The sequence below is a fragment of the Pleuronectes platessa genome, chromosome 10 (assembly GCF_947347685.1).
Source record: "Pleuronectes platessa chromosome 10, fPlePla1.1, whole genome shotgun sequence".
NCBI lineage: Eukaryota > Metazoa > Chordata > Actinopteri > Pleuronectiformes > Pleuronectidae > Pleuronectes > Pleuronectes platessa.
Genome location: NC_070635.1, coordinates 5269975 through 5341473, shown reverse-complemented (window position 1 = coordinate 5341473; position 71499 = coordinate 5269975). Strand labels below are relative to the sequence as shown.

Here is a 71499-nt window from a genome sequence, read left to right as displayed (position 1 = left end):
GTCCTGAGAGATCCTCTAACCCTCATACACCTGAGCCACCACACAGTAAGATGTTTCCATGACTCTTTTTTTTAAACCTATAATATGCTAAGTTACTACATCTACAAATATGTGCTGTTGATTTGTATATCTACATTATTTGAAACGTTTCCAACAAATCTCCAACCTAGAGAAGTGAGCGAAATCCAAAATGTAATTCAAGTATCGTATATTTGATGCAGCCGAGAGGTCAATGATGTTGTAGAAGTTGTTGATGAAGGAAGGATTCCGAGGACCCAGTAGTTTCAGTGTAACAAAGTTTATTACAAGAAACCACAGGTCAGGACGAGCTCTAGAGACTCGGAGACACACAAGCCAATAGTGAAATCTGACTTGCAGGGGATGATAGCACACATATATAGGGATTTTGGTTCCCCCCATGACCCCAGGCACAACGCATCCCACATGGGACTTCCGACTGAACAAGGGCACATCTTTGTGTCCGAACATGAAGGCACACTGGTCAAGAACATTCCTTCTGAGCCCATCTGTTAACTGGTAAGAGATGGTTCCCTAGGTCAAAGGTCATCCCCCAAAGGGTAAAGTAAACCAGACACACATCCGGTGGACTCTCTGAGAATGTCTTTGTTTTTTGGAAGCATATATCCACATGTTTTACTCTAACGAATATACGACACAAGTAACAAGCTTCTGCAGGCACCTGTTGCTATAGCGTCTTAGTTCAATATGTGAGAAAGGAAGTCGTTGAACGCAGCTAAACATAACGTAAATAAAACGTTAATTAGTTCAAGAACAGTTCTGCTTGAGGCACTTAAGCTAGATTTTGTTCTTGTTTTAACAGAAAGACAAAAACACAACCTCCGCCAAAAACACCAAGATACTTCATAAAGCCATCAAACTATTTCCTCTGTTTTCATTGTTTTGATTTAAAGATCCCTAGTTGAAGAAGTTAGATATTGTGTATTTAAACATTACTTAAATTTGTATTTTATAATACATTCTATAATAAGTGCTGTTGAATACAAAGATTGCTCTGATCCTGTTCAAACAATGTAATAACCATATGTTCTTTGGCAATTAGAATGGAACTAACAGGCTCAAGGTAAATACACACCTAGCAGAGGTATCATAATAATATGGTATTTACTGTATAACACATTTTGCTTATGTGGATGAACTGTTTGAGACACGTTTCTATAGTTTAAATACAAAATGATGCAAACTCAAACACAATGGTAAGTCATGTATTCTATTGTCCACTGACATCACTTTGAAGCTACTGTTAATCAATAGCTGATCTCCAAACATCTTAAATGTGTATATTTAGATCGGGGGATACTGCCCTCCGGCTACGGGCCTGGCTCCATGGCAACTAAAATACTTACTCATTGATGCACTTGTATGAAAATTTAATAACGTATCTAATAATATCTTAATGTCTCAGAATTTGTACTTTTGCTTTGGATACTCAAGAGTTTAAGTTCAGGGTATAGTCATATACTTGATTTTATTTTTATTTATAACTTAACTCAAGTGAATCTAAGGTTTACATGGTCCATTAATAGGAATGCATCACAAGATAATGTCCATTTCATGATGCAATACGTTTTGCGTGTAGATGCATTCTTCAGAAACCCTTTCACGCAGTCACAATAATGTCAATTAACTTTGAAGTTCATAATTTGTTCCAACATATTTCATTTTAATTTGAGAAACAGGATATTTACATTTCAGTTGTGTGGGTTTTGATTAAGTTCACAACACTGGAATATGGCAAGCCGATTGAGTATTTATTCCATATCCTTGATATCAAGTTTCAGTCCCCTCCACTAGTTCGGTCATTGTCAGCACTAGTTGGACATTTGGTCGGACTAGTTCGGCATTTTACTGAACTAGTTGAACAAAAAATCGTACTAGTCACTCTGTTTCAGCAACAAGTGGCACTTTTGTTCAACTAGTTAAACAGAAACCTTACTAGTAACACTGTATGCCGCACTAGTAGAGCCAAAGTCTCTACTAGTGGGCTTTTTGCTGCACAAGTGGCCCTTTGGACCGAACTAGTAATGCTGAAAGTGTTACTAGCTTACTAGTGAGCTGCAAAAGCTCTGACATGTAAGCTAGTCAAACATGGATTCAGCTTACTAGTAAACTAGTGGCCTCCAATTTTCTGCACTAGTAAACTAGTGGGAGCCCAAATGCACACTAGTAAACTAGTGCAGCCAAAAAAACCACTAGTTTACTAGTAAAAAGCCTATTTTGACCTTACTAGCAAACTAGTAAGGTGCAAAATGTGTACTAGTAAACTAGTAGGGTCAAAAAACCCACTAGTTTATGTTGTGCAATAGTAGGGGGACTCGACGTTGGCTAATTATCAATAGTCATGGAATATGATTATTGAAACAATAAAGATTATTTATTAAACAAAATAATTAGATTATTAATTGAAGATGATCAGTAATCAAATAACAATAAAACCATTAATGAGTAAATAAGGAAGTTCAACAATTAAGAATTATTAAATCACTAATTTGAGAATGATAAAGTTTATTGATTAAGAATAATTAAATAATTAATGTAAACTTTAAGAATAATCAATCAATGAATAACAACTACTAATGAAAAACAAGTAATTATCAATTTAGAAAGTACAAGCTATCAATTAATAATGATAAGGTTATCAACCAAGAATAATGAAATAATTAGTCACAACAATAAAATCGTCAATTTAAGAATGCTACTATCTATATTAATACTCGAGAAGGGGCACCACCCTGGTTACAGGGGCCAACGAGTCAGTCTATAAGTATCAGTCTCATCTGATAAAGTTAAATTAATAATCTCAATAGTTAATATTAGGGATTATATAATAAACGATGAAGGGTTTGAGTTCAAGCACTGGCTATCGTTATCCAACTGTGTTCACATAAACATGTACCAATAATCACAAGATTCAAATACTTTAAGTATAAAAGGGGTTTATTAAAAAGATATAAAAGTCAAAGTTGTTCCAAATGATTCTTCATTTAACACAATCCGCTATCTCCAATACAGTCGCAGCACATTTAGCACAATTGATCACACTGCAATCCTTCTGATAGGGCTGTGTGTGTGTTCGTGTGTGTGTGTGTGTGAGTGGGGGGAAGTGTGTGTGTGTGTGAGAGAGAGAGAGGGAAAGGGGGGTCGATGACTCACGAAGTTTAAGAGGGCCGGCTTAACCCTGGGGGTTTGACTACAAAATTGGTGATGTAATATACACCAGGACTACAACTCAAAATGGCGGAGTCGCCTAAGGAATTTAGAGTCCGAATGGAGGGCGGGCCTCGATGTGTATTGCAATCAATGGTCGAAGGACCACGTAACTTAGAGTCAAGATGGTCAAAGATGGCCGACTTAAACACACGTGGGACAAAGGTCGAGGGAGGACAAAGGGGTTCTTTGTCTTAGCTTAGCTTAGCTTTAGCGCCGAATGGCGTCGAGGTGCGTTCAGGCCCTCCTTGATATCAGAATGACTATGTGTAATGCGACTAGGTGTGTGTGCGTGGGCGAGGATGTGTATGTCGGCGGATGTGAGAGAATACAATAGAGAGAAAGAGAGAAACATATAGTAACACAGATCGGAGATGATCTTAAAAACGCCGTCAGAGGCGATCACACAGTGAGGCCGGCAATCCAGCTACGTAAGAGGTGTCTTTTAACAGATGCACGTCTTCTGTGAGATCGGCCTGACGGAAACACGAATCAAACAGGAAGCGCCGGATCGTCACCGCGCGCTTTTCACAATAAGATCGACACGGCGGTCTTTCTATAAAAGTACAATCATATACAAAAACACGCTAATTATTAAACTAGACTCTGCCCAGACATATGTCTCTTACTTCGTGTTGCTTCGCGGGGTTTCGTGCACGACCGGAGTAGCGCGAATCCCGGAAGGAGGAAGTGGATGATGTCCTGGCCTCGGGCCGCTGATCGCGGAGCCGCTGGGGGCGACGGCGAGATTGCGCTGGGCCGAATCGGAGAGGATTCTTCTCGTTCTCCTTGGCAAGGTCTTTGCCCGTCTCGGAGAGAATGCTTCTCGTTCTCCTTGGCAAGGTCTTTGCCCGTCTGCAGGAAGGAACAACCGTCGCCGGATTGTCCGTGGATGGCGGGGAGAGTGTCTCTGTTCTCGGCCAGCGAGTGAGGGAGAGCTTCTGCCGCGCGCTATTCAGATTAAAAGCTTTAAGTAAAAATAGGATAAAATAAGCTTACGATGTACAAAAAAAAGGATAAGTTAAGCTTAAACTGGATTAGAAAAAGTAGCTTTAAACTAAAAGTGAAACTACGAAAAGATAAATTTAAAATAAACTTATGAAAAATCAAACAGCTGTTAAGTTTGTTTCCTTTGTGTCCTGTGAATCACTGAGAACTAAACTGGAGATGCTAGCTCTAATGTGAGTGGAACTGGAAAGAAATATTTTCGGTGTGTTTGCCCTTAAATAGCACCTTAGAGGTGACTCCCGCCTTCTAGCAGGACTAAGGGTCTTAGGCCAATAGGAGGGTCAGAGTTCAAAATCTGAGGCGCGGCTAGAGACACAGCAGGGGTCATTGACAGTTTCAACTGTAGCCTGCTCCCCCCCCCCCGTACTTTAGGCTGGAGTGGAATCTTCCACCAGTCCTCATTTTATGGTTCTCTGTGGCTGTAGGTCCCAACATTTACTAGTAAACACCTATTTTGCACCTTACTAGCAAACTAGGAGGGTGCAAAATGTTTACTAGTAAGCTAGTGGGCTTGAAATGGGCACAAGTTTACTAGTTGCAGTGTTTTGTGACCTTACTAGCAAACTAGTCAGGCTGAAAGGGCTTACTAGTAAGCTAGTGGCAGCCAAAATGCCGACTAGCTTACTAGTGGCACTTCTGGACACACATGCTAATGAGGGGATTCAATTTGAAGCTTCCTATTGGCTCTCCAGCAAGAGCTCCAGCCAGCAAAATATTAACCCTATAAAGCCTGGTGAGGTTTCACTGCGGTGAACTGCAGCTCCTTGCTTACTATCCAAACAGAATAAACACGTACATGTGTGTGTGCATCAGATTCATTATTGTTTTTGAACAACAATGAAACAAAGGTAAAAATATTTAATCTATTAGGTGACAGGGTTTTCAGTCCGTGAATCCAATAGTGTTCCCTCCTCTCGCTGGAAAGTGAAACATCCAAGCTTCCTCCTCTTGAGAGGAGCGATAGCGTCTCAATCCCGATATGAATTACTGGCATTTCAGCAGCAGCACAAACTGCACTGAAATGATCATCACTAAACACATTACAGGTGTTAGGGTTGCCACCATTGAGGGTTGAAAAACCGGGCAGCGATATCCTGGTTTCACGGAGGAATAACACATGCAGGAGTGGAAGTTTTTCACTTTATTGGGCACGCTCCAATCATTTCATAATAAAGCATAGACTTCAGTATAAGGGTACATATTAACAGAAGCCTAACAACAGGTCTAGAATATAGCCCCCTCCTCCATTAATGTTTTGATATTTTCGAGAGTTGTATAATCTCAGGACTCGGGAGCCTCGGGACTGGCCAGTAGTCCAACCCTGTCTCTTTGAAAACCCCACATCAGTAAAGTCCATTTCAATTTTATTCTGTTACAAAAAAAAAAAAAAAAAATGATCTGAAGGTGAAGAAATGAATTAAATACATGAATATTCCATTGTAGGCCCACTGAGGGTATTATTATATTATATTATGAACAACTAATCTGACTAATGTTTGGAGGTCAGTGTATGTTGATCTGCTGCAGAATTTACTATCGCCAGTAGATGGCAGTGCTAAATGACCTGAGAAGCTTTTCTTTACTAATTTTCAATTGAAAACTTGCCATATACAAAAGAATAAGGCAATGACTAAATTAGTTATAACATACTGCATTCACTGTTCACAGGAATTACACATCTGTTAACATCCAGAATGTTTTTTCACATATCTAAGGATTCAACCATTTACTGTATCAAAACACATGAGCACACAACGTGCTTCTATTTTTTACCTATGCTCCAGAAATATGGAATTCCAAACCTATGGCCACAGGAGATGCAAGCTCTGTCAGAATTTGAAAATGGCAAATGAAAGGTTATTGATCAGCTGTCACGCTTCCTAAGCAAGCTTTCTTATCTGTTACACATTTTGTTGTTCTTATGTGTTTCTACGTTCCATTTCTATCTTTTACTTATGTGAGTTTTGTTAGTATACCTGTTCTTGCTATTTGCTGCCTCTTTCGTTTATTATGAATTGTATTGCTTGGTTTTATCTTGCACTATTTGCACCCGTTTTAATAAGTCTGTTTTTATTTTTAGTTGTTTTTATTCTTTATTGTAAAATACTTTGAGCTACTAATGAACCCTAATGAATTTACATTTAATCAAATGTAACATTTTAGGCATGGCTGCTAAAATAACTCTCACATGCCATAAAAGAACATTGCTAAAAGGTTTAGATCATCACAATTCAGAGCGGGCACTTTAAGGCTTTGAAACACAGTTTGAACCCTGACCAATCAAAATCCTTGTCCCGCCTGCCTCATTTGCTTACAGTCCACTAGTTTACTAGTGGACATTTGCGCCCCACTAGCTTACTAGTGGCTGCATTTGCGCTTTACATGTTAACTAGTGAAGCATAATTGTCCACTAGTAAACTAGTTCGGGTCTGTTTGACCTTACTAGTTAACTAGTGCGGCTTAAAAATAGTCACTAGTTAACTAGTAAGAGCCAAAATGTCCACTAGTCACACTAGTGAGGTTGTTTTTTACCTTACTAGTAAACTAGTGAGGCTCAAAATGGCTCACTAGCTTACTAGTGGAGCCTAAAAGTCCACTAGTAAGCTAGTTGGGGTCTTTTTGGCCGTACTAGTGAGCTAGTCACAGCCACATTATTTTACTAGTAAACTAGTAAGGTCCAAAAAGAGCCACTAGTAAACTAGTGGCCCTGATATTGCCATCACTAGCTTACTAGTGGAAGACATTTTGTCTCACTAGCTCGACTCTGTATAAAACATGTAAGGACTTTGACCGAGCATGTTGAACATTTTTCTTACATGTTGGCCATTTTCTTCAACTAGTTCAGCTTTGCTCAGAACTAGTGAACGAATGTGCGCAACTAGTAAGACATTTGATCGACATGTTGGGCTTTATTTCCAGCTAGTTGGCATTTTGGGCACACTAGTTGACGTTATCATCTTACTAGTTTGACAAAACTGCTTACTAGTCGACATGCGCACGCAACTAGTTAACTAGTGATGTGATAAAAGGTCACTAGATAACATGTAGGACAATACAGAATTTCACTAGCTAACTAGTTGCTAAAGTAATGGGTGTATTTGCATTTTTGATAATAATATAATGTACAGATTCATAATTCATGTGAAGTTTATTGTGTATTCATGTGTTTAAAAATGCATAAATATGGTTAAAATACAAAGGTTAAAAAGTTTAAAATCTACATGAAGTATGTGTTAAAAATATAAGTTCATGTCATCTCATGTCGTGTTCTAAAAGGAAAAAGAAGCTTGGAGACTCCGGCCAATCGCGGGAGCAGTCGGACGTGAGGGGGTGGGATTTAGACTCTGTGGTGGTTCCGGGAAGAAAGCGGGGAAGAGAAAAAAAAGAAGAAAAAAGAAGGAGACACGAGTTAGCCCAACCGCGTCGAAGTTTTTTTTAGAGGCTGAAAGCTCTTGTTTGTAGGTCAACGGACTGTTACCTGATAACAGTCTGATAGCCCTGTCAAGAGGATCTGCGCCCTCTGGTGTGGACGAGAGCTGTCGGACGGAATCGTACGAGTGGACTGTGAGTTTCGTCTGCGCCTGCCGGCGAGCCGCCATCCCCTGTTTCCCCACGGACTGTCGGGAGCGCAGGGACTGTTGTCGGGAGCCGTGAGTAACTTGATTTGCACGTGCCTTTTATTTTGCTTTCAGAAAGCGAAGCGGCCAGTGTGTTTTGGGCCTCAACGCACACGAGCAACGGAACAGGCCTGCAACGGGGTTTTGGGATAGCTTTTCCCAGACTGTTGTGGACTGTGGTGTGTGTGTGTGTGTGTGGGTTCATTGCATTATTCGCTGGCTTTATGATTTAAAACGGGTATCATTTCTGTTGAATGTTAATTGTATTGTCACTGAACCCAAGTGATTATTGCCTATTTTTATTTGTCTATTTTGAACTAAAAAAATCCTCTAACTAAAGAAGGTATTTACATTTAAAGTGCTATTGTGTGTGTTTTTCATTTACTAAATTCTTATTTTATTTATTAAGCAAAACAAAAAAGGGAATATCATAAGTCTAACTCGGGCCCCGCCCCATAGGTACATGAGACGGGTGTTACACTAGTGATGGCAATATCAGGGCCACTAGTTTACTAGTGGCTCTTTTTGGACCTTACTAGTTTACTAGTAAAATAATGTGGCTGTGACTAGCTCACTAGTACGGCCAAAAAGACCCCAACTAGCTTACTAGTGGACTTTTAGGCTCCACTAGTAAGCTAGTGAGCCATTTTGAGCCTCACTAGTTTACTAGTAAGGTAAAAAACAACCTCACTAGTGTGACTAGTGGACATTTTGGCTCTTACTAGTTAACTAGTGACTATTTTTAAGCCGCACTAGTTAACTAGTAAGGTCAAACAGACCCGAACTAGTTTACTAGTGGACAATTTTGCTTCACTAGTTAACATGTAAAGCGCAAATGCAGCCACTAGTAAGCTAGTGGGGCGCAAATGTCCACTAGTAAACTAGTGGACTGTAAGCAAATGAGGCAGGCGGGACAAGGATTTTGATTGGTCAGGGTTCAAACTGTGTTTCAAAGCCTTAAAGTGCCCGCTCTGAATTGTGATGATCTAAACCTTTTAGCAATGTTCTTTTATGGCATGTGAGAGTTATTTTAGCAGCCATGCCTAAAATGTTACATTTGATTAAATGTAAATTCATTAGGGTTCATTAGTAGCTCAAAGTATTTTACAATAAAGAATAAAAACAACTAAAAATAAAAACAGACTTATTAAAACGGGTGCAAATAGTGCAAGATAAAACCAAGCAATACAATGCATAATAAACGAAAGAGGCAGCAAATAGCAAGAACAGGTATACTAACAAAACTCACATAAGTAAAAGATAGAAATGGAACGTAGAAACACATAAGAACAACAAAATGTGTAACAGATAAGAAAGCTTGCTTAGGAAGCGTGACAGCTGATCAATAACCTTTCATTTGCCATTTTCAAATTCTGACAGAGCTTGCATCTCCTGTGGCCATAGGTTTGGAATTCCATATTTCTGGAGCATAGGTAAAAAATAGAAGCACGTTGTGTGCTCATGTGTTTTGATACAGTAAATGGTTGAATCCTTAGATATGTGAAAAAACATTCTGGATGTTAACAGATGTGTAATTCCTGTGAACAGTGAATGCAGTATGTTATAACTAATTTAGTCATTGCCTTATTCTTTTGTATATGGCAAGTTTTCAATTGAAAATTAGTAAAGAAAAGCTTCTCAGGTCATTTAGCACTGCCATCTACTGGCGATAGTAAATTCTGCAGCAGATCAACATACACTGACCTCCAAACATTAGTCAGATTAGTTGTTCATAATATAATATAATAATACCCTCAGTGGGCCTACAATGGAATATTCATGTATTTAATTCATTTCTTCACCTTCAGATCATTTTTTTTTTTTTTTTTGTAACAGAATAAAATTGAAATGGACTTTACTGATGTGGGGTTTTCAAAGAGACAGGGTTGGACTACTGGCCAGTCCCGAGGCTCCCGAGTCCTGAGATTATACAACTCTCGAAAATATCAAAACATTAATGGAGGAGGGGGCTATATTCTAGACCTGATGTTAGGCTTCTGTTAATATGTACCCTTATACTGAAGTCTATGCTTTATTATGAAATGATTGGAGCGTGCCCAATAAAGTGAAAAACTTCCACTCCTGCATGTGTTATTCCTCCGTGAAACCAGGATATCGCTGCCCGGTTTTTTAACCCTCAATGGTGGCAACCCTAACACCTGTAATGTGTTTAGTGATGATCATTTCAGTGCAGTTTGTGCTGCTGCTGAAATGCCAGTAATTCATATCGGGATTGAGACGCTATCGCTCCTCTCAAGAGGAGGAAGCTTGGATGTTTCACTTTCCAGCGAGAGGAGGGAACACTATTGGATTCACGGACTGAAAACCCTGTCACCTAATAGATTAAATATTTTTACCTTTGTTTCATTGTTGTTCAAAAACAATAATGAATCTGATGCACACACACATGTACGTGTTTATTCTGTTTGGATAGTAAGCAAGGAGCTGCAGTTCACCGCAGTGAAACCTCACCAGGCTTTATAGGGTTAATATTTTGCTGGCTGGAGCTCTTGCTGGAGAGCCAATAGGAAGCTTCAAATTGAATCCCCTCATTAGCATGTGTGTCCAGAAGTGCCACTAGTAAGCTAGTCGGCATTTTGGCTGCCACTAGCTTACTAGTAAGCCCTTTCAGCCTGACTAGTTTGCTAGTAAGGTCACAAAACACTGCAACTAGTAAACTTGTGCCCATTTCAAGCCCACTAGCTTACTAGTAAACATTTTGCACCCTCCTAGTTTGCTAGTAAGGTGCAAAATAGGTGTTTACTAGTAAACTAGTGGGTTTTTTGACCCTACTAGTTTACTAGTACACATTTTGCACCTTACTAGTTTGCTAGTAAGGTCAAAATAGGCTTTTTACTAGTAAACTAGTGGTTTTTTTGGCTGCACTAGTTTACTAGTGTGCATTTGGGCTCCCACTAGTTTACTAGTGCAGAAAATTGGAGGCCACTAGTTTACTAGTAAGCTGAATCCATGTTTGACTAGCTTACATGTCAGAGCTTTTGCAGCTCACTAGTAAGCTAGTAACACTTTCAGCATTACTAGTTCGGTCCAAAGGGCAACTAGTGCAGCAAAAAGCCCACTAGTAGAGACTTTGGCTCTACTAGTGCGGCATACAGTGTTACTAGTAAGGTTTCTGTTTAACTAGTTGAACAAAAGTGCCACTAGTTGCTGAAAAAGAGTGACTAGTAAGATTTTTGGTTCAACTAGTTCAGTAAAATGCCGAACTAGTGCGACCAAATGTCCAACTAGTGCTGACAATGACCGAACTAGTGGAGGGGACTGAAACTTGATATCAAGGATATGGAATAAATGCTCAATCGGCTTGCCATACTGGAAACCACAAAAAAACATTCAGCAGTGATTCACAGCATTTCTTGTCTAACTGCTAGTCATTTATATATATATATATATTATATAAAAAGTTATAATACAATCATTTTACACTCACATGATATACATTTTAAGTTGCAAAATAAGGGTTTTAACCGTTTATCCCTCACAATTAGCTAGGCTCACTATTTTCCCCAGAACCTTTAATTGACATTTTCAAATATTTATCATTTTTACCTAAGTAGGAGAGCGGGGTAATGTGAGAATTTTTTTACATTTACATTAAAATGATACATCAGTCAAATTTACACATTTCCCAATAATTCAGGATGTTTTCTAGAAATGGAAATGATCAGAATGTCTTCAGGACAAAGAGCAGTGAAAATATGATTGTGGTCTTGCGTCTTGATCCACTTACTTTTTCCACTTTAAAACTACCATAACAACACATGTTGTAATTGTTAAAATCCTGACAGCTATATTGACAACCACTAATATCGGACTAGTAACAGAATCATGGGGATTGGTCAATAAAGCACATTTATGATTATTATGATTCATGTGATCTCTTGCACACCCTAGCTTACCTGCACATTGTTTCTCTGTCCAATTGGCAGGGACAGGGATATTGTTTTTCTCTGCATATTCGAATACCAGTTCACGGCACTTGACTGGAGCAAGGCCATGGAACTGGTCAGCTAGTTGTTTCAAGTGTTTTGCAAGCTGCTTCTCCATCTCTTCTGTGAATATTCTCTTTACCTCAGCTACTGCACCCCAGGCTACTGATTTTATTTCCCCTTTCTCTTTTTTCTTTATGAATCTTTTGAGGATTGTCTTATCAATATTTCTATATTGCGCGATGTCACAGACGGAGATAAAAAAAAAATTAAAAAAAGACCGCCGACCTGTCACTGGTTAGTGAAGGCTCCCTCAGTGGCGAAATGCAAGGGGCTGGACTGACACAAACAAATCAAATACTGTTTCGTTCCTGATACACCAATCAAAAGAGGAGTGTCAACTGCAGGCATGGTCAGCTCTCACCCTCACTGAGACGACACCCGGCAGAGTTTGTGTGATTGCTCTTGTTTCCTCTGTCATTCAGATATTCATTGCTTTATAAAGTCTTTTTAAAGACTCACTCCTTCCTTAGTAATACCGTCCTGCACATGCAGTAGGCCTATTCGTAGCCTAATCTTAGCCTTAAAAATGATCCTCCATCGCGTCAACTTATTTGTGCGAGGCCGGCTTTTCAAGACTCACTGCGCTCAAAACTAAATATCACAACCGCGCACAGATTGAGGATGACCTGAGGATATGTTTGTCAAACGTTGCCCCAAGATTTGAGGACCTTTGTAAGGCAAAGCAGGCTCATGTCTCACATTGACAGACCTGCAAGATTTTTTTTTTTTAAGATCACAAGAGGCCAATAATAATAACAGTTTCCTAATGAGCATTAAAAACACTTATTATTATTATGATAATAATATTATAATAATTGGTCTATTATCATTAATTATAATAATAATAATAATAATGATACAACTACCTCTAACCAGCTTAAGGGGCGGGGACCCAGCTTGCAAAAGTTTGAGAACCCCTGCTTTAGATTTACGATTACGACCTATTTTACTTAACACATGAACTCTTCAGACTCTCTGTGATGACTTATTGTGAATATAAACTTCCTCAGGCCCGAGGTAGCTGTAAAAAGCAGGACGAGAACATCTCTGGTCAAATGTTGATGTTAGCGTAAATACTCTCTTCTTCTTCTGAGCTGCTGGAGTCTCTGTTGGTCGTCTGACGTCGGGGCGTCGCTGTGAATCTCACCTGTGGAAAGTTCAGCTCCACTTCACCTTCACTGGTGTGGTCGTCAAAGAGATTTGGAGATGTTGGTGTACGTGCAGTTACATCACTAATGTTTTCATAGTCGGGCAGGCTCTCTGGTTCATTCTAGGATGAGAGTGGAGGTAGTTTATAGATTATTTGTGTGAGAGTTTCTGGATGTAATGCACAATAAAGTTCATACAAGACTCACATCTGATTCTTTTAGGACTTACAGACATTTTCCTTGATTTAATTGTTTTGTTCGTTGCACAGAATAAATGGGTGAAGGGGAGGTTTCATCTCCTGACGATTTGTGTTTCCTCTAACCACATGATTATCAAGCGACTGAATCTCTTCATTCATGCTCTAAAATGGATGCTGTAGAGGTTGTCTTTTAATCTCTGGCCCCAGTATACTGAGATATAAGTGAACTGATAGACAGCTACTGACAGGGCAAACAGTGAGGGCAGGATAAGGAAGAACAAGGAGGGAAAAGCAACAGCTTGAACAGTAAAAGACACATCTGCCTGTAGAGCCAGATTAATACTGATGATAGAAGATGGAAGGCAGTAGCTCTACATGGTCAATTTGAGGGATTGTAGATATCATAATAGATTATTTTATTCATAATTTTTAAATATGATGTGCACATGTTGTCTTGTTTCAGATCCCTGCATCGTGTGTTCTCAAATAAAACAAATAACACATTCTGGGACTTTGCAGGCTTTGTAATATCTCCTTTAAAACATATTTGATAACATAATATTGAAATTATTACATAATTTAGAGTATTTACAAGAATCAGTAGTTTTACAGCTGTAACAGGTCAGAAGTGATGAAGCAGAGGCTTAAATATCCTGAATCTTATACCTGTACTCTCCATAATCACTATTTCCTGTGATTTCCAATATACAAACAGCCAATTAGAAATAGATTTAGAAATTTCAACGACTGGTAGTGAAATAATTAAAAAAATCTATTGTACTAAGACAATGTTCTGACAAAAGGCCACCATGACCAAACACTATGATTTAAACAATTTTTAACACACACACACAAACAAACAAGATGGGTCATTTCTGTCCAGATGTTTTCAATAAAGAAGTAGAATGGTTTTAACAAATGTGTCATTACCGAAGAAACAGAATGGGATTTGGTGTTTGTTGTTCCTTGTTGAATAGATTTTTTCCTCCTGAATCTAAAAACATAGAGGGACATGATGTGGTTACACATGTCAGACCATCTCTGAAATGTATTTATTTAATCAAATGCACTTCTTATTCATTCACCTTAAAACTACGACGTTTAAAATGATGATCATCAGGACAAGTAGAGCAGGAACGATGAACTTCAGGATGTGCAGATAGTTTCCTGTGGCTAAAAGAGGGAGGATCATACAAAGCTTAACCTTTGACCTTGGGCTACCAAAATCAAATCAGTTACTCCTTGATTTGAATTTGTTTGTGTGTTTGTGTTTGTGTGAAGGACGTAGGACATATGACGTATGGACGGACAACCAGAAAACCTGTCTAATATAAACCTCCCACATGTCTCCTGAGCAATAAAAGACACAGTTATCAGGCTTTGAAATTCACTCACGGTCAAACAGATGGACGGGATCAGACAAACTTTGATCTACTTCATTTTGTGCGACGCAGTAGTAGACTCCTGACTGGTTTGAGTACACTGTGTGGTTTTGATGCTCTGACACAAGTTCATCCTTTTCCTCTCCCTGACTCTTCCTGTACCATGAGTAGTGTTGGACTGGGGGAAAGCTGTGACTGAAGCAGCTCAGCATCACGGAGCTCCTCCCGTCAAGCTCCTGCTTCTCTGCCGACTCCGTGATGTGTGTGTGTTTTGGAGAAACTAGCCGGAAAATTCAGGAGAAAAGACAACGTCATTTTCTGAACATCATCAAAGATCAAACATGAGTAACACAACAAGTGAAAAGACATTATTGATGCTCTTTAAAGCCAGACTGAGAAGAATGTGAAACTTTTTTACGCACCAATTTAAGGTTAATAAAACAATAAAGGATAAAACAGACAAATGTACCTTTTTTTTCTCAGCAATTTCTCCTTGAAACAAGCTACAGCCACTGATTTTAGGTTACTGCTGCTTTTTTAACTCCAGTATTTTTGATCAGGTTTGCTAAACTTATCTTGAATGATATCACATTGTGGAATAATGTTTTCTTCTTTTTGGAACCACAAGTGCATCATTCTACTCACATCTGACTTTAACCTCAGCTGGCTGTGACTTTCCACTTCCAATGTCATTGGTGGCTTCACAGCTGTACAGTCCACTGTCAGAGGGACTGGCTGAATTCACCCTGAAGGTCTGAGTCTGAGTCTGTTGGATGATTTCCTCTCTCCCATCAGTCATCTTCCTCCAGGTGACAGAGCTCACTGGTGGGTTGGACTCAGCAGAACAGCTCAGTGTCAACGACATATTTTCCTTCACATCAAGACCAGGATTGGCTTGAACTGTCACATGTTTGGGACTGTCTTCAATAACCAAAAATATAGAAAACAGAGAAATGTATCTTCAGGTTGGAATTGAAGGTAAGTTTGGAAATAGTGGACTAGTTTAAATAAGGGAGCACAATAACCTGCAAACCTGTGAAGACAATACATTATTTTCTTCCCTCTATTTTGTGTGAAATAGGGTTTTTTGTAAATGTAAAAGTTCTGCTGAACAAAAAATGTAATTATCTGTGGTAAAGGGAGCTCCTCTCCTGAAGCTCCTGAACTCCTCGTCAGAAGATATTCCCGGAGCGTCAAAAACACACCATAACTGCATCATGTTCACCTAGTGGCTAATCGGACACGCCCCCTAATGAAAACAATTTAAAGCGAGAGCAGAGGCTGACATTTCACACACAAGCTGGAAGCAGATGACCAAAGTATTTGAATTCACTTAAAAGTCACTGGAAACATCATAGTATTTACACAGTACTTGTATGCACACTGGTTGACTCTTATCCCCTCCACCAATGAGGTTTGAGGCGCTACAGCTGTAACAAGCTTCATCTGCTCTTTGTATTGTTAAACTCAGCTCTCGTCTGTTTGTGTTCTTCCACCAAGAGTCAGTTTGTTGATTTTTGCTGCGGGACCAGGAGTAAGTCTTCGGGGCAGGATTGACATCGGTGTCACAGGTTAACGTGAGAGAACCACCAACTGTCACTTGGTTATCAGAAGAGCCACTGACAGAAATGCTCGTCTTCCTCGGCTTATCTGGAAAAAGGACCCAAGTGAAATGACCTTTATCTCAACAACAGGTGAATCTGAAACAGAAGATTCTTTCAGGTTAATTCACAACCCAGATAGCACACGGATGTGGGCCACTTCAGGCAATGATCCATCACTTCTGGTCTTCTCCTGGCCCAGGACAAATCTGGACCAAGACACTTGCTATGTGAGTGACGGTCCACTAAGAATGTAATATTGTGAATACTATGCAGAAGAGTTTAGTTCAGAATTCAAATTAAATCAATACAAGAAGACAAAGCTGGGGGACAAAGCTTTTGAAACAAGAGCCCTGAGGCTCTGAAACAGCCTGAACGAGGACATACAGCAGACTGAGTCAGGAGCTGAACACATACTTTTATCTCACTTCATTCACTGATTTAACGTTGGAAAAATGTGTTTTCTTTTATGACAGATTTTTAATTTGTTTCTAAATTTATATTCATATTTTTCTGTATTTTTATATTTTTTTATATTTGGGAAGCACTTTGTAACGTTGTTTTGAGAAGTGCTATTTAAATTAATCATGTTATGACAACAGGCCACTTTAGTCATGTTGAAATAGATGTTTTCACTTTGAAGAAATGTTGGATAAGTTTAACAAATTAATTAATTTACAATATAGTTAAAAGAACCCTGTGGTGTTTTTGACTTTGTGGAGTTATGTTTTCTTCTTTTTAGAACCAGCACATCTGATCAGTATTTACTTTATACACAGTAATGTAGAATATATCCTCCTTGTTTATCCATTCACCATCACAAGTGCATCATTCTACTCACATCTGACTTTAACCTCAGCTGGCTGTGACTTTCCACTTCCAATGTCATTGGTGGCTTCACAGCTGTACAGTCCACTGTCAGAGGGACTGGCTGAATTCACCCTGAAGGTCTGAGTCTGAGTCTGTTGGATGATTTCCTCTCTCCCATCAGTCGTCTTCCTCCAGGTGACAGAGCTCACTGGTGGGTTGGACTCGGCAGAACAGCTCAGTGTCAACAACACATTTTCCTTCACATCAAGACCAGGATTGGCTTGAACTGTCACATGTTTGGGACTGTCTGCAGTAACCAAAGATATAGAAAACAGAGAACTGTCAGATTGGACCACTGTCCAATATAAGTTAATCAGAGACACATTTACTTTAGGTCATTCATTTCTCAGGTGCTATTGTTTCAACTGTTAGAAGTAATAGTTAAATAGAAAAATACATGAGAAAAGCTACTTTTTGCATGGTTAGGTTTTTCAAAGGAAGATTTGGTTTGATCTGTTTTGGTTGAGAAAAAAAGCCGCTGCTGAAACACTCACATTTCACCACCAACTCCTGCTGCTTGCTGTCCTTTGAGCCCTCAGTGTTCTGGGCACGGCAGACGTACCAGCCAGCGTCGGCTGAAGTCACAGTCAATGTGTGGTAGAGAGAGTTGATGGGTCGTGAATAAAGATTATTTTCAGTGATTATTAAAGTGTGATTACTGGTGTAGGTCTTCATCAAGGTGAGAGTTGACTGTGGGAAACTTTCAGCAGTGCAGCTGATGGTGATGGTCTGACCTTCTGTGACCTCAGACCTCATAGACAGTTTAGGTTCAGTGGGCGGGTCTGTAGAGAGGAAGCAGAATCTTCTTTAAAGAGGGCACTTTATGATTTCAGTGTTTTTGTTCCTTCTAGTCTGTGTTACATAGGTTTTTTCTAAATGTAAAAGTTCTGCACAGCAAAAAATTCAACAATCAGTGGTAAAGGGAGCTCCTCTCCTGAAGCTCCTTAACTCCTCTTCATCAGTCCAGCTGGATTCTGTAGTTTTTATCACCGTTTAATGTTCAAATGTTCATTAGGGCCCGAGCACCGAATGGTGAGAGGCCCTATTGAATCTGTAAGGATTTTTATTATTATTAGGGCCCGAGCACCGAATGGTGAGAGGCCCTATTGAATCTGTAAGGATTTTTATTATTATTATTATTATTATTTCCCTTTGGGGGGCTTTTTCAGGGTCTAGACATGCTCAAAAAGTTATGAAACTTTGCAGGAAATTCAAGGTCTGCGGATATTTTAGTATTCTGGAGTAATTGGAATTGGGCGTGGCAAAATGGCTCTACAGCGCCCCCTGGAACCAGCCCCTAGGTTTCCACATAACGGATTTTCATCAAAATCTGGATATAGGTGTATCGTGACCAGTCATGAAAAAAAGTCTCATGGAGCATTATGAAAAACGCAACAGGAAGTCCGCCATTTTGCTTTTAGTGGCCATTTTGGCAATATCCCACATTTTTACTTTTACGTACTTGTCCCAGGGCTTTCATCAGATCAACTTCAAATTCAGATGAGTGTCATCACAACAAGATGGAGATAAAAAATGATTGAGGGATTTTTTTTTTATCACACCGTGTGACCGTGGCATGGCGTTAAAAATTGGTTACACGCCATCAAAACACGGGCATCTGTATCTCGGACATACATGTTCCAATCAAGTCCAAACTAGACATGTAAGACAATAGTCCCCGCCTGATGACATCTATGCATAAATGATGACTTAAAACCGCAGCGCCCCCTGGTGGCAACAGGGAATGTCTTGTTTTTTGCTTGTCTTACACTTGGATGAATTTCTCCTCATCCACTGACCTCAACCATGTCAAACTGTATCAAATGGGTCCCAAGACATTGACAATGAAGACATAAGATTACCGTGACTTTTCGTCAAACGCCATATGAATGGCGTGGCATTAAAGTTCATCAACTCGCCGTGAAACACGAAATTGCTGTAACTTCAGTGTTCATGATTCTATCTCTCTCAAACTACATGTGTGTAACAACAGCCCCCCCCTGAAGATTTTCATATGGTTTTAAGAAATGGGCGTGGCAAAAAAACTGACCAGCGCCCCCTATAGGGCAACCCCGGCACTACGATGGCCGACATTTATACAAATCTATCGGGACATGTGTCGTTTCATAACAAACAAAAAAATATCTTGGATAGGTATGCTTGACCAAACAGGGAGGCCGCCATTTTGGATTAAGTGGCCATTTTTTTTCCATATTCCACATTTTTACTTGATGCACTTGTCCCAGGGCTTTCATCAGATTAACTTCAAATTAAGATCAGTGCCATCACAACAAGATGGAGATAAAAAGTGATTAAGAGATTGACCTTTCGTCACACCGTGTGACCGTGGCGTGGCGTCTTGAGTTTGATTAAACGCCATCAAAACACGAGGTTCTGTATCTCGGACATACATTGTCCAATCGAGTCCAAACTAGACATGTAAGACAAGGGTGCCATCCTGATGACATCTACACAGAAATTATGACTTGAAATTACAGCGCCCCCTGGTGGCTACAGGAAGTGACATGTTTTATACTTTGATGAACTGCTCCTGGCTGATTTACAATATACAGCTCAAATCAGATCAGTCAAGTCATTAGATCATGGTCAGAATTGTGACGTTTCCTCAAACCGTGTAAACATTGATGTGCGGCGAAGGATTTTCCTTCGCCAAAGGACACGATGTTATCATAACTCCACTGTGCATTGTCCTATCACTACAAAACTTCTGTCACATGGTCAGAGTCCAAGCCTGAACAGCTCTATGTGTCAATATTTCCTCAGTGTCATAGCGCCACCTACTGATTCGCCAGGAAACAGGAAGTACTTTGTTAATCCACTCTGCATTATCCAACCGGCTCCAAACTACTGACCTATGATCACAATCCTGAATAGAACAGCTCCATATATGAATATTAGTTCAGGATCATAGCGCCACCTATTGATCAGTGTGAAAATTAAGTTGCGGAAACATTGTCCAATTGACACAAAATTTCTCACGCTACATCAGAGCGCCTACTTGAACAGATCTATATGTCTGTGCGTAATAATAGTGATGGCGCCACCTACTGGCAAACCTACTGCCGCAGAGCGCAAAACGCATTTAACGTGGAGAAGTGCATGCTCGATCGATGATGTGCGCTTGGTCATCGATCGCTCTCTCCACCGACCGCAACAGGCTTCAACGTGCGGGTGCTCGGGCCCGCAAGTGCTACAACGTAGCCCTAGTTATTATTATTATTATTATTATTATTATTATTTCCCTTTGGGGGGCTTTTTCAGGGTCTAGACATGCTCAAAAAGTTATGAAACTTTGCAGGAAATTCAAGGTCTGCGGATATTTTAGTATTCTGGAGTAATTGGAATTGGGCGTGGCAAAATGGCTCTACAGCGCCCCCTGGAACCAGCCCCTAGGTTTCCACATAACGGATTTTCATCAAAATCTGGATATAGGTGTATCGTGACCAGTCATGAAAAAAAGTCTATTGGAGCATTATGAAAAATGCAACAGGAAGTCCGCCATTTTGCTTTTAGTGGCCATTTTGGCAATATCCCACATTTTTACTTTTACGTACTTGTCCCAGGGCTTTCATCAGATCAACTTCAAATTCAGATGAGTGTCATCACAACAAGATGGAGATAAAAAATGATTGAGGGATTTTTTTTTTATCACACCGTGTGACCGTGGCATGGCGTTAAAAATTGGTTACACGCCATCAAAACACGGGCATCTGTATCTCGGACATACATGTTCCAATCAAGTCCAAACTAGACATGTAAGACAATAGTCCCCGCCTGATGACATCTATGCATAAATGATGACTTAAAACCGCAGCGCCCCCTGGTGGCAACAGGAAATGTCTTGTTTTTTGCTTGTCTTACACTTGGATGAATTTCTCCTCATCCACTGACCTCAACCATGTCAAACTGTATCAAATGGGTCCCAAGACATTGACAATGAAGACATAAGATTACCGTGACTTTTCGTCAAACGCCATATGAATGGCGTGGCATTAAAGTTCATCAACTCGCCGTGAAACACGAAATTGCTGTAACTTCAGTGTTCATGATTCTATCTCTCTCAAACTACATGTGTGTAACAACAGCCCCCCCCTGAAGATATTCATATGGTTTTAAGAAATGGGCGTGGCAAAAAAACTGACCAGCGCCCCCTATAGGGCAACCCCGGCACTACGATGGCCGACATTTATACAAATCTATCGGGACATGTGTCGTTTCATAACAAACAAAAAAATATCTTGGATAGGTATGCTTGACCAAACAGGGAGGCCGCCATTTTGGATTAAGTGGCCATTTTTTTTCCATATTCCACATTTTTACTTGATGCACTTGTCCCAGGGCTTTCATCAGATTAACTTCAAATTAAGATCAGTGCCATCACAACAAGATGGAGATAAAAAGTGATTAAGAGATTGACCTTTCGTCACACCGTGTGACCGTGGCGTGGCGTCTTGAGTTTGATTAAACGCCATCAAAACACGAGGTTCTGTATCTCGGACATACATTGTCCAATCAAGTCCAAACTAGACATGTAAGACAAGGGTGCCATCCTGATGACATCTACACAGAAATTATGACTTGAAATTACAGCGCCCCCTGGTGGCTACAGGAAGTGACATGTTTTATACTTTGATGAACTGCTCCTGGCTGCTTTAAGATATACAGCTCAAATGAGCTCAGTCAAGTCATTGAATCAAGGTCAGAATTGTGACATTTCCTCAAACCATGTAAACATTGATGTTTGGCGAAGGATCATCCTTCGCCAAAGGACACGATGTTTTCATAAGTCCACTGTGCATTGTCCTATCACTACCAAACTTCTGTCACATGATAAGAGTACAAGCCTGAACAGCTCTATGTGTCAATATTTCCTCAGTGTCATAGCGCCACCTACTGATTCGCCAGGAAACAGGAAGTACTTTGTTAATCCACTCTGCATTATCCAACCGGCTCCAAACTACTGACCTATGATCACAATACTAATCTGAACAGCTCCACATATAAATATTAGTTCAGGGTCATAGCGCCACCTACTGATCAGTGTGAATATTAAGTTGTGTTAACATTGTCCGATTGACACAAAATTGCTCACGCTACATCAGAGCGCCTACATGAACAGATAAATAGATGTCTGTGCGTAATAATAGTGATGGCGCCACCTACTGGCAATCCTACTGCCGCAGAGCGCAAAACGCATTTATTGTGGAGAAGTGCATGCTCGATCGATGATGTGCGCTTGGTCATCGATCGCTCTCTCCACCGACCGCAACAGGCTTCAACGTGCGGGTGCTCGGGCCCGCAAGTGCTACAACGTAGCCCTAGTTAGGGCCCGAGCACCGAATGGTGAGAGGCCCTATTGAAATTGTAGGCATTATTCTTATTATTAGGGCCCGAGCACCGAATGGTGAGAGGCCCTATTGAATCTGTAAGGATTTTTATTATTATTATTATTATTATTATTATTATTATTATTATTATTATTAGGGCCCGAGCACCGAATGGTGAGAGGCCCTATTGAATCTGTAAGGATTTTTATTATTATTATTATTAGGGCCCGAGCACCGAATGGTGAGAGGCCCTATTGAATCTGTAAGGATTTTTATTATTAGGGCCCGAGCACCGAAATCGGTGGGAGGCCCTATTGAAATTGAAATGATTATTATTATTATTATTATTATTATTTTTCTTAGCTTAAATGAAATGGCTTTTTGAGGGCTTTAATGTGCTCAAAAAGTTGTAGGAGTTTGCAGTAAATTCGAAGGCGGCGAAAATTTACGTATTCTGGAGTATTTTGAAAAGGGCGTGGCAAAATGGCTCAAGAGCGCCACCTACGGAAAAGCCCCTCATTTAGCATTCACCGATCCTCAAAAAAAACAAAGACTATTGTGTATCATGACTAGATGCACAAAAAAGTCCATCAGTGCATTATGAATAACGCAACAGGAAGCCCGCCAGTTTGACTTTAGTGGCCATTTTGGTCATATTCGATATTTTTTGTTTTAAGTACTCCTCCTACAGCTTTCATCAAATCAACTTACAATTTAGACGATCGTCATCACAACAAAATGGAGATCTAAAGTTATTGAAGGATTAAGTTTTAGCAAAACCGTCTGACCGTGGTGTGGCCTCAAAGTTTGATTAAACGCCATCAAAACACGGGCTCCTGTATCTTGGACATATTTTGTCCAATCGAGTCCAAACTATACACATAAGACAAGAGTCGCGACCTGAAGACATTGGTACAGAAATCGTGACTTAAAATCACAGCGTCCCCTGGTGGCAACAGCAAATGTCTTGTTTTTCTATGTCTTACAGTTTGATTCACTACTCGTAGGGCCTTCATTAAATCAACGTAAAAATTTGATGCATGTGTTCAAAACAAGATGAAGATCTAAAGTTAACGAAATTGCAACTTTTCATAATACTGTGTGACCGTGGTGTGGCTTCCAGTTTGAGGTATGAAAACATCTATATCTGGCAGATGTGCTGCAATATTTAGTCACTAGATGGCAGTGTCAGACCATAGTTTGTGTTATCTATGCATTAACAGACTGTGTTTACAGGGTGGCCAACTTTAGAGGAGAATTAAACCTTTTACAGCATTGCTCAAACTTTGGTTTTAGTCTCAATCGCTAAGTTCTTCCTTCATGACAACTCTGAGGGGGGTAAATTTGTTTTTAACTTCCTTGTTTAAGCGATATAGATGTTTGAAATTCACGTGACGCCACAGTGTAAGCTGTGCTGTGTTGTGAGTTCGGCTTTAACCAGGTACAAGTGAACGCCTCATGAAATGGCTTACACCCACATACCCAGTAAATTACACACTTTGATGTTCTGCTCCTTCTCCTGACGGTCACGGTAACGATGTCTGCGCCTCCGTTTCTGTGGTAAGTCACGTTAAGTATTTTATTTCGATGTGATTCGCAGGGTGCCTTTGAATCAGCCGTGATAGCTAAGGGACGCTAATCCGAGAGCTACATACCAGCTCAGTGTATATCAACGGGTTCGATGCGAATGCCAGCTGTTACCGAAACAACCGCCATGAACCCAGGTCCACCAAGCAGAGATAAGCGTTCGTTTATAAGGATGAATCTGAGACAGGAGACTGTGTGTCGGCTTCTTTTCGCTAGCGCCGGAGGCTAACTAGCTCGCTAACAAGCAAGCTAACAATATCTTCGCATGGGTGCAGTAACTGTTCTTCGACTCGATTGGGGTTATTACCGACAAACACCGACATGAAACGACATGAGCGGGTCCACCCAGCAGATATAAGCGTTACTTTATGCGGATGACTCTGAGACAGGAGACTGTGTGTCGGCTTGTAAGTTAGTTTCGCTAGCGGGCTAGCGATGCTAACTGAAACCTGAGAAACCTGAGTGTTTAAAGTCACATCTGCATTGCAAGAGCAGCTGTTCAAAGGAGCAGTACGTGTCCTAAAGCTCTTTCTTCAGAGTAGTGTTGTAACGTGTTACAGTGAAAAGTAACCGTGTCTCCCACCTTCAGTATTTAAATCGTTAATCTCAGACAGACTTCACTGAATTCTTTTGTTAAATATGAGTAAATCATAGCCTTGTAACTTTACTAGAACAGACAGTGTCATACAGAATTGTAGGCTAATATGCACTACCTATTTCCTAAGCTGAAATGAATATGATCTGATTAACTTTGAATTCATATTTTATTATTACCATGTAAAAGTCTGTTAAGCAGATAACATGGCACATGTATGACTTAACATATCTGTGTATTTGTGTTCAATGTTCCTCTAGGATGTCCAGCGTGAGACACAACTTGAATCCAACCAGACTGAACACTGACTCCAGGTACAGACCTGTTTTCATTACTTACAAAGTATTGCACATAATACATAATGTGTTAAATTATAATGCAATACTTTTAATGTGAAATAGCTCCATACTAAACATTCATTGTCATGGTAGTGCACGTTTTAATCCAAAAGCATATTCAAATACATAGTTGAATATCCAGCGAAAATAAGAATACACACTTTGTTCATATGTAACTCTTTCTCTATAATTATGACATACTTTCATGTTTCCTATCATTTTATTAGGGACGGACGAGCCTGAAGGACACAGCTGTGATGACCATGTTCTGTCTCTTATGACAAAGCAGAAATATAAAACACTGGGTTCTTATCTAAAGTGTATCAAATCAGATCTCCACCATGTTGCTGCTGAGGACATCAGGTGCTGCAGTTCTTCATCTATGAAGATGAAAAAACTCACTGTTAAAGAATGTTTTGTGTTGTGTATGAAGCACAACAGATTTCAGATAGAACCGTTGTACTGTGGTCTGGGTTTGTATCCTAATGGTTAAATGCACATATTTTATGTCGCTTTTGATAAAAGTACTGAAAGAAATACAACATTGTAAAAATAGATAAAATGTCTTTCTACCTCATCTGTAATATTCAAGGTGATAATCTCCCACAGAGCTATTGATAACAGTCCACATCAAGTCTCTCCACTTCCCTCGGTGTGAAAACATAATTATATAATTAATTTGAGAACTGTTTACAACACTGATGTGTGGAGATTATAATCATATCTAAACTGTCATATTCACTGTAAAACTCCATGACAGGCTAAATAAACGCGGTGGGAATAGTAATGGTGGATATAATATATTGTAACTTTACTAGAACAGACAGTGTTCATAGAGAATTTGAAAATGATGTACACTACCTATTTCCTAAGATGAAATGATTATGATCTGATTATTTTTATGTTTCCTCTCATTTTATTAGGGACGGACGAGCCTGAAGGACACAGCTGTGATGACCAATTGACCATGTTTTGTCTCTTATGGCAAAGCAGAAATATTAAACACTGGGTTCTTATCTAAAGTGTATCAAATCAGAAAGCAAAAGATACACATTGTTGTAATAAGTTTCTATTATTTTAACCAACCATAATAAAGATAGAAATGAATTGTTATCCATGACAATGAGCAATGACTGTTACCACTAAACAGTTGCAGGCCATCTTTATTTAAGGGAGGAATTTAGAAGTGTTGTGTAGCTTCTGATGATGATGCAGTCGTCCACGTGTTGACCACCATGTTGCTGCTGACGACGTCAGGTGCTGCAGTTCCTCATCTATAAAGAGAAGAAACGCACTGTTAAAGAATGTTTTGAGTTGTGTATGAAGCACAACAGATTTCAGATAGAACCGTTGTACTGTGGTCTGGGTTTGTATCCTAATGGTTAAATGCACATATTTTAAGTCGCTTTTGATAAAAGTACTGAAAGAAATACAACATTGTAAAAATAGATAAAATGTCTTTCTACCTCATCTGTAATATTCAAGGTGATAATCTCCCACAGAGCTATTGATAACAGTCCACATCAAGTCTCTCCACTTCCCTCGGTTTGAAAACATAATTATATAATTAATTTGAGAATTGTTTACAACACTGATGTGTGGAGATTATAATCATATCTAAACTGTCATATTCACTTTAAAACTCCATGACAGGCTAAATAAACGCGGTGGGAATAGTAATGGTGGATATACCAGCCTTCAACAGAATAATGGTGAAACATAGTTACTATCACATGCAACTTACACGTGTAGCATATTGATATTAACTTATTATAATAAAACATAAAGTCTCAACCAAACATATGACCCTGCAGCTAACTTGCTTCAATCTGTTCATTAGACGTGTTAAATAAACGGTAACTTTTATAACAGTTTTATATTAAAAAAGCCTTGCGGCATGTAAGCATATGATGATAGATAAAGCAATAGGTTTTGTTGTAGTATAGTTTCAAGGTTACTTACCTCTAGTTCATAGAGCCTCCTGCTGGCTACAGTAAGTGAAGCGATAGTCCTTGCCGCAGTGCCCAAACGCATGCAACGCAGAGACGAGCGCTTCTCATTGAACGTTCTCTCTTCACCGACCGCAACAGACTTGAAATTGCCTGTGCTCGGGCCCGTTAGTGCTACAACGTAGCCCTAGTTATTATTATTATTATTATTATTATTATTATTATTTCCCTTTGGGGGGCTTTTTCAGGGTCTAGACATGCTCAAAAAGTTATGAAACTTTGCAGGAAATTCAAGGTCTGCGGATATTTTAGTATTCTGGAGTAATTGGAATTGGGCGTGGCAAAATGGCTCTACAGCGCCCCCTGGAACCAGCCCCTAGGTTTCCACATAACGGATTTTCATCAAAATCTGGATATAGGTGTATCGTGACCAGTCATGAAAAAAAGTCTCATGGAGCATTATGAAAAACGCAACAGGAAGTCCGCCATTTTGCTTTTAGTGGCCATTTTGGCAATATCCCACATTTTTACTTTTACGTACTTGTCCCAGGGCTTTCATCAGATCAACTTCAAATTCAGATGAGTGTCATCACAACAAGATGGAGATAAAAAATGATTGAGGGATTTTTTTTTTATCACACCGTGTGACCGTGGCATGGCGTTAAAAATTGGTTACACGCCATCAAAACACGGGCATCTGTATCTCGGACATACATGTTCCAATCAAGTCCAAACTAGACATGTAAGACAATAGTCCCCGCCTGATGACATCTATGCATAAATGATGACTTAAAACCGCAGCGCCCCCTGGTGGCAACAGGAAATGTCTTGTTTTTTGCTTGTCTTACACTTGGATGAATTTCTCCTCATCCACTGACCTCAACCATGTCAAACTGTATCAAATGGGTCCCAAGACATTGACAATGAAGACATAAGATTACCGTGACTTTTCGTCAAACGCCATATGAATGGCGTGGCATTAAAGTTCATCAACTCGCCGTGAAACACGAAATTGCTGTAACTTCAGTGTTCATGATTCTATCTCTCTCAAACTACATGTGTGTAACAACAGCCCCCCCCTGAAGATATTCATATGGTTTTAAGAAATGGGCGTGGCAAAAAAACTGACCAGCGCCCCCTATAGGGCAACCCCGGCACTACGATGGCCGACATTTATACAAATCTATCGGGACATGTGTCGTTTCATAACAAACAAAAAAATATCTTGGATAGGTATGCTTGACCAAACAGGGAGGCCGCCATTTTGGATTAAGTGGCCATTTTTTTTCCATATTCCACATTTTTACTTGATGCACTTGTCCCAGGGCTTTCATCAGATTAACTTCAAATTAAGATCAGTGCCATCACAACAAGATGGAGATAAAAAGTGATTAAGAGATTGAACTTTCGTCACACCGTGTGACCGTGGCGTGGCGTCTTGAGTTTGATTAAACGCCATCAAAACACGAGGTTCTGTATCTCGGACATACATTGTCCAATCGAGTCCAAACTAGACATGTAAGACAAGGGTGCCATCCTGATGACATCTACACAGAAATTATGACTTGAAATTACAGCGCCCCCTGGTGGCTACAGGAAGTGACATGTTTTATACTTTGATGAACTGCTCCTGGCTGATTTACGATATACAGCTCAAATCAGATCAGTCAAGTCATAAGATCATGGTCAGAATTGTGACGTTTCCTCAAACCGTGTAAACATTGATGTGCGGCGAAGGATTTTCCTTCGCCAAAGGACACGATGTTATCATAACTCCACTGTGCATTGTCCTATCACAACAAAACTTCTGTCACATGGTCAGAGTCCAAGCCTGAACAGCTCTATGTGTCAATATTTCCTCAGTGTCATAGCGCCACCTACTGATTCGCCAGGAAACAGGAAGTACTTTGTTAATCCACTCTGCATTATCCAACCGGCTCCAAACTACTGACCTATGATCACAATCCTGAATAGAACAGCTCCATATATGAATATTAGTTCAGGATCATAGCGCCACCTATTGATCAGTGTGAAAATTAAGTTGCGGAAACATTGTCCAATTGACACGAAACTGCTCACGCTACATCAGAGCGGCTACTTGAACAGATCTATAAGTCTGTGTGTAATAATAGTGATGGCGCCACCTACTGGCAAACCTACTGCCGCAGAGAGCAAAACGCATGCAACGTGGAGAAGTGCATGCTCGATCGATGATGTGCGCTTGGTCATCGATCGCTCTCTCCACCGACCGCAACAGGCTTCAACGTGCGGGTGCTCGGGCCCGCAAGTGCTACAACGTAGCCCTAGTTTTTCATTTACGTTTGGTTATTAATTATATTTCCAACCAGAGGAGCCTTGGTTGCTCGGGGCATGAAGGACACATTTGTCTACTGATTGTAATTTTATGTATATTCCGAAATATATCTTAATATTTAAATTTTTAATGTACATACATTCAACAGGATTTCCAGGATCACTTGTAGAAACATCTGTCGGTAAAAACACAAGTGGAGAGGTCAGTTCATCTTTAATTATGCAAATGTTGGTAAAAATACAAAACATTGTTTTAAAGTGGAGAAATAAAATCCTTACGTTTTATCAGGGCCAGAAAAACTAACCACGTGACTGTCTGAGCCTCCATCTCATGTGGGACGACAACTGGATTCCTGAAACAAATAAAAACTGAAAAGTGGATAAAAACATCATAAGATCACAGAATGTTCTCTTGTTACTGAAAAGCGTGTGTTAAAATGTATTTTTCATTTTGTTTCAGAATTTCCTTCTTTCTCATTTCATTTCTTTTACTGACATTTAGAGTTTTCTTTGTTTTGTTCCTCATGTCAAAATGGTTGTGAACTTGTGGTTTGAAAACACAAAGTCACCTCACCTCTACACAGAATTTGTCGTTCAGCAAAATAAATTAAATGGATTATTTGTGCCACATATTAATTTCTAAAATATAGTTGTTTTCTGTTTTAATTTTATTTGACATTAGCTACTTGTTCAAATCTCTTTTATCCAAAGAAACCCCAGAACAAATTTAAAATATGTTGACTGGAAACATAACTGTATTTTTATTACATTTAAATTGTTGAACCTTTAGTCTGAAATATACTGTTTAAAAAGTCACATCTGTCTCTTTGGGTTCATCTCAGTCTTCAGGGAACTACGACACCTGAAACTGATGTTTGAGTTTTCATTTGGAAAAAATCATTTCAACTCAATGGAAGAAAAAGGGTTTTAAATTATTATGAATTTTATAAAGAAAAAAATCATCTTGTTTGTAATCAGTGTATATACTGTAAATAAAACTTCTGAAACACTATATTTTACTCTAGTAGATTAACATCATGAGGAGATAAATCACCATAGAAGCTTGTTCTTACCTCAGAGGACCCACTTGTATCAGTCTGTCACACACAGCCTCCCTCCGAGAATGATACAGAAAAGGAAGTGTTCAAATTTTGAAAGGGGATGCAAAAAAATGATTATCATCCCCTGTCATGCAAGCTAGAAAACAGTTTCGTGTAGGTGTGATGATTACGGTGATAGCGTTGGCAGCTTCTCACAGTATCTGCACTCAGATGCACTTCCTCCAACACAGAGCAGTTTTCATTACTTCATATTTATTTGGAGAATTAATGCTCACATAGTTTTTACAATGTCTCTATTTAAAACTTCATCTAACAATGTGAAAACGTATCAAAAGGGTTTGTGAAGAGTTGAATAAACATAAAAGTGCAGCTGAACAACACGTAAACAGGAAACATCGCACGCAGAGAAAAGCATTTCACTCCCGAGAGCTGCAGCCACGATCTTCACAGCCTCGGCCTCCATTTCATCAATGGCGCCGTTCAGAGCTTGCAGCATGGCGGTGAAGGAGCAGCTGGCATAACAGTCTTTGCAGTAGTAATAAAAACTCATTAACTTAGAGGAAACCTGAACTAAATGTAAAATAATAATAGTAATATTGTTGGGACCTAGTATTTGTGAACTACAGCTCAGCCTACATGTTTAGTAAAAATCTGACCACATGTTCATTTGTTCTGGAGACGAAGGAGATCCTCCAGAACTTAGTCTCCCAGGGTGCTTCAACTTCACACTGAGGTGTCAAAACTGACCTTGGACACAACTTTCAACCGCTATAGGTCACTCTGGGCCCCATGACCCATGAGGTCACCAGGCAGACTGGTGACACTGGTGGACATTTGAGGGTTGCGTGAGGAAGGAGCCAATCCCCAGCTGACTCTGGCTTTGAGAGGTAGCCAGCATATCACAAGCCCAGTTCCACCTCTCCTAATTCTCTTTCTGCTCAACTCTCTTAGAGGAGAAGTGTTGCTCTCCAGCTCACTTCTTGTTCTGATAAACTTCGATGGAAGAGAGGCGTAGCTCTCCAGCTCACCAAGCTAGGGAAACTTCCTCCCTAGCCAAGCTCTACCAACCCTCAAGCAGGCCTGCCTGCAGCAGACTGCTAAAACCTTCTTAGGCAGCGACGCACAAGCTACATCGCACAGCAGAACACACACGTGATCTCAGCCACATGGTGTAAACAACAGTGATTCTTTGTCTTCATAATGGCCAGCCGCCATTTTGAAAGCACACTCACTCACTCACGCACTCACGCACACACACACACATGCACACAAATACTCACGTACACATCTGTATTTAGTAAGTAAACATTTAGTAGTTGGTGTTTTTATACTTTTATTATCTTCATGGCAGACATGGGGGACTCGAGTCACATGACTTGACTCGAGTCAGACTCGAGTCGCAAATTTGAGGACTTGAGACTTGCTTGAATTACACTGATAAAAGACTCGACTTGACTTAGACTTGGTCTTCATGACTTGAGACTTGACTTAGACTTGAGACAGATGACTCGAAATGACTCGACTTTTTAAAAGTTAGATTAAGTTAGAAATTATGTTTTATTTATATATTTAGCCTATATATTTATTATTTTATTTTGAAAAATGATCGGGTGATTTTACAGTGCAATGAATGTACGCATCTCGGGTGATCGCGCGCTGCACAGACAAACTGCCGCTGCGTGAGCAGGTCTTCACAGGAGCAGCAGTCATGGAGGCGGCAAGACCAAAAATAATTAAATTTGGGTTCAAAGATTACATTGTCGATGAGAATAAGAAAAAGAGGACAGCGGTATGCAAGGTCTGCAGCTCAAAAATCAGTGACACGATCGCCACCACATCCAACTTCATCCGTCACTACAAAACCCACAAAAAAAGGTAAGCTACGTGACTGTGTCTTTTAGCTAGCTGTACGGCTGTTACAAAGCTAACGTTTGCTAACACTTAGGCCTACATATCTTAAATTGACCGTGGCTAGAAGGCTATCTATAACCTAATGTCTTCTCAATAAAATGCGCAGTAAAAGTGTCTTTAGCTAACTTATTGGCTGGTCAAATGGGCCAGACGTTAACTAGAAAGGTAACGGTTGCTAACATGAATTCCAACACAGTAGTTTATTAAGCTAACATTACGAGCAAGTCAGTGCATATTTATGCACGCTGATTAACGGCCGCGACTCGCGGATTGCCACTGCAGATTAACGTGTCACTTCAAGTTTTTGAGAGAGAGAGAGAGAGCGAGTGTGTGTGAGTGTGTGAGTGAGTGTGTGTGTGTGTGTGTGTGTGTGTGCGTGTGTGTGTGCGCGTGTGTGTGTGTGAGAGCGAGAGTTTGAGAAAAACTATGAGTGAAGAGAGTGTATTTCTATGTGTTTGATTGATGGTTGTGTAACACTGATATTGAAAATCCTGTATGCCAGGGAATTTAAGGGAATTTGGTTTGATAGATTTGAGGCTCTATTTTATTTTCTGTCTTATTTAAAGCCTTTTCACTCTCACATTTATTTATTTTTTAATATGTAATACAAGCAGATGAAGTTATTAACACATTATTACCTTACAGTGTAAAGAAAGAAAGAGGAGTGGAGAATATATATATATATATATATATATATATATATATATATATATATATATATATATATGAATATTATACATTTATCCTAAAGTCAATATTTCTCTCGGGAAATTTAACTCACATTTTAATTTGACTTGTCATAAGCCCTATAAAAACTGCATCCCACATTGCATATTAACAGATTTTGTTTAAATGTATGAACATTTCAGTGCATTTTAAAAGAGCCAATTCACAGAAATTGAACAGACTGATTGAGTCCTAGCTATATGGTCAGCAGTTCCAGGATAACAAGTAATCTTATTTGATTCTTGCATTCATAGAACTAAACTAATGATTTACTATGCAATGAATAATATATGAATCATAATGTGTAAATATATTCCTCTTTTCTTTTTACTGTCTACAGATATGAAGAGTACATCCATACCAAAGATACTTTGGATCTTAAACAGCCTTCAATCAACCAATTCATCGAATCAAGGAGTGTGCCACTATACAACTGCAACCATCCCCAGCAGAAAGCCATTACACACTCAATACTGTCGGACCTCATAATAAATTGCAACATGCCATTGTCCATCGTTGAACATCAAAGCTTTCATCAGTTTTTGTCAATAGTGGACAACAATTCCTGTCCAGTCAGTCGAAGAACAATTACTTCAAAGATTGACAGTCTGGTGGGAGATAGACAAAGTAAGCTAAAAAATGAACTAGCAAAGGCAGATAATGTGTCAGTGACTGTAGACATATGGTCAGACCGCAGGATGAGAGGCTTTCTTGGAGTCACAGAACATTGGATCAACATCGAAGTTAAAATCTCAGTTGCTCGCATGCAACCGCTTCAGAGGTTCCCATACAGGGGAAAGAATTTGTGAAGAATTTGAGCAAATATGTGAAGAATATCAAATGAAGAAAAAGGTCGACCACATCATCTGTGACAACGCTGCAAACATGAAAAAGGCGTTCAGTACATGTTTTCCTGGACAGGAAGATGAAGATGACGACCATGATGATTTCAACATTTGGAACAACCTGACAGTGGAAGAGCAGGAGAGGTTTGAGAATGTATTGAGTGCAAAGTCCCAGACAAGACTTCAATGTTTTGCACATACCCTTCAATTGACTATAGGTGATGGCCTTAAAGACACTAAAATAATCAGTGCAGCTCTCTCCAAAGCTTCAAGGTTGAGCTCTTTGCTCCACACGAGCACCACTTTCAAAGACAAATTTGAGATGGAGTTTGGACAGCGTGGAATCCCTGCCTCTGTAACCACACGCTGGAATTCCACACTTAGGCAACTGAAATCAGTGCTTAACTGTGACCAACTGAAACTGTCTGCAGTTCTTGAAGATGCGGGACACAAAGAGACAGTATTCACAGCTAGAGAGTGGAGTCAGATAAGGGAACTGGTGGATGTTCTTCAACCCTTTGGAGAAGCCACGGATCTCACACAAGGAGAAAAAATTGTCACTATAAGTGCTGTGGTACCCTGCATCCTTTCTCTTAATCATCACTTGGAAAATCAAAAAGAGAGAGTGCACTACATGGGTGGTTTGATCCGTAGCCTGCAAGAATCACTCCAAAGAAGATTCAGAGGGATCTTTGTACATGTGAGGATGGCAGATGACCAGAGTGATGGAGCAACCTTGCCGTTCTCTGACCCTCTATACCTAAAAGCTGCTTTGCTGGATCCTTCATTCGGCACCATGTGGTTGGCCCATGATGTTTTGGCCCCTGAAAACGTCAAGGAGGATGTGTCTGTGATGATAAAAAGTATGTTATTTTTTCTGTATTAATCCAATTTAAATGTCAGACCTAAGAAGAAATAGTCTGTAAAAGGAATGTTTAGTATGTTGATATATACACACTGAGCACTTCAGTTTTTGTTTACATTGTCAGAAAGGTGATAATTCTACTTTATAGTTATTATTGAGGTTGTAGTGGGTGATAGTGGTATACTGGAGAGAATAATATATTGAAAAGTGTTCCTAATATTTTCCCTCCCACATTTATGTTAATGAAGTGGACAAAATTGAAATTGTTATAGAAATATTTTGTGACTATTGTTTTTGCTTGTTTATCAGGCTTGATTCTCAGAGATGCTGGCATGACCATGACCACGACCAGTCCAATCACCGATGAGCCACTTACACCGTCAGAGCCAGAGCGTCAGACTGGGCTGTTCTCAGCATACCGCAAAAATATGAAGATGAGTTCAAATTCCACTCCCCAAATTCAGTTGAACCACTACCTCGACATTTGTGATGGACAGAGCTGCCTTCAGTTTTGGGCCATGAACAGGCGCACCCTCCCCTCTTTGTTCAAGGTGGCGGTAAGGGTCATGGCAGTCCCTGCATCAAGTGCACCTGTTGAACGTGTGTTCAGCCATGGTGGGGTGATAATGCGACCCCATCGTTCACAACTGAGTGACAAAGTACTCTCAAATTTAATTTTTTGCAAATGCAATGCATTGTAAGTCGATGTATTGCAAATAATATTCTACAACATGTAGGGAGATTGACTGATGACTTGATCTGTTCTCGTATACAGCGAGCCACCTAGAGGTTCTAATTGATTCTGTTCATAGGTTGGAGGTAATGATCAAAAAAAACATTTTCAAACTATTCACATAATGGCTTTGGTATGCCACATGCTATTCTTGTTATTTCGTCCTGTTCATATTTACACTATCTACATTTTAACCTAAGATTTATTATTAAAATATTGATTATTAAGTGTGCAAAATGAAATAACCTTATTTATGCAACGCCACTTACACAACCACTGCTGTCCCTGTTATTTGGAGCCTGACACCTGGGAGGAATGGTGAATACGTTTTCATGGTTTGATGTAATGTTTTTTCATTTCAGTAATGTTTACATTTCAGGCAATATTTATTTATTTATTTTGATATATTTATTTTAATTTTATGTTCCATTTAGTTGATGATACAATACTTTTTTGTTCACAGAAATGTTAATGAGAAGCACCTTAGACAGATGCCTTAACAGGCCATTGAGAAATTGCGTGACCCTCCTGAAGGTGGACGCAAGCAGTTCAGTAAGTTGGGCAATTGTAAGCAGGCTGCTCAATAGTTTGAGTTATTGTTAATGTGTAGACATTATGATTGTTAATGTTGAAATAAAACAACTTGTGATTGTGAACCAGTCTCTTGACTTATTTTTAAATGTAGAAACTGGGTTAGATAATATGATTTTTGTATGACTTGACTTGTGACTTGCTTGACCTGAGCAATGACTTGACTTGTGACTTGCTTGATTCTAACCACAGTGACTTGGACTTGCTTGAGACTTGAAGGTTATGACTTGAGACTTGCTTGTGACTTGCACATGAGTGACTTACTCCCATGTCTGCTTCATGGTAAATATTTTTCTTCGAAAAATGGTTGTCTTCGTTAATGTTGTATAAGTTTCACTTTTGCCAACCTCTACACGGTCAAGAATTCTATCTCCTTCAACTTTGCTAACTACTTATGTGTTAATTTCAGTTATAGTTATTAATATACTTATTAATCAGAGTTCCAAACTTGTAATTAGTACTTTAATGAGACTTAATCAATAAATTGTCTTTCGTTTCCCTTCAAATAAAGTGTATTGTTTTCTGTCCCCAGCAAAGTGGGAGGACTGTCAGAGGCTGTTTAACATGTTTTATATTTTCCGTAACAATGTCTACACTGTTGCCCATATCTGTTATTCAGCATGTAAATGGAATAGAAAATTTAAAAGAAATAGTAAATAGTACATTGGTTCTAATTAAACCATTGATCGTTTCAGGAATCCACATCCTGAGATCTCCTCTGCCGCTTATACACCTGAGCCACCACACAGTAAGATGTTTCCCAAGTCTTATCTTCAGTATTCCTGGTCCCCAAATGTGTCCTTTATATTATTGTACAGTCTATAATAAGTATAAAGAGTGTTATTTAAAGTGTTGTGACATCTTGCTACTCTTTTTCTTTTTCCATCCTACTTCTCTTAGCAGGTCCTTCTGTTGCCCCCCCCCCCCACCGACACTCAAACACCTGAGCCACCACACAGTAAGATGTTTCCATGACTCTTTTTTTAAACCTGTAATATGCAACGTATCTGGATTAAAAAGTGTTATAAGTTCTACATCTACATATATGTGTTGTTGATTTGTATATCTGCATTATCTGAAATGTTTCCAACAAATCTCCAACCCAGAGAAGTTAGAGAAATCCAAAATTGAATTCAAGTAACAGGCTTCTGCAGGCACTTGTTTTTTCAATAAGAGGAAAAGGCCAAATAGGCTTGAATGCAACAGTGCAACAGTTCTGATAAAAAATATGCTCTCAGGGTATTACTGCATACTGTATTGTACTGATACTACATACTAAACTTCATGATGTGTAGATACTTCAGAGTGAAATGAGGTTGAGTGTAGCCTGCCAGTCATTTGAAACTAATTAAACAGTTCAGAACTATTGACAGGGAAAGAACACTTCAGCACCAAGACAGCACACAAAGAATGTCGTAATCTGATTGGCTGTCAGTGAATTACAACGATATGCGGCTGGCCCCCCCCACAGGGCTGAAGCTGCTTCTCACTTCAAGGTTCACACCCCTCACTTTTTGCAGCAGTAGAGAAATAACGGAAGAACTTCGTGTCTGGGGAAGCTGTTGTGTTTATTTTCCAACACACAGTAACAAGCTGGGTTGTTGTGTTTCTTCACTGAGAATTAAATGAAGAGATTTCTTCAGACAGACTTTCCTTTTGGAAGGAACAAGAGGCTGAAGTCAAGCCCAAGAGAGAAAGACAGAAAGGTGGTGATGATGAGAGAGAAGGACCAGTGTTCCCACTGTTCCCACTAAGGACAGAATCAGTGTTACATCGCTGTGCTGTGGAATACAAAGACCAATCTGATCCTGTCAAAACAATTTAATAGCCACATGTTCTTTGACAATTAGAATGGAACTAACAGGCTCAAGGTAAATACACACCTAGCGGAGGTATCATAATAATATGGTATTTTCTGTATAACACATTTTGCTTTTGTGGATGAACTGTTTGACACACGTTTCTATGTTTTAAAAACAAAATGATGCAAACTCAAACACAATGGTAAGTCATTTATGCTATTGTCCACTGACATCATTTTGAAGCTACTGTTAACCAATAGCTGATCTCCAAACATCTTAAATGTGCATATTTAGATCGGGGGATACTGCCCTCCAGCTACGGGCCTGGCTCCATTGCAACTAAAATACTTACTCAATGTTGCACCTGTATGAAAATGTAATAACGTATCAAATAATATCTAAAAGTCTCAAAAATGTTACTTTTACTTTGGATACTCAAGAGTTTAAGTTCAGGACATAGTCATATACTTTATTTTATTTGACTCATTACTTAACTCAAGTAAATAAAAGGTTTACATGGTGTGTTAATAGAAATGCATCACAAGATAATGTCCATTTCATGATGCAATACGTTTTGCGTGTAGATGCATTCTTCAGAAACCCTTTCACGCAGTGACATGTTCACAAATCCCACAATAATGTCAATAAACTTTAAAGTTCATAATTTGTTCCAACATATTTCATTTTATTTTGAGAAACAGGATATTTACATTTCAGATGTGTGGGTTTAGATTAAGTTCAAAACACTGGAAAGCACAAAAAAAACATTCAACAGTGATTCTCAGCATTTCTTGTCTAACTGCATGTCATTTATATATATATATAATATAAAAAGTTATTAATACAATCATTTTACACTCACATGATATACATTTTAAGTTGCAAAATAAGGGTTTTAACCGTTTATCCCTCACAATTAGCTATGCTCACTATTTTCCCCAGAACCTTTAATTGACATTTTCAAATATTTATCATTTTTACCTAAGTAGGAGAGCGGGGTAATGTGAGAATTTTGTTTACATTTGATCCCCTCTAGGTGAGCTAAAATGATACATCAGTCAAATTTACACATTTCCCATTAATTCAGGATGTTTTCTAGAAATGGAAATGATCAGAATGTCTTCAGGACAAAGAGCAGTGAAAATATGATTGTGGTCTTGTGTCTTGATCCACTTAATTTTTCCACTTTAAAACTACCATAACAACACATGTTGTAATTGTTAAAATCCTGACAGCTAGATTGTCAACCACTAATATTGGACTAGTAACAGAATCATGGGGATTGATCAATAAAGCACATTTATGATTATTATGATTCATGTGATCTCTTGCACACCCTAGCTTACCTGCACATTGTTTCTCTATCCAATTGGCAGGGACAGGGATATTGTTTTTCTCTGCGTATTCGAATGCCAGTTCACGGCACTTGACTGGAGCAAGGCCATGGAACTGGTCAGCTAGTTGTTTCAAGTGTTTTGCAAGCTCCTCCTCCATCTCTTCTGTGAATATTCTCTTTACCTCAGCTACTGCACTCCAGGCTACTTATTTTATTTCCCCTTTCTCTTTTTTATTTATGAATCTTTTGAGGATTGTCTTATCAATATTTCTATATTGCGCGATGTCACAGACGGAGATAAAAAAAAAATTAAAAAAAGATCGCCGACCTGTCACTGGTTAGTGAAGGCTCCCTCAGTGGCGAAATGCAAGGGGCTGGACTGACACAAACAAATCAATTACTGTTTCGTTCCTGATCCACCAATCAAAAGAGGAGTGTCAACTGCAGGCATGGTCAGCTCTCACCCTCACTGAGACGACACCCGGCAGAGTTTGTGTGATTGCTCTTGTTTCCTCTGTCATTCAGATATTCATTGCTTTATAAAGTCTTTTTAAAGACTCACTCCTTCCTTAGTAATACCTTCCTGCACTTGCAGTAGGCCTATTTGTAGCCTAATCTTAGCCTTAAAAATGATCCTCCTTTTCGCGTCGACTTATTTGTGCGGGGCCGGCTTTTCAAGACTCACTGCGCTCAAAACTAAATATCACAACCATGCACAGATCGAGGATGACCTGAGGATATGTTAGTCAAACGTTGCCCCAAGATTTGAGGACCTTTGTAAGGCAAAGCAGGCTCATGTCTCACATTGACAGACCTGCACGATTTTTGACCTGACCTGACGAGAACATCTCGGGTCAAATGTTGACGTTAGAGTAAAGACTCTCATCTTGGTGTGAGCTGCTGGAGTCTCTGTTGGTCGTCTGACGTCGGGGCGTCGCTGTGAATCTCACCTGTGGAAAGTTCAGCTCCACTTCACCTTCACTGGTGTGTTCGTCAAGTAGATTTGGAGATGTTGGTGCACGTGCAGTTACATCACTAATGTTTTCATAGTCGGGCAGGCTCTCTGGTTCATTCTAGGATGAGAGTGGAGGTAGTTTATAGATTATTTGTGTGAGAGTTTCTGGATGTAATGCACAATAAAGTTCATACAAGACTCACATCTGATTCTTTTAGGACTTACAGACATTTTCCTTGATTTAATTGTTTTGTTCGTTGCACAGAATAAATGGGTGAAGGGGAGGTTTCATCTCCTGACGATTTGTGTTTCCTCTAATCACATGATTATCAAGCGACTGAATCGCTTCATTCATGCTCTAAAATGGATGCTGTACAGGTTGTCTTTTAATCTCTGGCCCCAGTATACTGAGATATAAGTGCACTGATAGACAGCTACTGACAGGGCAAACAGTGAGGGCAGGATATGGAAGAACAAGGAGGGAAAAGCAACAGCTTGAACAGTAAAAGACACGTCTGCCTGTAGAGCCAGATTAATACTGATAGAAGATGGAAGGCAGTAGCTCTACATGGTCAATTTGAGGGATTGTAGATATCATAATAGATTATTTTATTCATAATTTTTTAATATGATGTGCACATGTTGTCTTGTTTCAGATCCCTGCATCGTGTGTTCTCAAATAAAACAAATAACACATTCTGGGACTTTGCAGGCTTTGTAATATCTCCTTTAAAACATATTTGATAACATAATATTGAAATTATTACATAATTTAGAGTATTTACAAGAATCAGTAGTTTTACAGCTGTAACAGGTCAGAAGTGATGAAGCAGAGGCTTAAATATCCTGAATCTTATACCTGTACTCTCCATAATCACTGTTTCCTGTGATTTCCAATATACAAACAGCCAATTAGAAATAGATTTAGAAATTTCAACGACTGGTAGTGAAATAATTAAAAAAATCTATTGTGCTAAGACAATGTTCTGACAAAAGGCCACCATGACCAGACACTATGATTTAAACAATTTTTAACACACACACACAAACAAACAAGATGGGTAATTTCTGTCCAGATGTTTTCAATAAAGAAGTAGGCTTAAACAAATGTGTCATTACCGAAGAAACAGAAGGGGATTTGGTGTTTGTTGTTCCTTGTTGAATAGATTTTTTCCTCCTGAATCTGAAAACATGGAGGGACATGATGTGGTTACACATGCCAGACCATCTCTGAAATGTATTTATTTAATCAAATGCACTTCTTATTCATTCACCTTAAAACTACGACGATTAAAATGATGATCATCAGGACAAATAGAGCAGGAACGATGAACTTCAGGATGTGCAGATAGTTTCCTGTGGCAAAAAGAGGGAGGATCATACAAAGCTTGACCTTTGACCTTGGGCTACCAAAATCAAATCAGTTACTCCTTGATTTGAATTTGTTTGTGTGTTTGTGTGAAGGACGTAGGACATATGACGTATGGACGGACAACCAGAAAACATGATCTGATATAAACCTCCCACATGTCTCCTGAGCAATAAAACACAATTATCAGGCTTTGAAATTCACTCACGTTCAAACAGATGGACGGGATCAGACACACTTTGATCTACTTCATTTTGTGCGATGCAGTAGTAGACTCCTGACTGGTTTGAGTACACTGTGTGGTTTTGATGCTCTGACACAAGTTCATCCTTTTCCTCTCCCTGACTCTTCCTGTACCATGAGTAGTGTTGGACTGGGGGAAAGCTGTGACTGAAGCAGCTCAGCATCACGGAGCTCCTCCCGTCAAGCTCCTGCTTCTCTGCCGACTCCGTGATGTGTGTGTGTTTTGGAGAAACTAGCCGGGAAATTCAGGAGAAAAGACAACGTCATTTTCTGAACATCATCAAAGATCAAACATGAATAACACAACAAATGAAGTGAAATTATTACTGCTCTTAAAACCAGACTGAGAAGAATGGGAAACTTTAAATGGGAGATTACTTTTTTAACTTATTTTTTAGTAGGTTTGCTAAACGTTATTTTAAATGATTTGTTCAAAAAGTCTATCTGAAATAGATGTTGAAGTATAAACAACTTGAAATGTCATTAAATAATAAACAAAGCTTTTGTACTAAGACAAAGTTGGGGAACAGAGTTTTAGAAACAAGAACCCTGAGGCTCTGAAACACCCTGACTAGCTTAAAACTAAAATAAATACTTTTATCTTACTTCGCTCTATAATTTGACATAGTTCTAGTTTTATTCTTTTTTTGTAATTTGGGAATCACATTTTTACGTTGTTTTGAGAAGTGCTATTTAAATATATCAAGTTATGACAGAAGCCACTGTAGTATTGTTGAAATAGACGTTCTCCGTTCAAAGAAATGTTTGATAAGTTTAATGACTTAATTAATTTACACCATAGTTAAAAGCACCCTGTCATGTTTTTGACTTTGTGGAGTAATGTTTTCTTCTTTTTGGAACCAGCACGTCTGATCAGTATTTACTTTATACACAGTAATGTAGAATATATCCCCCTTGTTTATCTATTCATCATCACAAGTGCATCATTCTACTCACATCTGACTTTAACCTCAGCTGGCTGTGACTTTCCACTTCCAATATCATTGGTGGCTTCACAGCTGTACAGTCCACTGTCAGAGGGACTGGCTGAATTCACCCTGAAGGTCTGAGTCTGAGTCTGTTGGATGATTTCCTCTCTCCCATCAGTCGTCTTCCTCCAGGTGACAGAGCTCACTGGTGGGTTGGACTCAGCAGAACAGCTCAGTGTCAACGACACATTTTCATTCACATCAAGACCAGGATTGGCTTGAACTGTCACATTGTTGGGACTGTCTGCAGTAACCAAAGATATAGAAAAAAGAGAACTGTCAGATTTAACCACTGTCCAATATAATGGTCTTTATAATATACAATGTCCATGCTTAATATAGTTTTTTTTATTTCATCAGTGGTTGAGGTCATCTTAGATTTGTAGGTAGTGGAGTAATTTACACAATGGAGAACAATAACATGCAAACCTTTGAAAACAATACATTGCATGTGTATTGGAAAATGAGTTAGTGTGGTTGAAACCTATTTAATAGTTGAAGAGTAACTTCTTGCATACCTGTTTAAGACCTGAAATGTTTATGACCTGAAACCAGTTTGTCCTTTCCATTACTTATTGACTGTCCAAAGAACCCAATGGAAATGTATTCAAATCATTTATTCCTGTGCTTTAGTACCTGTCTTAAACTATGCCTACAGAACCAGTCTGAACTGGCTCAGGCAAACAGCCTTGTTCTCCTATATAAGATCCTTGCATTTGACTTTTCTCCATCTTCACTCTGAGATCCTTGTGACCCTGTGTTGATCCTTTCTGCAGAAAGTCCCTAAAATACACAAAGACAAATATGGTGTTCCAGCCTCTTGTATTTCCAGAACCTTCACATCTGAAAAATACATAAGAAAGCTTCTTTTTTATAGATAGATTTTCTAAAAGAAGATTTGGTTTGATCTGTTTGTTTGAAAAAAAAAGGCCGCAGCTGAAACACTCACATTTCACCACCAACTCCTGCTGCTTGCTGTCCTTTGAGTCCTCAGTGTTCTGGGCACGGCAGAAGTACCAGCCAGCGTCGGCTGAAGTCACAGTAAACTTGTGGGAGAGAGAGTTGATGGGTCGTGAATAAAGATTATTTCCGTTGATTTTTAAAAGCTGATTATTTCTGTTGATCCTCATCAAGGTGAGAGTTGACTGTGGGAGACTTTCAACAGTGCAGCTGATGGTGATGGTCTGACCTTCTGTGACCTCAGACCTCATAGACAATATAGGTTCAGTGGGCGGGTCTGTAGAGAGGAAGCAGAATCTTCTTTAAAGAAGGCACATTATCATTGTACTGTTGTTCTTCCCTCTAGTCTGTGTTACATAGGTTTCTTGTAAATGTAAAAGTTCTGCAGAGCAAAAGATCCAACAATCTGTAGTGAAGGGAGCTCCTCTCCTGAAGCTCCTGAACTCCTCTTCATCAGTCCAGCCCATACGATTGAATGTACTAAGAAAAATTTTGGGGACAAAGCTTTGATACAAGAGCCCTGAGCCCTGCTGTGACATTAAAGATAGAGAGAGTGGCAGTTCCTCTTTCTTCTTTTAATAGAGCAAGTCATTGAATGTGTTTTTCCGCAGAGTTGTTCCTGTTCCATTTTTGATGCTTTGGTCAAAAACTTCAGTCCACTTGATCAACGTTTGAAGGAAACTGTCAACAGTGCACTTCAGAGTCAGACTCTTGCTTTCACTAACACATGCAATTTGGGTTATTCTGACTTTCTTCACATCTACGATACAAAAACACACGTTGCAAAGTCATATAATTTGGTTAAAGCACAACGTTTCCTCTTGTAAAATTCAGCCCCTCAGAAATTAAGTAGTTCTACTCACAGCTCACACTCAGAGTCGCCGTCTCCTCTGTGCTCACGTGTGCTTGGAAGAGGACCGTGCAGGTGATGTTGGTTCCGTGATGTTCAGCTGAAGGGGAGAAGGACAGAGTCGAGCTGCGTCTCTTAGCGAACGCAGCCACGTTCTCAGTTTTGAAGGCCGTGATGTTTCCTGTGAGGTCAGCGTCGCTCTCTCCTCCTCCTCGCCACCTCCAGGTGAATGTAGGTTCAGATCCAGAGCAGAGACCAGGAGCAGTGCAGGTCAGTGTGGTCAGCTGTCCTTCCGTCAGAGGGGGAATCATCACTGTGGGCCTCTGACTCAGACCTGATGGGAGACCAGTTCATGAATGGAGTCAGATGAGAACGCATCATTCCCTTCATTAACTTTTTAAAAAATGGGGCAACGATAGGAATCTGCATCAGCTAAACAACGGCCAAAATTACTTTATGTCCCACCCATAGACTGTGAATAAAGATGGACGACATGACATCTCAACTAAAGTGAAGCCAAATTCCCTTGATCACCCTCTGGTGGTTGGCTGCAGTACAGGTCATTAACCCTGCCACCTCCATTATAGTAAATGGGACATGGATCAAAAACTCAAACTTCACCTCAAATTAACTTTTCACAATAACTGTTTCTTTCATTTCAGGGAGTTCATCTTAATTGGTCCTACAATCGGTTGAGCCCATGTACTGACGGGACTTTGACACCACTCTACATCACAACATCTCTACTGTGCAAACTTTGATACCAAAAGTGCAACGTGGCATCACACGTATTTTGTACAACGGAAGGAAATGGAAAAGTGTCGTTCATGTTTATTTGCAGCCTATGGCCCCAAATACACCAAACATGTCATACAGCAGAATGGTTCATACCTTTAACAGAGACAGTTGCTGTTTGGGAGAATGTTCCTGAACCTGCCACCGGTAAAGCTTCAACTCTGAGTTGATATGTTCCAGAGTCCGACTCCTTCAGGTCATTGATGATGATGCTGCAGTTTTTCTGGCTCACATCAGACTTCAGCAGTGACACTCGTCCTTTAAACTCCAACTGAACCTGATCGCTGAAGGTGTTACTGTTGAAAATCATGTCTCCATCACCACAGTTCCCTTCAGTCGATTCACATTTAAACCAAACTATATGTAAGACTTTGATATTCTCAGGAACAGTGAAGGAGCATGGTATCACGACACAGAGCCCGGCCTCCGCTGTTATGTTTCCTTCAACTAGAGTGATACAGTAATCCGTCAACGGACAACTTGTTTTCCCCCACACTGAAGAACCTGTTAATGCAAACATTAAGAGAAAAACAGGGAGAGAGATTATTTAAACTTTTAAAATATACCAAAAAACAACGAAAGGCTATCAGTTATACACAGTTTTAAATATACAAAATGATGTCAGCAAACACAACACAGAGGAATTCAAATATTCAAATCATATTCAAATTTTAATCCCAAATGAAAACCTTGTCAGTTTTTAATTGCAAACTATTTCCACCTATTTTCTTCATAACTATAAAGTTGGCATATGAGTTAATTAAAAAGTGAATACCTGTCTCAGCATCACTGACTCTCAGAGAGAAAAGCAGAGTCGCCCAGATGAAAACAAACATCCTGATATGATGAAAGTTCGTCTCTTCTTCTTCTTCCTCCAACGAACCTGACACAGAAAATACAGTAACGGAACCAGAGGACAGTCTACCATCGAAATCATCGTCTTGATAAAGGATGCTGCCTGTTCGGATTTTCCTTGAGTCGCTCTTTTACAAGAACAAGCAGCAGCTCTGAATCGATTTATATTTGTAAATGTTTCAACATTTCCATGTTTCACGACCCCTGTCCAACTGTGAACCATTAACTGTCAGTGTTGTGCATGAACGAACGCAAAAGAACGCGTTCATTGAACACGTTCACTTTTGTGAAAACGGTGAACTGAACGCAACTCAATGACAAATAATGAATTTGAACGGTGAACACGTTCATATTTCAGCGTCCTCGCTTATAGACGACAGGAAACTTCTCTCTTTATGTGTAACTTTATTAAAGTCCAGCGAACACGACACACTTCTTGTTGTAACTCCGACACTCCTGTCACCCACTACTGTGTTCTTCACTCCCCTTCCTCGTTCACCCTTGACATACCAACTCATCAGCCAATGAGAGCCTGTCATGCCAGATAACTCTCCAGCCATTGGTCTAGAACTGTCACTTGCCTCACCCCGACTGGTTCACTGAACCTCTGGAAATCCCAATACTTATTGACATGGTGTAGTTAGCTGAACATAAGTCATAACAAACACATAGCAGTCAAACAGAACATAAACCTAACTACCAGTCCGTTACAATATTATCTGAGTTCTAGCTAAAACGTTACGGAATGTCTTCCTTCTCCTGTGGAGAGACGCTGTCTAAATCGAATGCTTGCACCATGTCGTTGCTCAGTGCCCGTGAAATGTCCGTGATGTAGCCTAACCTGAACCAAGTAACTCGACTTCGCACTACGTTACCCATGATTCATCGCACACACACATGCACACCAAACAAGCAACGTATTCCAAGTGTTTTCTTCTTTGGCCAGTGTCTCGGCTCCGAGCCGTAGTCTGGAGCTCGGCTCACGGGTTATCTTGGCTCGCTGTCCGGACCACTCCGTGAAGAAGGAGGAGGAAATGTTTCTTTACTTGGAATGCGGCCACTTTATTTCTCGGATATACAGCAGGAGCAACACTCGCATCACCTCTAGGTGCTCCGTCACTTCTCGTTCTAAACACAGTTTTAGGGTGTCTTCCCACAATACCCAGGTGCACTACGTCACACACTACAAACTTTCCTTAAAGGGGCAGGCCATACCTGCAACACAACAGCTCTGGTCTCTTACAAAAAATGGCTCACTTTCCACCTTAAACTATGAAATGAACTGAACTATGAACTAGTTCAGAATTTAAATGGTGAACTATGAACGTGAACTATTCATATTTACTTGTGTGAACTGAACTTTGAACTGGTTCATGAGAGGTGTGAACTTGCACAACACTGTTAACTGTATAGTTTATATTTAACACTACATCCTCACTCTTTCTCCAGCACAGTCTCACACCCTCACTGCTGGCTTTGCTGAAATGAGAAGGTTTGTTACATAAACCTTCTCATTTCAAAACATTATATATGTCAAGAATTGGTTAAAGGTTGTATTTTACCTTTCGGTCTCACTCTCTCTCTGTTACTGCTCTGAAGTGACTTCTGCTCTTGTTGCTTGTCTGTCTCCTCCCCAATTATCACACTCAACAGTTTAAGGAAGACACAGCTGAGAAATGTTTTGGAGGGGGGGTTGTGTGGGGGGTGTGTGTGTGGGGTGGGGGGTGGGGGGGGGTTGGGTGAGGGTGCTCTGGGTGAGGTAGAGGAAAGGAGAATGGGAGGTAAAGGGGAAGAAGAGGTTGGTGTAGGTAGCAAACAGGTGGAGGAGAAGACAGGTGAAGAAAAGAGCATTTAGCAGGATGGAGGGGACAGTGGAAGTAAAGGAGGAGAAGCAGGGGAGGGCAGGGTGGCATGGAGTGAACAGGTGGAGGAGGAGGAGATGAGGAAGAAGCAATAAAATCAAAACAAACAGTCAAACGCAGGAGGTCAGCCAGGACAGTTTTAAATGAAGCAAAGACTAGTAAAGTACAAATGGACAGTGATGTGAGTGAAAGTGAGTGTGTGTCTGACAGCAGCATCGCTCCGCTTTTCTAAGCAGTCAAAAAAAGAAATTAATTACAATAGACAAATTTAAATCGTTTTTACATCTCTCAAAAAATCAACACGGTCTTAAACTTGAAGACCACTTCCCAGATGTAGGTCTTTTTATTTCCTCAGCCAGAATCCACATGAGCCAGAGGGAGGAGTCTGGCCTCACAGACCAGGACGTTTTTAGAATAAAAAAACTGGTGCTCAAAGCAAAGAGACAACTGAGCAGTGATGGAAAGGACAGCAATGTGTGTGTTAATTAATGTATTGTTTACTGTTGTTGTTTCTGACATTTTAAACAACATGGATGTTTTTAAAGTTGGGGTTTTAAACGTGAACGGTGCAAGAGATCAAAGGAAAATAACTGAAAATTAAAAAAAATTATGTGATGTTTTTACAAGAAACACACAGTGATTTTAATAATGAGTCTGACTGGAGGAGGGAGTGGGGAGGGGAGGCCATTTTAGGTCACAACACTTCTCTGAGTGGAGGAGTGGGCTTCCTCTTCTCCACGGCTTTATAATCGAACGCACTGGAGGTCAAACATGTGATCCAGGGGAGGCTTCTTTTAGCCAAAGCTCAGTTCCACCATTTTTCTGCTGTTTTTATTAACGTCTATGCTCCAACAACCGGTGCAGAGAGGAAGCAGTTTTTACTAAAAATATGTGAAGTTATTAATGATTGTGCAATGGAGGATTTTTTATTCTTGGGTGAGGATTTTAACTGCACTGCAGATGAGATTTTAGACCGCAACCACGCAGAGCCTCATCCAGCCTCTCAGCACTCCTTAAAGCAGTTGTTCCACTCCTCACGGCCTGGAGGACGTGTGGAGGAGGATGCACCCAGACTGCAGACAGTACACCTGGTCCCACATCAGAGAGAGTAGGGTCTCCTCATCCAGGCTAGACAGGATGTATTTTTTTAAACATCACTCTAACATTTTTAAAAGCTGTGCCATCATGCCTGCTGGTTTTAGTGATCATTCCCTGCTTTTATCTCATGTTTTTGTCAGGATTGTTTTACTGAAGAGCACTTATTGGCATTTTAATTCTGTTTTAACATTCGATAAGAATTTTAAAGATGTCTTTACATTTTTCTGGGGTGTTTTTAGAAAGAGGAAGGGCGAGTTTAACAGTCTTAGGCAGTGGTGGGACCATGACAAGACACAAATACGCCTATTGTGTCAACAGCACACCCTCAATGTCACACAAGACGCCACCCGATCTATGAAAGATCTAGAGACTGACATCGTGGAACTAGAACATTTAAGTGAGTCCATCGGAATATCAAGGGTATATTTGAAAGCCTCAAAGAAAAAAAAATGTCTTTAGCCGACCTGCTAGAAAGTAAAGTACAGGGCGCGTTGGTCAGGTCTCGGTTCCAGAACATCACTGAAATGGATGCTCCAACCAGCTACTTCTTCAGTCTGGAGAAAAAGAACGGGCAGAGGAGAGTAATCCACACACTGCTCGCGGACACAGGGCAAGAGCTAGTGGAACCACGCCAGATAAGAGAGCGATGGCCATTTACATCAGTAGAAAGAACAGGGGAGAGAACAGAGACGGGCCGGAACAGGGGCAGTGTGGGTGGTAAGCCTCTGGGCCAGACTCCGACTCGAGTTCAGTTTTTACACAATGGTATCTGATCTTGAGTCTTTTAAAGGAATTTGGTGTTTTAACGACATACTCTGCACCGTCACCAACAATGAGCTGTCCTTTCCACACTTTTTAACAGACCGAGTTTTTATACATTAGCACTTTTGTTTATTTATTGCATACTGTAAGCAACTGTTTATAAAATGAAAAATATGTAAATAAAGTGTTTGTGAAAAATCTCTCTCTCTCTCTCTCTCTCTCTCACATGGTTTTGAAGCTATACTGTTAACCAATAACTGATCTCCAAACATCATAAAATGTGCATATTTAGATCGGGGGATACTGCCCTCCGGCTACGGGCCTTGCTCCATGGCAACTTAAATACTTACTCATTAATGCACCTGTGTTAAAATGTAATAACGTATCTAATAATATCCTAATGTCTCAGAATTTGTACTTTTACTTTCAATACTCAAGAGTTTAACATCAGGATATAGTCATATACTTGATTTTGTTTTACTTATCAATTAACTCAAGTGAATCTAATGTTCACATGGTCCGTTAATAGAAATGCATCACAAGATAATGTCCATATAATGACGCAATCCATTTTGTTTGTTCATGAATTCTTCAGAAATTCTTTCGCGCTGTGACATGTTCACAAATCCAACAATACAGTCAATAAACTTTATAGTCCATCATTTGTTCCAACATATTTCATTTTATTTTGAGCTACAGGATATTTTACATTTCAGGTGTGTGGGTTTGGATTAAGTTCACAACACTGGAAAGCACAAAAAAAACATTCAGCAGTGATTCTCAGCATTTCTTGTCTAATTGCATGTCATTTATATATATAGATTATATAGAAAGTTATTAATACAATCATTTTACACTTACATTATTTACATTTTAAGTTGCAAAAGACGGAATTTAACCGTTTATCCCTCACATTTAGCTATGTTCACTATTTTCTCCAGAACCTTTAATTAACATTTCAAATATTTATATATTATATTATAGCTCAGTAATGTTACTTCTGTGCCTTTTTGCTAACTATTTTTAAATACTTCTAATGGCAACACGGTTTAACATATGAACTCTTCAGACTCTCTGTGATGACTTATTGTGAATATAAACTTCCTCAGGCCCGAGGTAGCTGTAAAAGCAGGAGGAGAACATCTCGGGTCAAATCCTGACATCAGAGTATGAACTCTCATCTTGGTGTGAGCTGCTGGAGTCTCTGTTGGTCGTCTGACGTCGGGGCATCGCTGTGAATCTCACCTGTGGAAAGTTCAGCTCCACTTCACCTTCACTGGTGTGGTCGTCAAATAGATTTGGAGATGTTGGTGCACGTGCAGTTGCATTACCAATGTCATCATAGTCCTGCAGGCTCTCTGGTTCCTCCTAGGATGAGAGCGGAAGTAGTTTATAGATTATTAGTGTGAGGATTTCTGGATGTGATGCACAATAAATTTCATAAAATACTCACATCTGATTATTTTAGGACTTGCAGACATTTCCTTGATTAATTGTTTTGTCTGTTGCACAGACGTTTTGTTTCCTCTAACCATATGATTATCAAGCAGCAACTGAATCTCTTCATTCATGTTGCAAAATGGATGCTGTACAGGTTGTCTTTTAATCACTGGCCCCAGTACACTGAGATATAAGTGCACTGATAGACAGCTACTGACAGGGCAAACAGTGAGGGCAGGATATGGAAGAACAAGGAGGGAAAAGCAACAGCTTGAACAGTAAAAGACACATCTGCCTGTAGAGCCAGATTAATACTGATGATAGAAGATGGAAGGCAGCAGCTCTACATGGTCAATTTGAGTGGTTGAAGATATCCTCACAGATTATTTATTCATAATTTTTAGTTCTAATGTGCACATGTTTTTGTCTTGTTTCAGATCCTTGCATCGTGTGTTCTCAAAATAAAAACAAATAACTCATTGTGGGACTCTGGAGGCTTTGTAATATCGCCATTAAAATATATTTGATTAAATATTATTGAAATTTGCTGAAAGTAATTTGAAGAATTTGTAGTTTTACAGCTGTAACAGGTCAGAAGTGATGAAGCAGAGGCTTAAATATCCTGAGTCTTATTCCTAAACTCTCCATAATCACTGTTTCCTACGATTTCCATAATACAAATAATCAAATATAAACTGATTTAGAAGTTTCAACGACTGGTAGTTAAATAATTAAAAAATCTATTGTGCTAAGACAAGGTTCTGACAACAGGCCACCATGACCACACACTTTGAATCAAACTCTTTTTAATATAAATCTTCACGAGTTTTACTATAGTCTCCATATATGGTTGTTGTAACTTGATGTTCCTTGTTTGAATTTTTTCCTCAACCTGGGACTCACCTGGGGCAGTTAACCCCCCCCCACACAGACACACACACGATGAATCATTTCTGTCCTCATGTTTTCAAAAAAGAAGTAGAATTGATTAAACAAATGTGTCATTACCGAAAAACCAGAAGGGGATTTGGTGTTTGTTGTTCCTTGTTGAATAGATTTTTTCCTCCAGTATCTGAAAACATAGAGGGACATGATGTGGTGAAACAAGCCAGACCATCTCTGACATGTATTTATTTAACTTGATCAAATGCACTTCTTATTCATTCACCTTAAATTTACCACAATTACACTGATAATCATCAGGAGAAGTAGAGCAACAACGAGGAACCTCAGGTTCTCCAGATAGTCTCCTGTGGTTAGAAGAGAGAGAGCATCATATAGACACTGAGTTAGTTTCAACTTTATTCAATTAGCAGTGATTTATTTCAGACTGAAGTAGAAATACTGTTCTGCCGTTGTTTACCTCCATCAACCAAGAGTCTGATGAGGCCATTGTGACCTTTGACCACTGATATCTAATCACTTCACATCTTTGAGTTCTCATCAAAAGTTGACATTTTTTTCTGAAGGCAGTTTTGTGACCTTGACCTTTGACCTTTGGCTACCAAATTAAATCAGTTACTCTTTGAGTCTAATTGTGTGTTTGTGCCAAATGTGAAAGCACTCCCTCAAGGTGTTAGGTGAATATTGCTTTTACATGGCAAAAATATGCTTTGTGAATTCACAGCTTTGTGACTACACTGTAAATTTAACATTTTCACAAAGTTTAAACATATTCACTCAAGACCTTCTTGAGATGTCACGTTCACAAACATATGACGTATGGACGAACAACCAGAAAACATGATCTGATATAAACCTCCCACATGTCTCCTGAGCAATAAAACACACAGTTATAAGGTCTTGAAATTCACTCACGTTCAAACAGATGGACGGGATCAGACAAAGCATGATCTATTTCATTTTGTGCGACGCAGTAGTAGACTCCTGACTGGTTTGAGTACACTGTGTGGTTTTGATGCTTTGACACAAGTTCATCCTTTTCCTCTCCCTGACTCTTCCTGTACCATGAGTAGTGTTGGACTGGGGGAAAGCTGTGACTGAGGCAGCTCAGCATCACGGAGCTCCTCCCGTCAAGCTCCTGCTTCTCTGCCGACTCCGTGATGTGTGTGTGTTTTGGAGAAACTAGCCGGGAAATTCAGGAGAAAAGACAACGTCATTTTCTGAACATCATCAAAGATCGAACATGAATAACACAACAAATGAAGTGACATTATTACTGCTCTTTAAAACCAGACTGAGAAGAATGTGAAACTTTCAATGGGAGGATAAAACAGACTGGCTTTATATTCACCTGGTGAAACTTTCAGTTTTTTTCTAAACAATTTCTCTTTGAAACAAACTACAGCCACAGATTTTAGGTTACTGTTCCTTTTTCAACTTCAATGTTTTTTTATCAGGTGTGCTAAACGTTATTTTGAATGATTTGTTGAATTTGCTGAAATAGATTTTGAAGTATAAACAACTTGAAATGTAGTTAAATAATATACAAATCCTTTGTACCAAGACAAAGTTTGGGAAAAGAGCTTTGGAAACAAGAACCCTGAGGCTCTGAAACAGCCTGATCTTCAGGACTGCTTCAGCACGACGGACTGGTGCGTGTTCCAGGATGATGACATCAACACGTACACAGACGCGGTCATCTGCTACATCAGCAAATGCATCGATGACGTCGTACCCAGGATTTCTGTACGAACATTTCCAAACCAGAAGCCCTGGATTAATGGTGACGTCCATGCTAAACTCAAAGCACGGACTGCTGCCTACATCTCAGGGGATCTGGAGGAATACAGGAAATCCAGGTACGCACTCCGGAGTGCTATTAGCAGTGCTAAGAGACTCTACAGGGACAAAGTTGAGTCCCATTACAAGGGCTCCAATACTAGGAACATGTGGGCCGGACTGAGAACCATCACAGACTACAAAGCTAAGACCAGCAGTGCTGATGTAGTGTCTGCATCTCTCCCAGAGGATCTGAACACTTTTTATGCACGCTTTGAGAGTAAGTCCCTGGCTGCGGAGATCGAAGAGGCCCAGGAGGACCGCTGCCCCCCGTCATATCCAGGGTAGACGTGTGGAAATCCCTTAACCAGATCCACACCCGCAAGGAACCTGGACCTGATGGGATCCCTGGCCGAGCTCTCAAGGTGTGTGCAGATCAGCTGGCAGATGTGTTCACAGACATCTTCAACCTGTCACTGCTCAGAGGGAGACATATGTGAGAATGCTGTTCATCGACTACAGTTCAGCATTCAACACCATCGTGCCCCTGATGCTCGTCACCAAGCTCAGAGACCTTGGGCTCAACATCGCCCTCCGTGAGTGGATCCTGAACTTTCTGACGGGCAGACCCCAGGCAGTGCGAATCGGCAGCACCACCTCCTCCACCCTGACTCTCAACACCGGTGCCCCCCAGGACTGCGTGCTCAGTCCTCTCCTGTACTCCCTGTTCACGCATGACTGCTTGGCCACCCACTGCTCCAACACCATCGTCAAGTTTGCTGATGACACCACTGTCATAGGCCTGATCACCGGCGACGATGAGAAGGCCTAGAGAGAGGAGGTCAGAGCCCTGACATCTTGGTGCCAGGACAACAACCTCCATCTCAACGTCGGCAAAACGAAGGAGCTGATCGTGGACTACAGGAAGAGACGAGGAGAAGAACACGCCCCCCTCTCCATCAACGGGACCACGGTGGAGCGAGTCAGAAGCTTCAGGTTCCTCGGGGTCCACATCCCTGATGACCTGACCTGGACCCATCACACAGACTCCATCAGGAAGACGGCCAGGCAGCGACTCTTCTTCCTCCGCAGGCTGCGGAAGCTTCACATAGACTCCAGGATTCTCTGCAACTTCTACAGGTGCACAATAGAGAGCATCCTGACTGGCTGCATCACTGCCAGGTATGGCAACTGCACCGCCCTGAACCGTAAGGCTCTACAGAGGGTGGTGAAGTCCGCCCAGCACATCACCAGGACGGCGCTACCATCCATAGAGGACCTCTACACCCAGCGGTGCAGGAAGAAGAGCAACCGGATTATTAAAGTACCCTTTCACCCCAGCCATAAACACTTTTGACTGCTGCCGTCTGGCTGACGGTACCGCAGCATACGGGCCCGCACCACCAGGCTCAAGGCCGAATTATAGTCCTGCGACTGCAGCCGCGGAAGGCCACGCAGTTGCATCGACAGACTCGTTTTGGTTTATGCTTCTCTAACGTGTTGCGCGTGTTGCAACGCAATTCACCGCCAGAACACTAGGCGGAGTAGTGTGGTTTGTCTTCGACAAAACACACAAAGAAGAGACGTCTTCTTCTTCGTCGACTGTTTATTTACATCGCCACTGCGGCTCCTTATAGCCTTTTTCTGTAGTAAGCAGACCAATCACAAGCCTTGCGGGCTGCGTGAGGCTCGCGCCGCTTTGTCGTATAGTTAGAAAAATTGGCGGACGCACGCGACGCGAGGGGCGTGTTGCGTGTCTTGCGTGCATGCGTGCGTGCGTAAACCCGACTATAAATCGGCCTTCAGAGACAGTTTCATCCCCCAGGCCATAAGACTCTTATGCTCCTCTGAACTGCAATAACTCCACTAAATAAGCACCGTGGCATATTTGCACTATTGCACAAAATTGCACTACTGTTCTTTCTTTCTTCTTTGAAATTCTATTTTACACTATTTTATTCAAATTTTTTTTTTTTTTTTTTTTTTAATTCTTGAGCATTGTTAGAAGAGAGCCTGTGACTCAAGCATTTCATTGCCAGCGACTGCTTGATTGTTATCTCTGTGCATTTGATAATAAAACTCTTGAATCTTGAAACTAGCTTAAAACTAAAAATAACACTTTTAACTTACTTCATTCACTGATTTTATGTAGTTTTAGTTTTAATTCTTTTATTTTTTCTTTTCTTACAGATTTTATTATTTGTTTTTAAATATATATTTATAAATTGATCTGTATTTAATTTTTTTTTTTCGTGAAGCCCTTTGTAACGTTGTTTTGAGAAGTGCTATTCAAATAAATCAAGTTATGACAACAGGCCACTTTAGTAATGTTGAAATAGACGTTTTCACTTAAAAGAAATGTTGGATAAGTTTAATGAATTAATTAATTTACACCATAGTTAAAAGAACCCTGTGATGTTTTTGAGATTGTGGTGTAATGTTTTCTTCTTTTTGGAACCAGCACGTCTGATCAGTATTTACTTTATACACAGTAATGTAGAATATATCCTCCTTGTTTATCCATTCACCATCACAAGTGCATCATTCTACTCACATCTGACTTTAACCTCAGCTGGCTGTGACTTTCCACTTCCAATGTCATTGGTGGCTTCACAGCTGTACAGTCCACTGTCAGAGGGACTGGCTGAATTCACCCTGAAGGTCTGAGTCTGAGTCTGTTGGATGATTTCCTCTCTCCCGTCAGTCGTCTTCCTCCAGGTGATAGAGCTCACTGGTGGGTTGGACTCGGCAGAACAGCTCAGTGTCAACAACACATTTTCCTTCACATCAAAACCAGGATTGGCTTGAACTGTCACATGTTTGGGACTGTCTGCAGTAACCAAAGATATAGAAAACAGAGAACTGTCAGATTTAACCATTGTCCAATATAATGGTCTTCATAATGACCTGCATAATATATGTTTTTTATTTCATCAGGGTTGAATTCATGGTTAATTTGTAGGTAGTTCACTAATCTATATAAGGGAGCACAATAAAACCTGTGAAAATCATACAACTCTGTTTGTGCCAAATGTGAAATGATTCCCTCAAGGCATTGCGTGGGTATTGTTTTTACTAGGTAAAAAATATGTTTTGTGAGTTCACAGCTTTGTGAGGACACAGTAAACTGAACATTTTCACTAAGTTTAAACAAATTCCCTCAAGACCTTCTGGAGATGTCAGGTTCACAAAAACAATACATATGGACAGACAACCAGAAATCATGATCTTATATAAACCTCCCACATGTCTCCTGAACAATAAAACACTAAGTTATAAGGTCTTGAAATTGACTCACATTCAAACAGATGGACGGGATCAGACAAACTTTGATCTACTTCATTTTGTGCGATGCAGTAGTAGACTCCTGGCTGGTTTGAGTACACTGTGTGGTTTTGATGCTTGGACACAAGTTCATCCTTTTCCTCTCCCTGACTCTTCCTGTACCATGAGTAGTGTTGGACTGGGGGAAATATGTGACTGAAGCAGCTCAGCATCACGGAGCTCCTCCCGTCAAGCTCCTGCTTCTCTGCCGACTCCGTGATGTGTGTGTGTTTTGGAGAAACTAGCCGGGAAATTCAGGAGGAAAGATAACGTCATTTTTTGAACATCATCAAAGATCAAACATGAATAACATAACAAGAGAAGTGACATCATTGCTTATCTTTGAATGACGTCACATTGTGGAGTAATGTTTTCTTCTTTTTAGAACCAGCACGTCTGAACAGTATTTACTTTATACACAGTAATGTAGAATATATCCTCCTTGTTTATCCATTTAACATCACAAGTGCATCATTCTACTCACATCTGACTTTAACCTCAGCTGGCTGTGACTTTCCTCTTCCAATGTCATTGGTGGCTTCACAGCTGTACAGTCCACTGTCAGAGGGACTGGTTGAATTCACCATGAAGGTCTGAGTCTGAGTCTGTTGGATGATTTCCTCTCTCCCATCAGTCGTCTTCCTCCAGGTGACAGAGCTCACTGGTGGGTTGGACTCAGCAGAACAGCTCAGTGTCAACGACACATTTTCCTTCACATCAAGACCAGGATTGGCTTGAACTGTCACATGTTTGGGACTGTCTTCAGTAACCAAAAATATAGAAAACAGAGAACTGTCAGATTTAACCACTGTCCAATATAATGGTCTTTTTAATAAAGAATGATCCTGCATAATATTTGTTTTTTGTTTCATCAGGGTGGAATTGAAGGTAAGTTTGTAGATAGTAGACTAATTCAAATAAGGGAGCACAATGACATGCAAACCTGTGAAAACAATACACTATTATTCTTCCCTCTGTTCTGTGTTACATAGGTTTTCTGTAAATGTAAAAGTTATCCTTAACAAAAATCCAACAATCAGTTGTAAAGGGAGTTCCTCTGCATCATGCTCACCTTGTGGCTAATCGGGCACGCCCCCTCATGAAAGTAATTTAAAGCAAAGCAGAGGCTGACATTTAACTCACAAGTTGGAGGCAGATGACCATTTATATTTATATAATATATATATGAACTATTTATATTCATGTAAAAATCACTGGAAACATCATAGTACTTACACAGTACTTGTATGCACACTGGTTGACTCTTATCCCCTCCACCAATGAGGTTTGAGGAGCTGCAGCTGTAACAAGCTTCATCTGCTCTTTGTATTGTTAAACTCAGCTCTCGTCTGTTTGTGTTCTTCCACCAAGAGTCAGTTTGTTGATTTTTGCTGCGGGACCAGGAGTAAGTCGTCGGGGCAGGATTGGCATCGGTGTCACATGTTAACGTGAGAGAACCACCAACTGTCACTTGGTTATCAGAAGAGCCACTGACAGAAATGCTCGTCTTCCTCGGCTTATCTGGAAAAAGGACCCAAGTGAAATGACCTTTATCTCAACAACAGGTGAATCTCAAACAGAAGATTCTTTCAGGTTAATTCACAACCCAGATAGCACACGGATGTGGGCCACTTCAGGCAATGATCCATCACTTCTGGTCTTCTCGTGGCCCCGGCAAATCTGGACCAAGACACTTGCTATGTGAGTGACGGTCCACTAAGAATGTAATATTGTGAATACTATGCAGAAGATTTTAGTTCAGAATTCAAACTAAATCTATACATGAGGACAAAGTTTGTGGACAAAGCTTTTGAAACAAGAGCCCTGAGATTTGAGAATTTTCGGTTATTAATTCCTGAGGTGTTGTTGTTTCAACTGTCAGAAGTAAAAATTAATGAAAAAAAATGGATCACTGAAAAAATACATGAGAAGATTTTTCTTCTGCATGGACAATTTTTTTATGGAAGATTTTGTCTGATTTGTTTGTTTAAAACATAAAGCCGCAGCTGAAACACTCACATTTCACCACCAACTTCTTCTGCTTGCTGTCCTTTGAGCCCTCAGTGTTCTGGGCACGGCAGAAGTACAAGACAGCGTCGGATGAAGTCACAGTAAACGTGTGGTAGAGAGAGTTGCTGGTTTGTGAATAAATACTATTTTCAGTGCTTTTTAAAGACTGAGGATTTGTGTTGATCTTCATCAAGGTGAGAGTTGACTGTGGGAAACTTTCAGCAGTGCAGCTGACGGCGATGGTCTGACCTTCTGTGACCTCAGACCTCATAGACAGTTTAGGTTCAGTGGGCGGGTCTGTAGAGAGGAAGCAGAATCTTCTTTAAAGAAGGCACATTATGATTTTATTGTTTTTCTTCCCTCAGTGTAAACAACACATTTTCCTTCACATCAAGACCAGGTGAATCTGAGACATTTTTAATTGTTATTAAATGTATCTTCATATTTTGATGTGTTGTTACTATATATGTTATATCGGAAGCACTTTGTAACGTTGTTTTGAGAAGTGCTATTTAAATAAATCAAGTTATGACAACAGGACACTTTAATCATGTTGAAAAAGTAGAAGAAAGTAGAAATATCGCAGTACAAAATACTCCATTACAAGTATAGGCCCTGATTTCATAATTTGAATAAGCAGCACAGTAGTTTATCAGGAGTATTCATTAAGTGGCAGAGTGGCACCACGTAACATTACTGGATCATAATTATTGATAATTTATAGATTCAATTACTTTATATAGGGTCTGGTAGTTTATTCATATTGTCCAAGCTCTACAGAACTTAATCAAATAGACACATTTAGTTTAGGTCATTCATTTCTCAGGTGCTATTGTTTCAACTGTCAGAAGTAATAGTTGATAGAAAAATACATGAGAAAATCTACTTTTGCATAGATAGATTTGTTAAAGGAAGATTTGGTTTGATCTGTTTGGTTGAAAAAAAAAGGCGCAGCTGAAACACTCACATTTCACCACCAACTTCTTCTCGCTGTCCTTTGAGCCCTCAGTGTTCTGGGCACGGCAGAAGTACCAGCCAGAGTCGGATGAAGTCACAGCAAACGTGTGGGAGAGAGAGTTGATGGGTCGTGAATAAAGATTATTTTCAGTGATTATTTCAGCCTGATTATTTGTGTTGATCCTCATCAAGGTGAGAGTTGACTTCGGGAAACTTTCAACAGTGCAGCTGGCGGTGATGGTCTGACCTTCTGTGACATCAGACCTCATAGACAGTTTAGGTTCAGTGGGCGGGTCTGTAGAGAGGAAGCAGAATCTTCTTTAAAGAAGGCACATTATGATTTTATTGTTTTTCTTCCCTCTGGTCTGTGTCACATTGCTTTTTTCGAAAATGTAAAGGTTCTACAGAGATAAAAAATCCAACAATCAGTGGTAAAGGGAGCTCCTCTCCTGAAGCTCATAAACTCCTGGTCAGCAGATTTTCCCGTGCTTCAAAAACACACCATAACTGCATCGTGTTCACCTAGTGGCTAACCGGTCACGCCCCCTCATTACAGTAATTTAAACGAGAGCAGAGGCTGACATTTCACACACAAGCTGGAAGCAGATGACCAAAGTATTTGAATTCACGTGAAAGTCACTGGAAACATCATAGTACTTACACAGTACTTGTATGCACACTGGTTGACTCTCATCCCCTCCACCAATGAGGTTTGAGGAGCTGCAGCTGTAACAAGCTTCATCTGCTCTTTGTATTGTTAAACTCAGCTCTCGTCTGTATGTGGGATTCCACCAAGAGTCAGTTTGTTGATTTTTGCTGCGGTACCAGGAGTAAGTCGTCGGGGCAGGATTGGCATCGGTGTCACAGGTTAACGTGAGAGAACCACCAACTTTCACTTGGTTATCAGAAGAGCCACTGACAGAAATGCTCGTCTTCCTCGGCTTATCTGGAAAAAGGACCCAAGTGAAATGACCTTTATCTCAACAACAGGTGAATCTGAAACAGAAGATTCTTTCAGGTTAATTCACAACCCAGATAGCACACGGATGTGGGCCACTTCAGGAAATGATCCATCACTTCTGGTCTTCTCCTGGCCCAGGACAAATCTGGACCAAGACACTTGCTATGTGAGTGACGGTTTACTAAGAATGTAATATTGTGAATTCTACGCAGAAGATTTTGTTCAAAATTAAAATTAAATCAAAACATGATGACAAAGTTGGGGGACAAAGCTTTTGAATCAAGATCCCTGAGGCTCTGAAACATCCTGAACGAGGACATACAGCAGACTGAGTCAGGAGCTGAACACATACTTTCATCTTTCCTCATTCACTGATTTTACTTAGGTCTGGTTTCTATTCTTTTATTTATTCTTGAATGACAGACGTGTAATTATTGTTTTAATTCAAATTCATGTTTCGATGTGCTTTTACATTTAGTTTTTTGGAAGCACTTTGTTACGTTGTTCTGAGAAGTGCTATTTAAATAAATCAAGTTACGACAACAGGTCACTTTAGTCATGTTGAAATAGACGTTTTCAGTTCAAAGAAATGTTGCTTTAATGACTGTAACTCCAGTAAAAGTTAGGGTCACCCGTGCTTTTTATGGTCGGCCTATACAGACACAAAACAACCCCAAAAAATTTCTCTTCAGAATATATTTCAACTCTCTGAAAAAATATAACAAAAATATACCCCAAATGCTGAGGTTCAAATAATATTGGACAAGTGCATCTGAACTTCTAGGGACAACAAAGAACCAACACAACACAATAGACAAGTGCCTCTTGTGTCTGCCTAAGAACACTTATAGACCACAGTATAACCACTCTGGATTTCTGTATATATCACTAACAGAAAGAAAAATCACTTACAACTCAAAGTCACAAAAATACTCCATTACAAGTATAGGCTCTGAATTCATAATTTAAATAAGCAGCACAGTAGTTTAGCAGGAGTATTCATTAAGTGGCAGAGTGGCACCACGTAACATTACTGGATCATTATTATTGATAATTTATAGATTTAATGACTTTGTATAGGGTCTGGTAGTTAATTGATATTTTCTAAGCTCTACAGAACTTAATCAAACAGATACTTTTACTTTAGATCATTCATTTCTCAGGTGCTCTTGTTTCAATTGTCAGAAGTAAAAGTTAAATAGAAAAATTTAGAAATGCTACTTTTTTATTAATGGATTTTTAAAGGAAAGTTTTGGTTTGATCTGTTTGGTTGAAAAAAAAGCCGGAGCTGAAACACTCACATTTCACCACCAACTCCTGCTGCTTGCTGTCCGTTGAGCCCTCAGTGTTCTGGGCACGGCAGACGTACAAGCCAGTGTCGGCTGAAGTCACAGTAAACTTGTGGGAGAGAGAGTTGATGGGTCGTGAATAAAGATTATTTTCAGTGATTAGTAAAGACTGATGATTTGTGTTGATCCTCATCAAGGTGAGAGTTGACTGTGGGAAACTTTCAGCAGTGCAGTTGACGGTGAGGGTCAGACCTTCTGTGACCTCAGACCTCATAGACAGTTTAGGTTCAGTGGGCGGGTCTGTAGAGAGGAAGCAGAATCTTCTTCAAAGAAGGCACAGAATGATTTTATTGTTTTTCTTCAAATAAATGAGGTTTGAGACGTTGCATGATTCATTTTCAATGATCCATCACTTCTGGTCTTCTCGTGGCCCAGGACAAATCTGGACCAAGACACTTGCTATGTGAGTGACGCTCCACTAAGAATGTAATATTGTGAATACTATGCAGAAGATTTTAGTTCAATCCAATACACGAATGTGAAAGAGGTAAAATAACTGAAAATCACAGATGTGGATTCATACAGAGCAGCCTGGTGATACTGGTGGACATTTGAGGGTTGTGGGAGGATGGAGCCAATCCCCAGCTGACTCTGGCTCTGAGAGGTTGCCAGCGTATCATAGGGCCGACATCCAGAGACAAACATCCATTCACACAATTTAGAGTTTCCAATGAACTTCATCCCAATCTGCATGTCTTTGGACTGTGGGGCGAAGCTGGAGAACTCATGTAGACTGGGAGAACATACAAACTTAACAGAAAGATCACAGCAAAGTTGGGATTCGAACCAGCAGCCTTCTTAGAATAATAATCATAACAGCAGGGTGTATTACCTAAAAAACAGAACATCAATAAAATGAATTCATCAACTTACATTTAACAGTGACTTTAATATTCCGGATCAAATATTTGTCCGTGTTGTCCTGTGTTTGGCATGAAAACACCCTCCCATCATCGTGCCTGCTGGCTGTAAAGCTGAAGGTGGTGGTTCTCTCCTTATCCTGATGATAGCCTGTGACCTGTGTCCGGTCGATCTGAGTCACATCTTGAATCTGAGGTCTTAAAGGACATGAACTTGAAGTGGAGCATGTGAGTGTGACCACGTCGGACTCCACCACAGCAGCTGGTCCCTCAAAAGTGAGCGGGCATCGGTTTACTGTGAATATGAAAGCAAGAGAAATGTGATGATGCGTCTACACAACAGCTAAAGTCATATTGCGGAGGTGTCACTAAGAAAACATTATTTTAATAGAAGGGTTGATTTTTAAAGGTGAAGCCGACTTGACTGGGAAAGTATGTGGAGTCAAGCTAAAGCCAAACTGCTCTAGAGTCATAACTGATCTAGAATAGTTCAAACCATCGACGAAAAGTGAGGTCAAAGTGTCTAGATCGCCACCTGGTGCCTGACTGCAGTATAAATCTCACCTTCTGAATCTCAGTGAATGGGACATGGAGCAAACTAAAGAGTCAAAATACTCATCAACTAAAATGATCTCAAAGATGGATTCTATAGTTTTTATCACTTTTGTATGTTCAAATGTTCATTTTCATGTACATTTGATTAATTAATACATTTCATTGCTCGAGGCATGAAGGACACATTTATCCACTAAATGTAATGTTATGTATATTCGGAAATGTATTATAATATTCAGATTTTTATTATACATACCTTCAACGTTGAGGGTCACTTCTTCAGATGACCATCTGTCCCTCCCTTCGAATGTCAAAGAATACTTTCCGCTGTCACTTCTTCTCAGGTCACAGATCAAAATACTGCACAGTGGCTTCGCCCTGGCAGAGTTAGCATTCTGCCAACTTGAAGATGGAGAACCGATGTAATTCACTCTGTTTGCAAAGTCAGCACTGACCGGACGTGTCACGGTGTTTGTGCTGTAAATGACAGTGGATGTATAGTCTTTATCCTTTTCGACCCATAGTCTATCTTTCATCCAAAACCAGTTTGCATCATGATCATCAACATCTTCTGTGACTTGGCATTTAATTTCAACACAGGATCCCTCAGTAGCCAGCAGCCCACCAGGTTCTACTTTAAAGGGACTTGTAGAAACATCTGTCGGTGAAAACACAAGTAGAGATAATCGGTTAATCTTTAATGCAAATGTTTGAAAAAAAACATTATTTTAAAAGTGGATAAATAAAATCCTTACGTTTTATTAGGGCCAGAAGAACCAACCACTTGACTGTCTGAGCCTCCATCTCATGTGGGACTAAAACTGGATTTCTGAAAATAATTAAAACTGAAAAGTGGATACAAACATCATAAGATCATAGAACTTTTTCTTTTTACAGTAAAATGTGTGATAAAAGTTATTTTTCAGCTTGTCTCAGAATTTACTTCTTCCTCTTTCCATTTATTTTACTGACCTTTAAAGTTGTCATGTTTTGTTCCTCATTTCAAGATGGTTGTGAACTTGTGGTTTTAAAACACCACAGTCCCCTCACATCTATGCAGAATTTGCATTTTATTAAAAGAATTTAAATGTAATTATTTTAAAAGGGAATATTTGGGCCACATGTTTTTGTTAATCTCAGAGTTCAGTTTCTTTTTAATAACTAAAATATTGTTTGTTTTGTGTTTTATATTTTACTTCATTTGACATTACCTACTTGTTCAAATCACTTTAATTCAAAGAAACCACAGAACACATTTAAAATATGTTGACTGGAAACATAACTGTATCTTTATTAGATTTGAATTGTTGAACCTTTAGTCTGAAATATACTGTTCAAAAAGTCATATCTGGTTCTTTATGTTCAACTCAGTCTTCAGGGAACTACGACGTCTGAAAATGATGTTTGAGTTTTCATTTGGAAAAAAGTATTTCAACTGAATGGAAGAAAAAGAGTTTTAAATAATTATTATGATTATTATTATGATTATTATTATTAATAATATTTTTAAGTGGTCTGGATACAAATTTTGCTATGAAAAAAATCTTCTTCTTTTATTTACTGTAAATAAAACTTCTGAAACACTATATTTTACTCTCGTAGATTAACATCATGAGGAGATAAATCACCATAGAAGCTTGTTCTTACCTCAGAGGACCCACTTGTATCAGTCTGTCACACACAGCCTCACTCCGAGAATGAGACTTTACAGAAAAAGGAAGTTTTCACACTTTGAAAGGGGATGCAAAGAAATGATTAGCATCAGCTGTCATGCAAGCCAGTAAACAGCTTCTTGTAGGTGTTATGATGACAGTGATGGTGTTTGCAGCTTCTCACAGTATCTGCACGCAGATGCACTTCACCCTCACTTCCTTTGTTGTAGTTTGTGCTGAAGTCTTGTTCACAGTCACAGAGCAGTTTTCAGTACGACGTATTTCTCTGGAGAATTTATGCTCACATAGTATTTACAGTGTCTCTATTTAAAACTTCATCTAACAATGTGAAAACGTATCTTAGGGGTTTGTGAAGAGTTGAATAAACATAAAAGTGCAGGTGAACAACACGTAAACAGGAAACATCGCACACAGAGAAAAGCATTTCACTCCCGAGAGCTGCAGCCACGATCTTCTCGGCATCGGCCGCCATTTCATCAATGGCGCAGTTCAGAGCTTTCAGCATGGCAGTGAAGGAGCGGCTGGCATAACGGGCGTGTCTGGGCATGGCCATCTCCACCAGCTTTGATGACACCGTGGCCAAGTCCTGTTCTGCCGCCGCCAGCCGCCGCTTCACTTCCCCTTTGGTAACCTCCCCTGACAGTTAATAGAAATGCATCGCAAGATTATGTCCATATAATGATGCAATGCGTTTTGTGTGTACATGCATTCTTTAGAAACCCTTTCACACTGTGACATGTTCACAAATCCCACAATAATGTAAATAAACTTTAAAGTTCATGATTTGTTCCAATATATTTTATTTTTTATTTTGAGCTACAGGATATTTACATTTCAGGTTTGTGGGTTTGGATTAAGTTCAGGTCGCTTGATGGAGAGAATGTAAATATATGAACTGGGTTGTTGTGTTTCTTCAGTGAGACTCAAATGAAGAGATTTCTTCAGACACACTTTCCTTTGGGAAGGAACAAGAGGCTGAAGTCAAGCCCAAGAGAGAAAGACAGAAAGGTGGTGATGATGAGAGCGAAGGACCAGTGTTCCCACTGTTCCCACCCAGGACACAATCATCGCTGTGTTGTTGAATACAAAGACTGTTCTGATCCTGTTCAAACATTTTAATAACCACATGTTCTTTGACAATTATAAAGGAACTTACAGGCTCAATGTAAATACACACCATGATGCAAACTCAAACACAATGGTAAGTCATTGATGCTATTGTCCACTGACATGGTTTAGAAGCTACTGTTAACCAATAGCTGATCTCCAAACATCTTAAATGTGCAAATTTAGATCGGGGGATACTTCCCTCCGGCTACAGGCCTGGCTCCATGGCATCTAAAATACTAACTCATTGATGCACCTGTATGGAAATTTAATAACGTGTCTAATAATATCCTAATGTCTCAGAATTTGGACTTTTACTTTGGATAATCCAGAGTTTAAGTTCAGGATATAGTCATATCCTTGATTTTATTTTAGTTATTACTTAACTCAAGTAAATGAAAGGTTTACATGGTCCGTTAATAGAAATGCATCACAAGATAATGTCCATTTCCTTACACAATGCATTTTGTGTGTACATGTTTTCTTCAGAAACTCTTCCGCGCAGTGACATGTTCACAAATCCCACAAAAATGTCAATAAACTTTAAAGTTCATCATTTGGTCCAACATATTTCATTTTATTTTGAGAAACGCGATATTTACATTTCAGGTGTGTGGGTTTGGATTAAGTTCACAACACTGGAAAGGACAAAAAAAACATTCAGCAGTGATTCTCAGCATTTCTTGTCTAACTGCATGTCATTTATATATAGATTATATAAAAAGTTATTAATACAATCATTTTACACTCACATTATTTACATTTTAAGTTGGAAAATAAGCATTTGAACCATTTATCCCTCATATTTTGCTTTGTTCACCATTTTCTCCAGAACCTTTAATTAACATTTTCAAATATTAATATATTATATTTTAGCTCAGTAATGTTACTTCTGTACCTTCTTGCTAACTTGTTTTAAAATATTCCTAATGGCAACACGGTTTAACACATGAACTCTTCAGACTCTCTGTGATGACTTATTGTGAATATAAACTTCCTCAGGCCCGAGGTAGCTGTAAAAAGCAGGACGAGAACATCTCGGGTCAAATCCTGACGTTAGAGTAAAGACTCTCATCTTGGTCTGAGCTGCTGGAGTCTCTGTTGGTCGTCTGACGTCGGGGCGTCACTGTGAATCTCACCTGTGGAAAGTTCAGCTCCACTTCACCTTCACTGGTGTGGTCGTCAAATAGATTTGGAGATGTTGGTGCACCTGCAGTTGCATTACCAATGTCATCATAGTCCTGCAGGCTCTCTGGTTCATTCTAGGATGAGATTAGAAGTAGTTTATAGTTTATTTATGGAACAATTTCTGGATTAATTCAATTTATAGCAAAACATAGAGACTGATATAAAGAAATGAGAGGTCACGGTTCCTGACCTTTTTAACTCGTGTTGGCTTGGACACCTTCGCATACACAGAGTCTTCTTCCACCTTTCTTTGCTTCTTCCTTGAAAAAACAAATATCAACATGATGTTTGCTGATCAATAACACATTTGTTGTTCTGGTATTGTAACACAAAGATTAAATTCTCACTTTAGCTTATTCTTAAAGTTCAGAGGAGCGTAGTTGACAGAATCCTCCTTGGTGTTTCCAGCTTGCCGTCGTATTGGGTTTTGTGCAGAGGCAGCCTGAGCAGATGCAGACAGAAAACATCAGTGATTATCAAGCAGCAACTGAATCTCTTCATTCAGGCTCTAAAATGGATGCTGTACAGGTTGTTTTTTCATTACTGGCCCCAGTATACTGAGATATAAGTGTACTGATAGACAGCTACTGACAGGGCAAACAGTGAGGGCAGGATATGGAAGAACAAGGAGGGAAAAGAAACAGCTTGAACAGTAAAAGACACATCTGCCTGTAGAGCCAGATTAATACTGATGATAGAAGATGGAAGGCAGTAGCTCTACATGGTCAATTTGAGGGGTTGAAGATATCCTGATAGATTATTTATTCATAATTTTTTAATCTAATGTAAACATGTTGTTGTCTTCTTTCAGATCCTTGCATCGTGTGACCTCAGAGTAAAACAAATAAAAGATTCTGGGAATTTAGAGGCTTTAAAACATATTTGATAACCTATTATTGAAATTAATAATTTAGAGTATTTAGAAGAATTATTATTTTTATAGCTGTAGCAGCAGTGATGAAGCAGTGTCTTAAACATCCTGAATCTTATACCTGAACTCTCCTTAATCAATGTTTCCTATGATTTCAATCAACAAATAGCCAATTAAAAATAGTTTCTGAAGTTATCAATAAATAATTAAAAAATCTATTGTGCTAAGACAAGGTTCTGACAACAGGCCACCATGACCAGACACTTTGAATTAAATTCTTTTTAATATTAATCTTCTTGAGTTTTACTAAAGTCTCCATATATGATTGTTTTAATTTATTGTTTTCATGTTTAAAGTGATGTCTCAACCTGGAACTCACCTGGGGCAGATTCAAAAGGCTGTAAACAAGGTTGATGTCGGTCGGAGGCCTGTGGAATATAAAAGATATATGAGAATAAACATATGCATACAGAGTGAATGACTATTACAAATAACAGGGCAAACTTTCATTGTGCCATTCAAGTCGGAGGATATAGAACATAAATGGATTCTTTGACTCCAGCATGAGCAGCAGTCCATGTCTGACTCTGTCCCACACAGTGTTCCTTGTCCTGGGTGGGGACAGTGTGTTGAGTGGGTGTGGTCTTACGTGCTGTCTGGAAGAGGCTGGTGTCGTTGGTCCTCTGGACGCCTCAACTGCTCTGACAAGTGGTCGTCTCTGCTCCTGAAAGGCTCCACAGAGAGATTCTCATTCGTTAAACTCCTCCTCCTGGTACCATTACACCAACCCTAAAATGATGTACACAAACACACACACACACACACACACACACAAACACACACAAAAACACACAAACACACACACAAAGAGAATATGTCACTTCTGTCCGGAGGTTTTCAATGAAGAAGTAGAATGGCTTAAACAAATGTGTCATCACCAAAAAACCAGAAGGGGACTCTGTGTTTGTTGTTCCTTGTTGAATAGATTTTTTCCTCCTGAATCTGAAAACATAGAGGGACATGATGTGGTTACACATGTCGGACCATCTCTGAAATGTGTTTATTTAATCAAATGCACTTCTTATTCATTCACCTTAAACCTACGATGATTAAAATGATGATCATCAGGACAAATAGAGCAGGAACGAGGAACTTCAGGATGTGCAGAGAGATTCCTGTGGTTGGAAGAGAGCGCATCAAATAGAGCTTGACCTTTGACCTTTGGCTACCGAAATCAAATCATTTACTCCTTGATTCTAATTGTGTGTTTGTGTGAAGGACGTAGGACATAGGACGTATGGACGGAACAACCAGAAAACAAGTCTGATATAAACCTCCCACATGTCTCCTGAGCAATAAAACACACAGTTATAAGACCTTGAAATTCACTCACGTTCAAACAGATGGACGGGATCAGACGAATTTTGATCTACTACATTTTGTGCGATGCAGTAGTAGACTCCTGACTGGTTTGAGTACACTGTGTGGTTTTGATGCTCTGACACAAGTTCATCCTGTTCCTCTCCCTGACTCTTCTTGTACCATGAGTAGTGTTGGACTGGGGGAACGCTGTGACTGAAGCAGCTCAGCATCACGGAGCTCCTCCCGTCAGGCTCCTGCTTCTCTGCCGACTCCGTGATGTGTGTGTGTTTTGGAGAAACTAGCCGGGAAATTCAGGAGAAAAGACAACGTCATTTTCTGAACATCATCAAAGATCAAACATGAATAACACAACAAATGAAGTGACATCATTGCTGCTCTTTAAAACCAGACTGAGAAGAATGTGAAACTCGTTTCTCTTTGAAACAAACTACAGCCAATGATGTTAGGTTACTGTTCCTGTAATAACTTATATATATTTTGACATTGTGGATTAATGTTTTCTTCTTTTTGGAACCAGCACGTCTGATCAGTATTTACTTTATACACAGTAATGTAGAATATATCCTCCTTGTTTATCCATTCACCATCACAAGTGCATCATTCTACTCACATCTGACTTTAACCTCAGCTGGCTGTGACTTTCCACTTCCAATGTCATTGGTGGCTTCACAGCTGTACAGTCCACTGTCAGAGGGACTGGCTGAATTCACCCTGAAGGTCTGAGTCTGAGTCTGTTGGATGATTTCCTCTCTCCCATCAGTCGTCTTCCTCCAGGTGACAGAGCTCACTGGTGGGTTGGACTCAGCAGAACATCTCAGTGTCAACGACACATTTTCCTTCACATCAAAACCAGGATTGGCTTGAACTGTCACATGTTTGGGACTGTCTGCAGTAACCAAAGATATAGAAAACAGAGAACTGTCAGATTTAACCACTGTTTAATATAATGGTCTTTATAATAAAGAATGATCCTGCATAATATTTGTTTTTTGTTTCATCAGGGTGGAATTGAAGGTAAGTTTGTAGATAGTAGACTAATTCAAATAAGGGAGCACAATGACATGCAAACCTGTGAAAACAATACACTATTATTCTTCCCTCTGTTCTGTGTTACATAGGTTTTCTGTAAATGTAAAAGTTATCCTTAACAAAAATCCAACAATCAGTTGTAAAGGGAGTTCCTCTGCATCATGCTCACCTTGTGGCTAATCGGGCACGCCCCCTCATGAAAGTAATTTAAAGCAAAGCAGAGGCTGACATTTAACTCACAAGTTGGAGGCAGATGACCATTTATATTTATATAATATATATATGAACTA

General features: G+C 39.7%; 5 protein-coding genes across 6 annotated transcripts; 1 reads left to right on the top strand and 4 right to left on the bottom strand.

The window, feature by feature from the left end:
* Positions 1-33667: 33667 nt before the first annotated feature.
* LOC128449211 (uncharacterized) lies at positions 33668-35407 on the top strand. The gene is made up of 3 exons (XM_053432272.1): positions 33668-34618; positions 34930-35177; positions 35396-35407. Exons 1-3 carry the CDS (start codon positions 33751-33753, stop codon positions 35405-35407), a joined length of 1128 nt encoding a protein of 375 aa, XP_053288247.1. The 5' UTR covers positions 33668-33750.
* Positions 35408-38456: 3049 nt separating this feature from the next.
* On the bottom strand, positions 38457-47731 carry LOC128450144 (B-cell receptor CD22). The gene is made up of 9 exons (XM_053433639.1): positions 47661-47731; positions 46019-46126; positions 45340-45747; positions 44462-44782; positions 42607-42882; positions 41615-41881; positions 41312-41393; positions 41157-41220; positions 38457-40155 (listed from the first exon to the last, which is right to left on the bottom strand). Exons 2-9 carry the CDS (start codon positions 46077-46079, stop codon positions 39937-39939), a joined length of 1698 nt encoding a protein of 565 aa, XP_053289614.1. The 5' UTR covers positions 46080-46126; positions 47661-47731; the 3' UTR covers positions 38457-39936.
* A 2748-nt stretch (positions 47732-50479) lies between these two features.
* LOC128450165 (B-cell receptor CD22) lies at positions 50480-56917 on the bottom strand. Its single transcript, XM_053433675.1, has 5 exons — positions 56497-56917; positions 53079-53345; positions 52429-52510; positions 52269-52332; positions 50480-51188 (listed from the first exon to the last, which is right to left on the bottom strand). Exons 1-5 carry the CDS (start codon positions 56819-56821, stop codon positions 50970-50972), a joined length of 957 nt encoding a protein of 318 aa, XP_053289650.1. The 5' UTR covers positions 56822-56917; the 3' UTR covers positions 50480-50969.
* A 4927-nt stretch (positions 56918-61844) lies between these two features.
* Positions 61845-65751, bottom strand: LOC128450152 (sialoadhesin). 2 transcript variants are annotated; one of them, XM_053433654.1, is made up of 5 exons: positions 65606-65751; positions 64714-64803; positions 64215-64616; positions 63417-63698; positions 61845-62783 (listed from the first exon to the last, which is right to left on the bottom strand). In XM_053433654.1, the coding sequence occupies exons 2-5, from the start codon at positions 64760-64762 to the stop codon at positions 62434-62436; spliced, it is 1083 nt and encodes a 360-aa protein (XP_053289629.1). In that variant the 5' UTR covers positions 64763-64803; positions 65606-65751; the 3' UTR covers positions 61845-62433. The 2 variants fall into 2 exon arrangements, with proteins under 2 accessions (XP_053289629.1, XP_053289627.1); XM_053433652.1 differs by having other exon boundaries at positions 61846-62783; positions 64714-64787.
* LOC128449209 (uncharacterized) lies at positions 65645-70451 on the bottom strand. The gene is made up of 10 exons (XM_053432270.1): positions 70191-70451; positions 69891-69972; positions 69736-69799; positions 69447-69586; positions 69177-69225; positions 68274-68368; positions 68117-68186; positions 67949-68000; positions 66061-66267; positions 65645-65661 (listed from the first exon to the last, which is right to left on the bottom strand). The coding sequence occupies exons 1-10, from the start codon at positions 70387-70389 to the stop codon at positions 65645-65647; spliced, it is 975 nt and encodes a 324-aa protein (XP_053288245.1). The 5' UTR covers positions 70390-70451.
* Positions 70452-71499: the final 1048 nt, after the last annotated feature.

Bases quoted from the DNA above. Each gene is read 5' to 3' on its own strand.
- LOC128449211 (XM_053432272.1), top strand. From the start codon at position 33,751: ATGAAGAAAAAGGTCGACCACATCATCTGTGACAACGCTGCAAACATG. The intron at 34,619-34,929 runs GTATGTTATTTT...CTTGTTTATCAG, and splicing joins TGTGTCTGTGATGATAAAAA to GCTTGATTCTCAGAGATGCT.
- LOC128449209 (XM_053432270.1), bottom strand. From the start codon at position 70,389: ATGCTGAGCTGCTTCAGTCACAGCGTTCCCCCAGTCCAACACTACTCA. The intron at 68,369-69,176 runs GTGAGTTCCAGG...GCATCTGCTCAG, and splicing joins GCCTTTTGAATCTGCCCCAG to GCTGCCTCTGCACAAAACCC. The intron at 68,187-68,273 runs GTGAGAATTTAA...TGTTTTTTCAAG, and splicing joins AACTTTAAGAATAAGCTAAA to GAAGAAGCAAAGAAAGGTGG.
- LOC128450144 (XM_053433639.1), bottom strand. From the start codon at position 46,079: ATGTTTGTTTTCATCTGGGCGACTCTGCTTTTCTCTCTGAGAGTCAGT. The intron at 42,883-44,461 runs GTGAGTAGAACT...TGGTTACTGCAG, and splicing joins GGCGACTCTGAGTGTGAGCT to ACAGTCCCAACAATGTGACA. The intron at 41,221-41,311 runs GTGAATGAATAA...CCATGTTTTCAG, and splicing joins TTAATCGTCGTAGTTTTAAG to ATTCAGGAGGAAAAAATCTA.
- LOC128450152 (XM_053433654.1), bottom strand. From the start codon at position 64,762: ATGGAGGCTCAGACAGTCAAGTGGTTGGTTCTTCTGGCCCTAATAAAA. The intron at 64,617-64,713 runs GTAAGGATTTTA...TTTCACCGACAG, and splicing joins TCTTCTGGCCCTAATAAAAC to ATGTTTCTACAAGTCCCTTT. The intron at 62,784-63,416 runs GTAAGTTGATGA...TCCTCTCTACAG, and splicing joins TATTAAAGTCACTGTTAAAT to ACCCGCCCACTGAACCTAAA.
- LOC128450165 (XM_053433675.1), bottom strand. From the start codon at position 56,821: ATGGTTAAATCTGACAGTTCTCTGTTTTCTATATCTTTGGTTACTGCA. The intron at 52,333-52,428 runs GTGAATGAATAA...CTATGTTTTCAG, and splicing joins GTAATTGTGGTAAATTTAAG to ATACTGGAGGAAAAAATCTA. The intron at 51,189-52,268 runs GTAATGACACAT...CTCTCATCCTAG, and splicing joins AATCCCCTTCTGGTTTTTCG to GAGGAACCAGAGAGCCTGCA.